Genomic DNA, 71,426 nt, shown 5'->3' on the forward strand with positions numbered 1-71,426 from the left:
TAGATGCGTAGTCAATATGCACAACTCCAGATACAAAAATGATACATGGATACAAATAGGATAATCACAATCATATTCAGCAAACCATAACTTTTTCATTGGCACCTCACGTGACATATTTTGTACAAGATGCATCATAATTATAACCATATCATAATCATATCACTATGGGGTGCAGTGACAATGTGGTGGTAGGTCAAGTTCATCTTCCCTGGTGTGCTGAGAATACTGTGGGGAAGGCCTGGGACAGTTGTTGTTCTGGACTAAATTCTTTTGCCATCCAGGCTGATGGCTTTTGTAGTCCACTGCCCCTCTCCCACTCCAGATTTTCTCAAAGGGACCTTGCCACTGGGCCAAGAACTTTGATTCCGAAGACAGGAGCAAGAACAACACTCGGACTCCTGGTTTGAATGTCGACAGTTGGGCCCTCTGATTGTATAGGCTCAGGGGCGGCCCTAGCCTAGCTGCCAGCAACTGGTTCCCTAGGTGAACCATGCAATCGACGCCCCACCTCCAAACCCCAAGGGCAGATCTAGGCTGAGGTTTTTGGTAAACTGGGAAACATTTTGCCCCTTTTTTCCTTTGAATGTTTTTAAGTGTTTTTTTTTTTAAACAGAGGCTTAATTATTCGGTTGGTTCGGCCGTCCGTCCGTCTGTCCAACCAATGTTTCTGAGATCAGATAAAATAGAGACACGAAATTTTCAGAATAGATTTGTACACGACAGCTAGGTGATATTTCAGTCCGATTTCAAATAAAAATGCATTAAAAATGTTAATTATAATTTTTATTACAAATCCCAAATCATCCATTATGCTATCCTGCTTTAACTGTCATTACTACCACATCCAATATAGAAAGAAATAAGAAAACTTTTCAATGAACTTTAACCTGTATTTACAAAACACTCCGAATAAAAAACACTCGGTGCTCTTAAAACATGACTTTTCTTGCTTTAAGTTTTGAAAATTCAGTCACTAGTTCTTTTAGATCCAGTTTTCCAGCTATTTCATACTCTATTGACATTGTGGCAAGTCCAAGTCTCTCTTGCACCATTGTTGAACACAGATATGTTTTTATCAATTTTAACTTTGAGAAGCTACGTTCCCCACTAGCTACGGAAACTGGCAAAGTTAAAAGAATGCGTAGAGCTATAAAAATGTTTGGAAAACTGTCCATGAGTTTCAGAGTGGTAGCCGTGTTAGTCTGTATCCGCAAAAAGAACAGGAGTACATGTGGCACCTTAGAGACTAACAAATTTATTTGAGCCTAAGCTTTCGTGGGCTACAGCCCACTTCATCAGATGCATAGAATGGAACATATAATAAGAAGATATATATACATACAGAGAACATGAAAAAGTGGAAGTAGCCATACCAACTGTAAGAGGCTAATTAATTAAGAAGAGCTGATATAAGAGCTGTGTGAATTACTTAGGATCCTGGCCCTCAAGATGTCGGTATAGCATCCACAAACCAATGGGCTGGTGGAGCATTTCAACAGCACCCTGAAATCCATGTTAAAAAAATTTGTCGGCAATGACCCGCAACACTGGGACAGGCTGCTACCAGCCTTGTTATTTGCCATACAGGAAGTTCCTCAAGCCTCTATGGGATTTTAGGGGATGAGAGCTAAGGAAGCATTGTTCTAAGTCAGCCATAAAAATGTTAGCATACTGTGGGGCCATGCGGGTACCAATAGCAGTGCCGCTGACTTGAAGGTATATATTGTCCCCAAATGTGAAATAGTTGTGGGTGAGGACAAAGTCACAAAGTTCAGCCATCAGGTTTGCCGTGACATCAGGGATACTGTTCCTGATAGCTTGTAGTCCATCTTTGTGTGGAATGTTGGTGTAAAGGGCTTCTACATCCATAGTGGCCAGGATGGTGTTTTCTGGAAGATCACCCATGGATTGTAGTTTCCTCAGGAAGTCAGTGGTGTCTCGAAGATAGCTGGGAGTGCTGGTAGCATAGGGCCTGAGGTGGGAGTCCACATAGCCAGACAATCCTGCTGTTAGGGTGCCAATGCCTGAGATGATGGGGCGTCCAGGATTTCCAGGTTTATGGATCTTGGGTAGCAAATAGAATACCCCTGGTCAGGGTTCTAGGAATGTGTCTGTACAGATCTGTTCCTGTGCTTTTTAGGGAGTTTCTTGAGCAAATGGTGTAGTTTCTTTTGGTAATCCTCAGTGGGATCAGAGGATAATGGCTTGTAGAATGTGGAGTTAGGACACAAATCTGACATCAGGAATCATGACATTCAAAAACCAGTAGGAGAACACTTCAACCTCTCTGGTCACTCAGTTACACCAGGTTAAAGATGGATTCCTGTTCAGGTGACATGATCACATGTCACTGCAAGACTTCATTACCCACTTGCCAGCACACACATATACAGGAAGACTCACAGGTAAAACACAGCCATCTACAGACAATGGTCCTGGTTAATGGGAGCCATCAAGATTCCAAACCACCATTAATGGCCCACACTTTGCATAATTACAATAGGCCCTCAGAGTTATATTTTATATTTCTAGTTTTAGATACAAGAGTGGTACATTTATACAAATAGGATGATCACACTCAGTAGATTATAAGCTTTGTAATGATACCTTACAAGAGACCTTTTGCATGAAGCATATCCCAGTTACATTATATTCACTTATTATCATATTTTTATAAAACCATATAGACTGCACGTCACAGCGTGCACCCCAGAGTAAGAACCACTGCACTAAACTGATAAGATCTGCATTTTAATTTAATTTTAAATGAAGATTCTTAAACATTTTAAAAACCTTGTTTACGTTACATACAACAATAGTTTAGTTATATAATATAGACTTATAGAGAGAGACCTTCTAAAAACGTAAAAATGTATTACTGGCACGCGAAACCTTAAATTAGAGTGAATAAATGAAGACTCGGCACACCACTTCTGAAAGGTTGCCAACCCCTGCTCTATTGACATTGTGGCAAGTCCAACAAGTCTCTCTTGCACCATTGTTGAACGCAGATATGTTTTTATCAATTTTAACTTTGAGAAGCTATGTTCCCCACTAGCTACGGAAACTGGCAAAGTTAAAAGAATGCGTAGAGCTATAAAAATGTTTGGAAAACTGTCTGTGAGTTTATTTTCACAAACAAACTTCAGTACTTCTTCAGGAGTGGAATGTTTCTTAAGTCGTCTTGAAAAAACCTGAAGCTCACTACACAAATCCATAGCATCAATGTCGTCTGAATTTTCATGAGTCAATGCCGACTCCAGTTTTATACAAAATTCTCTTATCTGTTTTCTTTTGCAAGCTGTGTATATCATATAGAAAGCCAAATACTGACTCTAGCTGCTGCATCTGTTGAAATCTTTTGTCAACCGAGTGAACAGCGGTATCAAGGACTGCGAAGTAGAAATTTACTTTGAACCTTTGTTTTCGGTTCTGAATAGGTGTGTCTCGTCGTTCAACGAAAACCGCTGTTTCTTTTGCCGAATGCAAACTGGCTCTGGTTCAAATTCTGTCGGAAAGTCTATTTCTTCTTCAGCAAGCTCGAGAGAATCTACCAGAGTTCTTTCGAACCCTTCATCACTTCTGAATTGCTCCAGAATATTTTTAGTTTGCTGCAGTTTTTGAATAGCAGAATGTATGTTCAAGTTCTTTTCCTGAAGCTGCTTACTAATTAGGCTAATCTCGAAAAGGATATTATACCACAAAATGAGTGAAGTCACAGATTTGAACTTGGAAAGGGCATTTGCAAGAGCTTCTGCATCTGAACGTGCCGTATTGCCAGATGATCCAGTAAAGGTAGTTTCATCAGAAATTTCAATTAGAGCATCATAAATGTTTCCAAGTTCATAGCGAAGAGGCTTCAAAGCATCAATGCAACTCTCCTATCTTGTCTGACTAAGTGGTTTCACAGTTAAAGAATTCACATGGCAAGTCAGAATCTCCCAACGGCGAGTTGAGCCTGAGAAAAACATATAAACACGTTGCACCAGGTCAAAGAAACTGCTTGCCTCCAAACAGCATCTAGCGGCATCATTGACAACCAAATTCAGAGAATGCGCACTGCAAGGAACGAAAAAGGCCCTAGGATTGATTTCCATCATTCTCCTTTGCACACCATTGTCTTTACCCTTCATATTACTCCCATTATCATAGCCTTGGCCACGTAAGTTTTCAACAGATAATGACATTGTTTCAAGCTCTTGTAGAATAGTTTCAGTCATAAATGCTCCAGTCGTCTCCTTCAGTGGTATGAAACCCAAAAAATGTTCCTTTATGAGCACTTCAACATTATCTTCATCTGCAGACTTTTCCATATCCACAAAATGAATGATCATCATAATTTGTTCAACATGACTCACATCTGGTGTACAGTCCAGTATTATTGAAAAGTATTTTGCAGAATGGGCAGCTTCTACAATTTTCTTTTTAATGGCATTTTCTAGGATTTGAATCAGTTCATTTTGCATATTTTTTCCTAAGTAATGAACCTGTCTTTCATGATCAGTTATTTTACGTAGATGCGCCTTCATGACTGGATCATACAAAGCTAGGTATTCAACAAATTTTAAAAAGTTTCCATTACCTGGAGTGTATAATTTTTCATTTCTACCGCGGCCGCGGAATGCTAAATTGCTCTCACTAAAGCAATCAGATGCTCTAATATTTGTTGCCAATATTCTTCTTTTTCCTTGATCACACGTACATTTTCTTCATAGATAGTTTTTCCTTTTTTCAATCGTAATTCAAGTTCTTTCCAATTTTGAAAACATTCCAAATGTTCTGTACCTCTTTCATGTGAAGAGAGAATTGAAGATACGTTTTTCCAGTCCTTTGAACCATTTTCAGTAAGTGATATACCAATTGCTTGATTTCTAAACAACTTGCAGCAAAAGCAAAACACAGAGTCCTTCGACACTGAATATTGTAACCAGTTTCGATGAACTTGTTCGGGTCCATGTTCCATGAGAATTTGCTGCACACTGTCATCATATCTGGGCCATGAAGCTGGGTCCCCATACTGTAACTTGTTTGTAACTTCCTCATCCTTTCTTTCTTCGACTTCATTTACTTCAATTTCTGAATGTATCTCTGAAGGCGAATACATTTTCTCCACTTCCATATCAGTCTGATGCTGTGAGCTGCCTTCATCTAGAAGTAAGTTTCCATCATCTTGAGTTTCCAAACTGCTTCCATGCAGATGTGAGCTAACCTCCTCTCCAAGTTAAATTCCTTCATCTGGATGCTGTGAACTGCTTCCATCTTTATTTGGATTAAAGAGAAGATATTTCAGGAAGGATCCCTGCTGTTTTGCTTGATCCTTTTCCTTCTCAGCCTTTCGTTTACGATACTCACCTCCTGAGGGTTTTCTTTTTCCTCTTTCTGCCATGGGGCACTTGAATATTGTTATGTACTGTGCTTCTGACTGCAAGCATTATAGCGTTAAGGATGGCTGACACACCACATCGTTGATGATTTAAACCACATTTCAGCCATCCCAGCACATCTTTTCACTGCTTAAAGGTTCAATGGTTAGTAACATACACTCACTTACCTATTAAAACAGTTAGTTACAGCGTTTACACGGAAACAAAATGACCTTTTTCGCTGTTATAACCCGACACTGGCTGTTTAGAAAGTAATCCCCTTCCTCGCGGTTACCCGCTTGGAGTGTGACGTCATCACTTTCGTAGTCTATTAAGTGTTAACGCTGTTACTTTTCTTTTATGGACCTTATTTATTACATGTGAACCAGTTATAACAAAAAAAAGTTCATAATTATACAGCCCGATAATAACGTTAAGGTTTAATAACGCTTAAAGATACTCACATTTTGGATTTATAATGCTGAAAGACGTTATTCTTTATTCTTTGGCACCAAAAAAACAATTTTCCACAGTATTCGCTCGATTCTTAACCATCTACCTGCGACGTGTGTTAAAAGGACCTTTGGACATGTATCAACTCGCGATATCTCCGCTCTACATGAATTTCTGGCTATGCGACCTTGATGTATATTCGAGTTAGGTGTCACTAGCCTTGCAGCTCTTGCTGCTGGCGGATGTGTTTCATTGTGGCTGAGTTATTGCTTATCAAAATTGCAGAGTGGGTCATCTTGACCCTACGTCACAAATTGAAAAAAAAATCGCTAAAATATTATTTATTTTTGCAGTAAATAAAAGATTTGACATATTAATAAATTCTCTGAAATGTAGAGAAATTAATTATAATTCATATTCCCTCCATACGCGCACAGGAATTGAAATAATGACATCTTCGTTATTTTATTTGTATTTTTTTCCCACTTTTTCATTTTTTTAATTTCTTTTTTATTTGATTTTTTCCCCTCAAATTTGGTGCCCCATTTAACTTGGCACCCTAGGTGACCACCTAATTTGCCTATATGGACGGGCCACCCCTGTACAGGTTCCTGGGTTTGTTGGTCTCTCAGCAGGTTCTGTCTGGTGAACACTCCTCTCCCCCACTCCCCCCCGCATCATCTTAAGTCATTCCCACAACTACAGCACATATGGTACTGAGTCCATGACCCAGGACTCTTGCTCTCCCATGTCTCCCAGAAAAGGTCCAAAATTCCCCTCGGCTGCCTCCCATACAGAAGCTCAAAGGGGTAAAATCCCATAGAGGCTTGAGGAACTTCCTGTATGGCAAATAACAAGGCTGGTAGCAGCCTGTCCCAGTGTCGCGGGTCATTGCCAACAAATTTTTTTAACATGGATTTCAGGGTGCTGTTGAAATGCTCCACCAGCCCATTGGTTTGTGGATGCTATACCGACATCTTGAGGGCCAGGATCTTAAGTAATTCACACAGCTCTTATATCAGCTTTGAATCTTTGATGAGAAATTGGACCCCCTGTCCAACAGAATTTCTTTTGGGATCCCAACCCTGGCAAAGACCTTCATGAGCTTGCCTGCTATGGTGGGCGCTTTCATCATACCCAGTGGAATGGCCTCAGGATACCAGGTGACGTAGTCTACAATCACCAGTATGTACTGGAACCTGGATGCACTTTTCTGCAGGGGTTCCACCAGATCTGTCCCTATCTGCTCAAACAGTACTCCCACTGCAGGGATCAGGATGTGGTCCTTTGGCACCACTTTGTGTCCTGTGAGTTGACACTCATGGGATGAGGCACAAAACTCACACATTTCTTGGTGGATGCATGACCAAAAAAAGGACTATCCATTGTAGAGTGTTCTCTTGCCCCAGGTGTCCGGTGCAGCACTGCGTGGGCCAGCAAAGTAGCTTCCGTAGAAATCTCTTAGGCACAAGTAGCTGATGCCATGTTTCTTGGATTTTGGGGTCTCTCACTATCCAGTACAGACGCTTGTTCTGAACTTCAAAGTGAGGCCCCTCTGGTGTCCATGGGCCTCCTTTCCCTTCTCCTTCAGGGGTGACTATTTGTTCCCAAGCATAGCTCAGGGTCTGGTCTTCCCGTTGCTCCCACACAAAGTCCCCGTCTTCCATCAATCAGTCATTGTCCATCTCGTTTAAAGCCCCCTTAGTCACAGGTTGGATCACTGGCACCTCTGCCGGGTTTGAGAGGCCCTCTTTCTACTTCCTCTGTCTCATCTTGATCCATGAGCCTCCTCACTTTTGGGCGTGGGTTGGTCGCCAAAGGGTGTTTGCTGCTCCCCAGGAGCTCCCCAAATCACCTCCAGTCCCATCCCAGGGCTACCAGGCTTCTCAGGACAAATTTTTTGGTGTCCTTAGAGTGAGGCCACCAACTCTTACAGGTGGCTGCACTCATATTTTTCCCTAAAATACTTGATTAGCTTTAGGAAAAACAAATAAATATGCACATATACACATCCAAATCATTGTAATTTATTTATTGCTAGCTAGTAAGTCTGTTGTGAAAAGTGATATTAACAAACATACAAGTATCACTTTTCACAGCGGACTTACTCAGCCCTGGCAAGCCTGGGGACAAATTAAGCCCTGGATGAGGGGGTTGGGAGGCAGCGGGGTTAGGGGCGATGGGGTGGGTCGGAAGGTGGCTGAGGGGAGGCAGCAGGGCGTTGGAGCGTGAAGCCCTGTGGCTGGAGCCTGGGGTCTGCTGCCACACAGTTGGAGCCCAGGGTTGGAGCCCGAAGTCCTGTGGCAAGAGCCTGCTGTCCCACCCGCCCTGGGCTGAAGCCCAAAGCCTGAGCCCCACCACCCCTGGGAAGGTGGGGAACTCACTGGCTGTCTGCTCCTCCAACATTGTGCCCCATATGTCTCCAGAGGGGGACAGGGCCCAACCCTTGCTAGCAGCCCCAGTAACCAACACCAAGGTAGTGCATCCAGGAGCAACAGGGAGGAGCCACTACTTTGCCACTTCCCTCCCCCCACCGTGCCTGTGGCTGCAAGAAAAGTCCCTGGTTGCCGCATGCTGCACGGTGGCCGCATTTGAGAAACGCTGGGCCAAGGTGTCCACTAGGCCGACTGGGCATGTCGCCATATAGCCCTTCACTTCGAGGCATACCTTGGTTGCCAGGTAGGGTCACACATCCCTGTGGATACACTGGAGGTAGATGGGTGTCCCTGCCTTGTCGGAGGATTCTATGAGACTGGTCCAGATAATAGTCTGACTGCACCTGGAGTCTACCAGGCCCATTACCTGGGTACCATTGATCCTCACTGGGAGCAGAAGATTGCCCAGACCTCTCTTCCAAGCTTGGGGGCTTGCAGTCCATAGCTACAATCCATAAAAAGGCACTCTCACCTGAAATGCCCTTCTTGTCCACATTCAAAGTTGGTGTGTACCCCTCTCCCTGACGCTCTCGGACTCTCCTTCGTGATGCATCGGGGCTCAGGTTCCTCCCTCTGGCCAGGGGTATTTCCTGTGGCGTCGGTCTGACCCAGTGGTCCCGTCTCCTTTCCTAGCCCAGCAGCCTCCAGGATTTGGGGGCTTACTTCCAGGGTTTCTGGATCTCAGTGCTCGAGTTATCAGGTCTTCCATGTAAGTGCCAGGCCATGTAATCTTCCATGAGTGTCACCGCATCCAACAGTGTCAATAGCTGATGGCACTTCACCCACTCCCTTCCCCCGGTGGGGAGAATCTGGGTGAATTGTTCTATCATTATCATCTCTGCCACTTGTACCTCCGTCTCTTTCTCTGGGTTCAGCCAGCACCAGCAATGGTCCCATAGATGTTGGGTCACCACTCATGGCTGGGGTCTGGGAGGGTACTCCTGTTGAAACCTCTGTCTGTATGTCTTGGAGTTGATTCCCAGTTGGTCGACTATGACCTCCTTCACTCTGGCATAGTCTAGCATGTCCACGGGGTCCAGGCTTCGGTATGCTGCTTGCATGGAGCCAGTCAAGTATAGGGCCACCAAGGTAGCCCAATGCTCTGTTGGTCAGCATGCCACATTGGCTACCCATTCAAAGGTAACCAAGAAGGCCTAAGGGTCATTCCCGGGGCCCCCTTCGTAAGCTTTATGGATAGTCCTGCAGGGAAGTTGTCTCTGCCTGGCCCAAGCACTGTGGTATTAGATGCCCTGTGGGCTTTATTAGTGCTGCCAGCTGTAGGACCAGATGCTCCTGTTGTGCCTGGTGCTGGACTGCCAGTTCTCATATCTGCAACTGCTGCTGTTCTTGCTTCTGCTGGACTGCAATCTGCTGCAGCATCTGCTCCTGTTGCAGCTGATGTTGGACCGCCTGCTGTTGCTTGCTCTCCAACACCCACTTTAACAGTTTTTATGTATCCATGATTCCTTGTCTTTATAATATTCTTAGCTCCCTGTTGGTCCTTTTAACAGAACCTGGTCATTGCCTGCATTCTTCACCATATATCAGGGGTTGGCTGAATGCCCTGGGCTGGCAGTACAGTCTAATGGCGATAATGCCTGCTTGCGAGAGTTAAAAGGGGCTGATTCACCTAGCAGCAATATCGGGGGTAGTGTCACCTAGCAGTGAGAGTACAAGGGGCCACTTTGCCTAGCAGCACTATCAGGGGTAGAGTCACCTAGCGGAGAGCATGGGGAGGGGAACCTGGGCCCTCCCTGCTCCGACCCAGGGCCCTTCAAAACAAGGTATCCTGTCACTGGGTTCAGTTCCTAATATCACCCAAGCACATTTCCTGGGTCACTTCCTACTCTTGTCCCAGTCACTCTGGCATCATCCCTGGGGTTGGAAGTGGGGTTCTTTTTGTGTCCCTTCTGCTCTGTCTCCAGCCACTCCTCTGATGGCAACAGCAAGTTATTCTTTTCAGTTCCCACGGTCGTCTGGCTTCCCACGGTGCAACTAGGAGGCTTGACCTGGTGACTTGGAGTCCCAGAGGCTTCCTGGCAGGAGGCTGCTGCACACAACTGCTCTCCTCAGTCAGCTTAGACTGAACTGAGCTGCTCCTCTTTGAATGCTCCCTCCAACGGGAGCATGCCCAGCAGAGGTGAAGGGGGTGTGGCCTCTTGTACCCAGAACTGCTCATTAAACTCTGCTTTGCCAGGGAGAGATTGATATACTCTGTCACAATCATCTTGCTATTTCTTCCCAAAATCCTTACACCAGCCCTGCTGGTGTGCTCATAATGAAGATAACTCAGTAACCCAGAAGGGCATTTATTTCATTTGTCCCCCTCCAGAATGATACAGCTGCTTGTTAAAGTGTTGCGCCCCCTTTGAAGTTAGGAACAAACCAGCAGCTTGATGATGCTCACTCAGGAAGCTCTTACACCTAATGTTGGGTGACATTTTTCAGCCAAAACTTTTTTCGGGGAAAGATGCTGATTCCGTGACCCCAAAGTGTTTTGTGAATTTGTGTTAATTTTGCCAAATTGTTCATTTGGAATAAAACCCCAAAAACATCCAAAAAACTCTAAATGTTCCATTTTGACATTTTCAAAAGGCAACTTTTTGATTTTTCGGTTTGCAATCACTTTTTGTTTCAAAATTTCCTTTATTCTTATTTTAAAAATTCAAGAACATTTAAAAATGGTTGAAATCAAAACAAAACATTTTGTTCAATCCAAAATGAATTTTGTTTTACTTTTCAGTTTGCTGAAATTTTTTCATTTTCTCTATGCCCCCAAACCAGCTTTTTTTCTACTTTTCAAAATTGGCAACAAACCAAAAAATCCATTATTTGCCTTGCACTAGCTACACCCCAAGTGCCTGGCTACGGCTGTGAGCGCTGCTCAGGGGAATTCCCCAATGCATCCTCCAGCATTTTGCTAAAGCCTTGCATCCCCCAATCCTTGCTGGCCATTCCCCAATATATGAGGATGGGAGGAAACCTACTGCTGCTGCACAACATGGGAATCCAGAAACCTTCCCCTCTCCCATCTGATGCCTTCTCTAAAACTCCCTCAATAAAATCTTGGGAGAAATGAACCATTCCCAGAAAGGATCTAAGAGCTGTGACATCTGTGGGAACTGGTAGTTTAAGAATCAGCTCCACACTCTGTTGATCAGGGGAATGCCCCTTCTGTCCCCAAATCACTCCAAAATAGTTTACTTGTTGGGACCATGATTGAGCCTTTCTTTAGATTTACTTTAAACCCAGCTTCCTGAATCTTTTGTAACACCCTGTCCAGTACTTCCGAATTCTCTTCCCTGGGGTCTGAGTGCAAACCAGGATGTCATCCACATAAGAAATCACACTGTCTCTTTCAGGCATTCTGTCTTTAACTGATCTATCTCCATACCTACTATCATCACTACCATTTGCTTACAGAGCTGCAGGAAGCTTCCAGAAACCATTACCATGCTCCTGTACAAAATCATTCAAGCTATTTCCCAAAATCATTTCCAACTTTTTTTTCTTTCCAGATATTCCCTTTCCTTCTAACGTATCTTCTTACCCAATCAGGCTGTCAGCCTGAGCCCTGAATCAGTAGCAGAATGTAATGATAAATCAACTCATGGGCTACGACATGGAAAATTACAGATTGCGATCCTGTTCCACCTTCCCTTTCCCCTATTGCAAACAAACAAACTTCTTGTATCAATTGTCCCCTCCTCTCCACCACTCTTGGCAACTGGCTCACCAGATCCATTACCCAGAGTTTTCAGAACCCAAAGCAGTGGTAACTTAATTTAACTTAACTGTTTCATTCCAGGTGGTATCAGGAATAAATCAATGGGAACACAGCGCTTCCGGCTAATGAAAGATTGATACAAGTAAGCATGCTCTTATCTAAAACTACTATTTATTAGATTTAAGTACACACAGACATAAGCAATGGGTTTAGAACATTCCAAATAGTTACCTAAACTCTGAGATGGTATTGAGTAATGAGCAGCAGGTCAGCAATGGTCAGGTGCCTCCCTGCCGGAGAATATGGTTTTGGGGAAAAGTCTCTCAGGATAGCTTCAGAGAACTGCTCCAAAGTATACTCCATTATCTAGTCTTTTTATAACTAATTTTTACAAAACTCATAGCTCATTGTGACCCCTACTGGGTCATCACTTCTCCTAACTTCAATCAACTACTTATTAACAAAACATTCCTAACAATCTTAGCCATAAGCTTCTACATCAAAAGCGCCCAGCTCAAGGTCTCCATCCACTTATTTTCTTTCAGTCTCATAATTTGTTGATGCTTTTCTCCCCTCCTCCCATCACGATAAATAGAAACTGCAAGCTTGCAGCTAGTATTCTCCAAAAGCCCTGCTTATGCAAATTAACCCTTAACTATGTGGTGTTCTATTTTATTAATTCATGGTGGCTGAATAAACATAATATTGCTGCAATTAGAATAATCAAATCCTGGAGTAACAAGACTCTAGGGTTACCATACATCCAGTTTTTCCCAGACATGTCCGGCTTTTCGGTAATCAAACCCCCGTCCGGGGGGAATTGCCAAAAAGCCGAACATGTCTGGGAAAAATACCGGCCGGGCACTTCCCCTCCCGGGCTCCAGCTGCTCTGCTCCTCCCCGACTCTTCGGCTCTGTTTAAGAGCCGAGCTGCCCGAGCACTCCGGCTTCGGGCAGCCCCCATGCCTCCGGACTCCAGCCGCCGGCCGGGCACTTCCCCTCCCGGGCTCCAGCTACTCTGCTCCGGCGGCTGGGGTCCGGAGACATGGGGGCTGCCCGAAGCCGGTAGCGCTCGGGCAGCTCGGCTCTTAAACAGAGCCGAAGAGTCGGGGAGGAGCAGAGCAGCTGGAGCCCGGGGGGGAAGTGCCCGGCCGGGGGCGCAGGGTCTGGGGGCTGCCCGGCAAACCGTGAAGCCGGTAGCGCTCGGGCAGCCCTTTTCGCGTGGCTGGGAGGGAGGAGGGGGAATGCGGGCGCTCAGGGGAGGGGGCGGGGACTTTGGGGAAGGGGCGGAGTTGGGGCGGGGAAGGGGCGGAGTTGGGGTGGGGAAGGGGTGGGGCCAGGGCCCCGTGGAGTGTCCTCTTTTTTTATTTTTTAAATATGGTAACCCTACACACCTCTCAATTCTCGGGTAATACAGCCACCGGAGACCCATTCCAACACCTAACCCCCCATGTCATGTAGAGAAGAGCCATCAACATTAAGAAACAAAGGGGACTCAATACCCAACCAACCATCAAAACAGAAGGGACATCACCCCTACCTACCACAATTGCTGCCTGTAGAAGCCACAGGCAGCCACCTGCCATCATTGCTACTTCTGCGAGAAGAGCTGCCACGTAGGGGAACCACCTCAAGGAGCCTTCTATGGTGGGTTTGGGGAAAACATGGTGACTCAAGATGTGCTGGGCCAGGAAAAGGGTGGTCTTGTGTCAACTAGGGTTGTTTGTTGGGGGAATGGCACACTTTTGAGGGAGCCCATTGTTAAAATATTGGCAGCACAGCCCTGCTCCTGAAGACCTAAGAAGAGTTAGCAGTGATAGTTTAAACTCGAGTCAGATTCCAGTGGGGGTGATTTCATTCTGGCTATCTACGTTCAGCTAGAAGGCGCAATGGACACAGAATTCTTCAATGCTGTGGTGCTTTGCAGTGTTTAAAGGTTTTCAGTGTCAGAGGTAGCTGCATTCAGCAGCGGGTGGAGTGTTCTCTGCTTACAGTTTTATAGCTAGTCTGGTGCTTTGGCTTTGGCTTTTTTGGAGAAAAACACTATATAAATGTCTATCACATACGAAGACTGAAAGATCATACTACAAATACCCCCCAAATCAACATTTAAAATGACAGGCTTGGGGTATTATCTTCACTAAATTGCCATGATTTACATTTTTTATACTTTCTGAAGTTAGGAATTCCTGAACAACATCGTTTAGGGCTCTCCCGTCTAGCCATACATTGTATGTTAAAGAACGCTCCAACTTTGGGCCAGATCCTCAGCAGATGTAAATTGGTGTAGCTCCATTGAAGTCATGGATTTGTTCCAGCTGAGGATCTGGCCCTTGCTCTTCTGCTTTGGGGCCGGCCTGGGAAAGATTGCACTACATAGCAATGCTGTACAGAACATGCACTGAGGCCCTGCTGACGGAGACTTGAGGAAAGGGAAAAGCATCTTGTACCAGCAATGCTTCTGGCTGCACTGGGGCTGATGGCTTCTGGTGAGAGCAACCTCCAGCCCAGCATAGATTTCAATGGGAGTTAGGCGCCTAAATACCTTTGAGCATCTGGGCCTAGGACTCCAATGTCTTTTGGATAGCAGGTAGATAAGAAAATGTGAAAGTAGGAAAAATCTTGTGGCTCCAAAAATGTCTTCAAGGATCCCCTCCTCTGCCCATCAAGGAAGAACCTGTGATTTATAATGGAGATAGTGCTGGACCTGGTATTACACTGGCACAAATGGGACTAGAGATATGTATTTACACCTCCCATTTTGTAAACTTCTGCAGTGCTTTGTTAAAATCTAACAGCTGACAGATGATTGAGGAAATGAAACAATGTATGTTTTTCTTTGAGTAACAGAAAACCACACATTTCTTTACAAGCAGCTAGAAATACTAATTCGGGATTTCCCAAAAGGGCTTTCTTCATAGTGCTGATCTCTTCCCTGCCTGTATTTGCACAATTCTCCTGATTAAGATAAAAATCAATACAGTAGTGTTCTGGGGTGGGTTTTTTTTCCTTAACGTATATAAATTGCATGTGTAGTAAGGTAAAAATCTAGGCCTGGAGCATTTTAGCTGTATTTGTTATGGAAAAACAGAGGTCCATAGCACATATAGTCCATGGCTCCCACTATCAAAGTATGTGAGCAGTGCTTGCCACCTCCATGAGGTAGGGAGCGAAGGTACACAGAGACCAAACAACAAAGGAAATCTGTGGCAGAAGAGGGAATTGGGTCCCCAAGCCAATGCCCTAACCACTGGGCCATCCTTGCTTTCATAATAATAAAGAACAGGGTGCGGGCTCTGGGAGGGAGTTTGGGTGCGGGAGGGTGTATGGGATGCAGGCTCTGGGAGGGAGATTGGGTGAGGAAGGGGTGTGGGGTCGGGCTCTCGGAGGGAGTTGGGGTGTGCGGTACAGGCTCTAGTCTGGGAAGGGGGTTGGGTTGCAGTAGGGGGTCGGCGCTTACCTCGGGCGGCTCCCAAAAGTGACCGGCACACCCCTCTGGCAGCGGCTCTTAGGCGGGGAGTCCAGGGGGTCTCCATGTGCCACTGCCCACAAACACCACCCCAGCGCTGGGGGCGGGGGCAGCGTGCGGAGACCCCCTGTCCCCCCGGAGCTAAAGGGCCATTCCGGCCGCTTCCAGGAGCAGTGTGCAGTGAGGGCGGGCAGGAAGCCTGCCTTATCTCTGCTGAGCTGCTGGCTGCGGTGGCTGGGGCCCCCCGAGGGCCCTTTTAAATCACCCAAGCCCCTGGGCAATTGCCCCCTTTACTGCACCCCACCCACCCCCCGTCAGCGGGCCTGGATAAACTCGGGAAATTCAGGGAAACTCACACACTGGAAAGTTTGGAAAGTCATCATTAAGGAGCACAAACTATATTCAACTCTGGGCTGTAGGCTAGCACACAGATGTACTCGGTAATCTAAATGTGATCTCTTGTCACATTATTTTACTACAGAGGGACACATATATATACACCTTCCCTCCTCCCCACCTCCAAGAAGAATGTTTGTTTTTGAACTTCTGTGCTTAAGGTGTCCAATTCATTTCAGGTTTTTCAGGTTTTTTTAGTGAAGATTTCCCTCTCCCTCAGGCCTCTCCTACCAGTTTTGAAGCTGACATTCCTGTGGTTGGGCGTTTTAGCTGGAGTGGCCCAAATCAGGCTTGGAATGGAAACTCAGTCACAACATTAACTACAGAGTTGCTATTGTCATTCTACAATGTTACAGGAACAGAAATCTCAGGGTCTGAGCTTGTTGTTTTTACAAAGACAAAATTCACATTCACACTGATTTTTTTAAATTTACAGATCAAAGGGGAAGTAACATGTCAGGGTCTGCAAAGTGCTATAGCGATTTTAGGTCTGCTGAGCAGGGCCTGTTGGTAGAAGTGTAGATAGCGCCAGGGCCCTAATTTAGCACACATCCCTGTAATAGAGGTGTTCTTCCACCACTGGAGAAAAAGATATAGTATAAACTGTTCTCTTAGGGTGTAGAAAGCCAGTCATTACTGAGATTTATTAGTGTAAGTTCCAAAATAGCATTTGCTCAGCATAATAATACCTAGCAATACCTATACAGAGCATATAGGCCACAAGAGCGGCATCATTATCCTCTTTCTGCATATGGGTAAACTGAGGCAGAGGTAAAGTAACTTGTTCAAGGTCACCCGGCAGGCCAGAGGCAAAGCTTGCACTACAATGTAGGGCTGCTGAATCCCAGTCCAGTGCTCTGTCCACTAGGGCACACTGCATCTCCAAAGACAGCAGAACTTACAGATGCCACAGTGAACTAGACAACTTTTTAACCCATCTACCAAAGTATTTGCAGTTTATCATTCAAAGCTGGGAGCTGCAGGGAGGGGCTGTTGCTTTAGATGCCCAGCATGGCAGGAGGAACAGCTGAGAGCTGAAGGGAAGTGCCACTGCTTTCCGGGAAGGGTGTGACTTGAGCTGTTTCCGGTTGTTCCTCCCCAATATTAGCAGGCACACGTCGTCTCTAGTTTCAGTGGTAGGAGCCTGGGTTTGCTACGCTGCCAGCATGAAGGCTTTGCTAATCCTGGGGTTTTTCCTCCTGCCCCTGGCTGCTCATGGGAAGATCTACGAAAGGTGTGAGCTGGCAAGAGCAATGAAAAGGCTTGGGCTGGATGGATACCGGGGCTACAGCTTGGGACACTGTAAGTCTGCTTCCTTGGAGGAGATGTCCATGTGATTCAGGGGGCTGGGAGGGAAAGGGGATAAATTGACAGGTGCCAGTTTTCCACTGGCAAATCCAGCCAAAACAGGGACCTGGCAGTGTCCAGTCAGATGTACTGACTGGAGACCAAAAGTCCGCTTACCACGGAGGGTGGGAGTGGGAGGGGAGGCGCTGGGTCATCAACCTTCGACAGCCCCCGCTCAACCAGGGTCGCCTTCTATCTGCAGACAGGCGGGAGGTAGGCTCTGAGTCCAACTGCAGCTCCTTTCCCAGCCCTGGAGCAGAGGGAGCCCAGCTGGTGAGGGAGGGAGGATGAGACAATCCAGCAACAGGGAGGGGGGAGAGCAGTGAGCGATAGGGGGAGGGCGAGAGAAGAGTGAGTGGGGGCAGGGCTTTGGGGAAGAGGTGGGGCTGGGGCAGGGCCTTGGGAGTTTGATTTTCAGCATTTAGAAAGTTGGCATCCCTACCCCAAAACACTTACTGGTGTTTCCTTCAAAGATATTGGCCCCATGTGGTGTTCATATGAAAATCAAAAGTTTTACAGGTAGAATGGTTTTTTTCTTACTCTTCATATTTAATAAGGATTGTGAATCTGATCAGATTAAAAGGAAGCAAAACTACCTGTGTGTACTTTGTACTAAATAATCATTTGCATCATCTACGAATGGGTGATACAGGGGCATTTAGATTCACATTTATGTAACATATCAATCTACGAGGAGTTTTTATCACCAGAGAAAATACATTAATCTGTGTGTGGTTATTTTTTTTAAACGGAACCTTCACAGGGGTGTGCACAGCAAGATACGAGAGCAACTTTAACACAGGTGCCACGAACTACAACCCTGGTGACCAAAGCACTGACTATGGGATTTTACAAATCAACAGCCACTGGTGGTGCAATGATGGCAAGACTCCAAGAGCCAAGAACGCATGTGGAATCCAGTGTGGTGGTAGGTGCAATATAATGTTCCCACAGGTAACACTATGAGCGGGCAAATTCGGCCTGTTTGTGTGAGCCCATAGCATTGCAAAGTTATAACTGAGGCCATGTTTTGCCCCTAGTATCCTTACATTAAAAAAACAACCCCTTATTCTATTTACAAAAGGGCGGGATTGCACTGTGTGGGGATGCATATGTGCTATTAAAGGGGCGTTCCCAACGGATTTTTTAAAAAGCAATTTTGTTCCTTCTTTTCAGACTTTCTGTTTTATGTTTCCTTAGTAAAAACAATTCCCTTTTCGAGAAGCACTTATTACTTACCACTTATGTTGATGTGAGTACCCTTAACTTTGTTCTTAGAGGATGAAGTTCACCGCTGGGCAGAAGGCCAGCACAAATGCCGGTTCCTGACCTTGCTTCATTATAAAAATAAACATTTTAAAGTTTCTAATTTAAAGAGACACAATCAATTTGAAATCTAGTCCATTTTAAGAAAGAATTAAAAATAGTTTCAAGTACTATAATATCCCCTCCTCCCCCTGACAGTTTTTGTATTTTTACAATCACTCTTTATTTTTTTTGGACTTGTCTCCTCTGTTGCTGTGTGAGAGACCCACACAAACAACGCAGGGAACTGTCTGTCTGACTATACATAAAACCAGCAAAATAGCTATCCATAAAGAGTAAAACCAACCCTTTTGGAGAGAGTTAGCACAGAATTTATGGTCTCACCTAAGACATATTACTCCCAAAAGCTGTCAAGGGCACCAAGGAAAGAAGATGGAAAAAATACCAAACAATATTTTTCTCTCATTTCTTTCAATTTCTAGTGGCTCGTAGGTGCTACTTGTGGTAATAGTTGGTTTAAAATTTTCAGACAAGTGTGTTATATTGAAGCAGATGGTATGGTATCCCTTTATAGTACTAGAAGACATTTGCTTTGAAATTAGATCATTAAATAGAATTCAGCAAAGAAAGTCTAATAGAAACAGATAGAAACTATAAAGAGAGGAACATAGCAATTACCATACTGGATCAGACCAGTGGTCTTTCTAGTCCAATACAATGTCTCCAATATCCTCTTTACTCCTGGGGGAATTCTACGCCAAAAATTAAAAATTCTGTACACAATATTTTAAAGTTCTGCAAAATTCTGCATATTTTATTTGTCAAAATAACACAGTATAATCACATCTATTTCAATCATTTTGGTAATTTATTTTGAAATACCTGTCAGCAAGGATGTCTGTAACAATACAGACAACAAAAAAGATCCAGGAAATGTTTTTTGACAAATAGATTCCTTACTAGGCATATTAATACAGGACTCTGAGTAATAATTAATTTAAACTATAGTACAGAACCATATTTCCCGCACCCCTCAGAAGCAGTGCAAAGACTTGGGGGAGTCAGAGGTAACGGAGGAGCTGAGGGAGCAGGAAGTAATTGCTGGGAAGGAGGCTGAGTGTGAACTTGGGGGGTTGTTGGGTATGGGTGGGAAAAGTATGGAACAGGTTTTTTTGAGCCATGGGGAGGGATTGTTAGGGAGCTTCCCCCATGCAGACCCTGAATGACCCCTAGCCTCTCCCGTTCAGTCAGGCACATCCGCCCCTGTCCACATGTGTCCTTCCACCCCCACTTAGCCAGGCCCCTCCCCCCATCCCAATCTGTCCCTGAACCTCCTCAGCCAACCACCTCCCCTCATCCCCATGCAGCCCTAAACCCCCTCCCCCATCTCCATGTGGCTCTGCAACTCCCTCCCCTCTGTGGCCCAGTGCCTCCACTCCCATTCAGCTCCTGCCCCAGTCTGTCCTCCCCCACTAGCCCTTATGAGCCTCTGTCTGTGACCCCCCAGCAGCCCCACACTGTCTGTCTCCCCATGTCCCCTGTCTCCTGACCTGGCCCGACAGGCGCTGTGAAGAAGGCATTGCAGGCTCTTTCTCTTCCCTAGTTGGCCAGGAGTGGCTGCTCTGGTCTAGCGCCACAGTGCCCTCTGGTGGGTAAAAGGTGGAACTGTAGCACCTTTCTGGCAGAAGCTATTTTCTGCCACAAATACCTAAAAATATGCAGAGCACATTAATTATGCATGCACACATTGGCACAGAATTCCCCCAGCAGTATATAATAGCAGTGACCATTATCACATGCGCCAGAGGAAGATGCAAGACAACTTACAGTAGTTGGTTATGCTATAACTAGCCCACAGATTGACAGCATTCTAAAGCTAAGACCAAATTGTGGAACTAACATAATGCTTGACACCAGAACATTGCTTACTCTGTGTGTTATATCCCTTTCCCCCACTCTGGGTCTGTCTTTCTATTTAGATTCTAAGATCTGCAGAACACGGACCATGTGCTATTCTATGTTTGTACAGAATACATTGTATTCTATGTTTGCCTATCACCACAGGGTCCTGTTCTTGGTTGGTCCTTAGATGCTACTGTAATCAACTTGATTAATAAATAATAATAATAAAATATTATTTCAGCATCAATTTTAAGATGACAGATTCAAAAAAAATGAAGAGGAAAATGTTTTTTTCTCCCCCCTCTTTCCACTGTATTTCTCTTTTAGAGTTACTGACAGCAGATATTACAGCGAGTGTAAATTGTGCAAAGAGAGTTGTTCGCGATCCTAATGGCATGGGTGCATGGTACGTTTAAAACTATTACAAGAACTAATAACAATGACATATTTGTGTGTATAGTTGGGGGGAGTCCAGTTAAAAGAGAGAGACTACAATCTTCTTTTGGATAAACAAGCTTGTATAGAAGCAACAAGCAGGTTGCTAATATTTGCATGATTATTTATTAACATATTTGAACTCAGAACTTGTATACTAAGGGTTCACAGCACAATACATTTATGGACATTGAGGATTCTCAGTTGTAGCTCTGATACACATCAAGGCCACTTGGACCTTTACAGCAGCAGTGGAGATAACACTCAGATCTTCCTCCTCCAAAAACTCCTACACCTGGACTGAAAACGACTCTCTATTCGTTATTAAAGGTGTAGGGTCTATGACATACAGTTGACCAGTTTTGATTCCATCCAGTATAGAGCACTGGCACTGTGAATGGGAGTCTTTTCCATCTGCTCTAAACAACAGTCCAGGTGCCCTCTCTAGGTTCACAACTCACCTACTTCTGGGGTTTGACTTTTCTAATGACCAATAAAAGAGCACAAAGTCCAGTCTAAACCTTCTCCACAGACTTGGGTGACCTGAGAGTTCCTAGCTCAGGATTGCTCAGCCCACCTCTTAGGTCTTCTTGGCCTTCTTCCTCCCTTTTAATTCCCTCTAGACTTGTTACTTCTAGCAGGTGAAATGGGACAGGCTTCAGCTGTTGTCTTCAGGACAGACAATCAACCCCTTCCTGCCCAGGTTCGCCCCGCTTGTCCACCACATCACAAGCACACACACTCTTCTACTTAGAGAAATGTATTTGGTGAGCATCTGTGGTTCCCAGGAATTCAAACACCAATGTAACAAATCCAGATCCACCAAGGACTTCAAGATTACATCTATGCTACCCAACAGGGCCACTTGATCCTTCATATGGCAGTGGGGATGGAACTTAAATCACCTTTCTCCAGAAGTTTAGTGCCCTCCAGCTGGAAATAAACGGGAATGTGCATTAGTTCTATTTAGCAGGATAGTGCTTATGGCACAAAACTGAACAAATTTGATTCTATCCAGTAGAGAGCAGCTTCCAATTTTCCCTGGGGGTGCTCAAACCCTGCTCAGCCCCGGGCCCCTCCCCCACTCCATATCTTGCTCCTAGCCCCCACCCCGCCTCTTCCTGCTCCTATCCCACCTGGGCCCCACCCCCATTCCACCCCATTCCCCAAGGCACCATCCCACCCATCTCTTCCCGCCCCTGCTCCACCCCCTCCCTGCCTCATTCTGCCCTCCCCCCTGAGCATGCCCTGTCCCCATTCCTCCCCCTCCCTCCCAGCATCTCCTGCACGCCACAGAACAGCTGATCCATAGCTGTCAGGAGGCACTGGGAGAGAGGGGGAGGAGTTGATCAGCAGGGCCTCTGGCGAAAGGGAGGCACTGGGAGGAGTGGGGGAGCTTGGCTGTCGGTGGGTGCTAAGCTCCCGCTAATTTTTTTCTGAGGGTGCTCCATCAGCCCTGGAGCACCCACGGAGTTGCTGCCTATGAGCAGTGTCACAAACACACCAAATTTATGTGGCAGGAATAACAGCTGGTAAGTGGGCCTTTTGACAACCTTTTAGGAACCTTTTAGGCCATTCAGACTAGCCAGGTGCTCTGTCGGGATTGGACCAGTAGCAAATTATTTGTTATATAAGCTTGGATCTCTGCAAAAAAGTTAATCATACATAAATGTAATTGGTTGGTTTTTTCTTGGGGGGCTTTGCATTAATTGATGAGCTTGCCATAATCAACTAACGTGATTTTTAACTCAAACAGGGTGGCATGGACAAAGAACTGCAAAGGACGAGATGTCTCCCCGTGGATCCGTGGCTGCGGGCTGTAAAGTTATGGGGTTTATTGCATCTTGGTTCCCTTATAAATAAGGAGCTTTTCATATGCAGCAAAATATTCCCTCTGCTTGCTTCCCTTTTACAATTAATCATGTTCAAAATAAAACAAATTCAGGAGAAAGGTTTGCAGGGCAACTGACTGGTAAAATGCAAATATTTTACTCCTTGCCGTGGATCGTTCCATGTGACCAGCTGCAGTAACTTATTTTGTGTTCTACACAGTTTTAAAGATCTCGTATTACCTCTTTATTATATATACACGTCAGAATAAGCCAAATCTGTTTTTCCTGTGAGATCCTGCAACTACTTTGTTCTGCTAATTAGTAGCATTGTGTAATCTTGCTTGTGAGCTCACATTCATTACACTCAATAAAATGACGTACTTTGCACATAATTTTTGTGATTATTTGTTAATATACAAGAGAAAGTGAATATGAGATTATGAACTTGGACCCAGGTCCTCAAAGGTATTTAGGCTCCTAACTTCCATTGATGTTCATTTAATGGAAGCTAAGAGCCTAAATACCTTTGAAGAACGGCCTGGCACTATGAGATAAAGATTGTGGCAGAAGCACATAATCACGGACACCTACATGTTTTATTTTGACTATCATAGTTTGTAAACACATGGTGCGGAATTGTAATCTGTTAAATATAATTATGTTCCAAAACCACAAATTCGGGTTTAAAAAATCTGTTAAGGTTGTAGCAACTACACTGATGTCACCAGCGCAGCAAGCAGGTGCTTGGGGCGGCCAACGGGAAGGGGCGGCATGTCCAGGTCTTCGGTGGCAATTCGGCGGCAGGTCCCTCGGTCCCTCTCGGATGGAAGGACCCGCCGCTGAATTGCCGCCGGAGAACGAAGCGGCGGTGGTAGAGCTGCTGCTGATCGCGGCTTTCCCCCCCCCCCCCCACCGCTGGGGGCAGCAAAAACACTGGAGCCGGCCGTGGATGTCACTCATCACATCATTCACACAACCCAAGCACTTAAAAGCAAAGAAATGAATAGTTAAGAACACTGGACCTCTTACACTGGCCACATGACAAACACACATGCTGGTTCCAGTTTAACAAGGTATTGAAGCACATTAGTCATCCACTGAAGTCAGTGGGAGAGGAGAAGAACTCCCAGCACTCCTGCACACCCCAGCTAGTAGATGCTCCTTTGGAGACTGTTACCAGCTGGCAGAGTTAGCTCTCCACTGGAGCATATCAGGCAAGAGAAATCAGGGAGCCAACAAGGACACCAAGGAACTGTTGGGACTGCAGCTAGTGGTGTGCCCCAGGGAGACAGAGGTGCAGGTTCACGGCAAGGTGATCATAGGAAGGAGCCCAAGGATACCAGACGATTGTCCAATTGTGTTGCCAGAATTCTGGTCAGCGTGTTGTGTTGGGATCCCCACTGACCACGTGGTGGACCCCTCTGCCAGTGTTAAGGCCCTGGGCTGGGACCGGGTGAAGTAGGGTGAGCCAAGGTCCCCCATCCTCTGTTGCCAACCCCAACTCTGGGGGGCAACCTTCCCACCTTAGGCCAAGAGGCCTGCGTTTGTCTGCCATCTCCCAGATACAGGATGTCAGGCGTTAGCCTGCTTGCTGCTGTGCCCTGCCTCAGGGCCTGAGCCCTGGACTTCTTGCTGCCTGGCCCCTGCCTCGGCGACCAGGACCATGGAGACTGATAATCCCCCTTTGAGCCAGTCTTTTCAGAAACACAGAGCGAGTGGCCTGGCCTCCCTCCGAGCCTGACGGGGAGAGATGGTCACAATCTCCTGCACCTCTGGTGAGAGCCATCTCCAGCCCAATAGATTTCAATGGGAGTTAGGCGACTAAATTCCTCACAGCATCTGGGCCTAGGACTCCCAAGTATTTAGAATAGTAGGTAGAGAAGAAAATGGGAAAGTAGGAAAGATCCTGTGGCTCCAAAATGGCTTGAAGGATTCCCTCCCCTCCCCATCAAGGAAAAACCTGTGATTTATAATGGAGACAGTGCTGGACCTGGTATTACACTGGCCCAAATGGCACTAGTCACATACATTAATACACACAAGCTTGGCAAACTTCTGCAGTGCTCTGTTTTAAAATCAAACTGTTGACAGATGAGGAAATGAAACAATGTATGTTTTTCTTTCTTTCTTTACAGAGAGTTAGAAATACTAATTCGGGATTTCCCAACAGGGCTTTCTTCATAGTGCTGTTCTCTTCCCTACCTGTATTTGCACAATTCTCCTGATTAAGATGAAAATCAATACAGTACTGTTCTGGGGTGGGGTTTGTTTTTAACATCTACAACTTGCATCTGTAGTAAGGTACAAATCTAGCCCTGGAGGCCAAGAATGGATCATTTTAGCTGTGTTTGTTATGGTGAAACAAGCCCACACCACATACAATCCTGTACTGTTCTCTTCCCTGCCTGTATTTGCACAATTCTCCTGATTAAGATGAAAATCAATACAGTAGTGTTCTGGGGTGGGTTTTGTTTTTACATCTATCAATTGCATGTGTAGTAAAGTACAAATCTAGCCCTGGAGGCTAAGAATGGAGCATTTTAGCTGTGTTTGTTATGGAGAAACTGAATCCCATACCACATAACAATCCATCTATGGTATTTAAAAGGCTCCCGTCATCAAAGTGTATGAACACTGCATACCACCTCCACGAGGTAGGGAACGAAAGCACACAGACACCAAATGACACAGGAAATCTGTGGTAGAATGGGGAATTGAAACCAGTCTCCCAAAGCCAATGCCCTAACCATTGGGCCAGCCTCGCTTTTAGAATAATGAAGAACAAACCCTAATGACTTACTTTGTGATTATTGGTTAATATACAAGAGAAAGTGAATATGAGATTATGAACTTGGATCCAGTTCCTCAAAGGCATTTAGGCTCCTGCCTTCCACTGAAATCAGTGAAGTTAGGAGCCTCAATACCTTTTGAAGAACTGGGCTGTGCACTATGAGATAAAGCATATGAGAGAAGTGCATCATTAGGGAGACTTAAATATTTTATCTCAACTATCAGTTTGTAAAAACATGGTGCGGAATTGTCATCTGTTATATATAATTATGTTCCAAACCCACAAAATTTGGGTTTAAAAAATCTGTTAAGGCTCTTAAAGAAATACTCATTCATCACATTATTTACACTACCCAAGCACTTAAAAGCAAAGAAATGAATAGTTAAGAACACTGGACCTCTTAGGATACGTCTATACTTACCTCCGGGTTCGGCGGTAAGCAATTGATCTTCTGGGATCGATTTATCGCGTCTTGTCTAGACGCGATAAATCGATCCCGGAAGTGCTCGCCGTCGACACCGGTACTCCTGCTCCGCGAGAGGAGTACGCGGAGTCGACAGGGGAGCCTGCCTGCCACGTGTGGACCCGCGGTAAGTACCTTGTAGTTCGAACTAAGATACTTCGACTTCAGCTACGTTATTCACGTAGCTGAAGTTGCGTATCTTAGTTTGAACTGGGGGGTTAGTGTGGACCAGCCCTTACACGGGCCACATGGCAAACACACACGCTGGTCCCAGTTTAACCAGGTATTGAAGCACAAGTCATCCACGAGGTCAGGGGGAGAGGAGAGGGACTCCCAGCACTCCTGCAAACCCCAGCTAGTAGATGCTCCTTTGGAGACTGTTACCAGCTGGCAGTTAGCTCTCCACTGTGTTGCCAGAATTCTGGTCAGCATGTTGGTGTGTTGGGATCCCCAGTGACCACGTGGCGGAACCCTCTGCCACTGTTAGGGCCCTGGCTAGGACCTGGTGGAGTAGGGTGACTCAGGTCCCCGTACCCCCTGCTGACAACCCCCGCCCCTGCAGTGGCAGCCTCCCTACCTTAGGCCAAGAGGCCTGCATTTGGCTGCTGTCTCCTTGAGACAGGATGTCAGGCACTAGACTGCTTCCTGCTCCGCCCTGCCCAGAGGACCAGAGCCCTTAGACTGCTTCCTGCTCCACCCTGGCCAGATCCCCTAGATAGGAGCGAGGGGGCCTGGCCTCCCTCCGAGCCTGATGGGGAGGGACGGCCGCAACCTCCTGCACCTCTGGCGAGAGCCACCTCCAGCCCCATAGATTTAAATGGGAGTTAGGTGCCTAAATATCTTACAGCATCCGGGCCTAGGATTTCCAAATCTTTAGAATAGTAGGTAGAGAAAAAAATGGGAAAGTAGGAAAGATCTTGTGGCTCCAAAATGGCTTGAAGGATTCCCTTCCCTCCCCTTCCCATCAAGGAAAAAACCTGTGCTTTATAATGGAGACAGTGTTGGACCTGGTATTACACTGGCACAAATGGCACTAGTCACATACATTAATACACACAAGCTTGGCAAACTTCTGCAGTGCTCTGGTAAAATCAAACTGTTGACAGATGAATGAGGAAATGAAACAATGTGTGTTTTTCTTTCTTTCTTTACAAGGAGTTAGAAATACTAATTTTGGATTTCCCAACAGGGCTTTCTTCATAGTGCTGTTCTCTTCCCTGCCTGTATTTGCACAATTCTCCTGATTAAGATGAAAATCAATACAGTACTGTTCTGGGGTGGGGTTTGTTTTTAACATCTACAACTTGCATCTGTAGTAAGGTACAAATCTAGCCCTGGAGGCCAAGAATGGATCATTTTAGCTGTGTTTGTTATGGTGAAACAAGCCCACACCACATACAATCCATCTATGTCATTTATATAGCTCCTACCATCAAAGTGTGTGAGCACTGCATGCCACCCCCATGAGGTAGGGAACGAAGGCACACAGAGACCAAACGACAGAGGAAATCTGTGGCAGAAGGGGGTATTGTGTCCCCAAGACAATGCCCTAGCCACTGGTCCAGCCTTACTTTCATAATAATAAAGAACAAACCCTAAATGAAAGAGTCTCTAGTCCACTTGAATATAGTTTTAGCTTTAGGTGTTGGGATGTTACAACATCTGATCAGAGTCCACAATTCCCTCCTTCGAAAGGATTATTCCAGAGAAAAAAGTTGTTCTAGTGAAGTTAATGATGACTGTACATATCAGCAACTCCAGTGCAATAAATCCATACAAGCACCTTTTCACTAGCCAAAAGAAATAGATAAACTTGGGAAATTCAGGAAAACTCGCACACTGGAAAGTTTGGAAAGTCATCATTAAGGAGCACAAACTATATTCAACTCTGGGCTGTAGGCTAGCACACAGATGTACTCGGTAACCTAAATGTGATCTCTTGTCACGTTATTTTACTACAGAGGGACAAATATATATTCACCTTCCCTCCTCCCCCACCTCCAAGAAGAATGTTTGTTTCTGAACTTCTGTGCTTTTGGTGTCCAATTCATTTCAGGTTTTTTAATAAAGATTTCCCTCTCCCTCAGGCCTCTCCTACCAGTTTTGAAGCTGACATTCCTGTGGTTGGGCATTTTAGCTGGAGTGGCCCAAATCAGGCTTGTAATGGAAACTCAGTCACAACATTAACTGCAGAGTGGGTATTGTCATTCTACAATGTTACAGGAACAGAAATCTCAGGGTCTGAGCTTGTTGTTTTTACAAAGACAAAATTCACATTCACACTGATTTTTTTAAATTTACAGATCAAAGGGGAAGTAACATGTCAGGGTCTGCAAAGTGCTATTGCGATTTTAGGTCTGCTGAGCAGGCCCTGTTGGTAGATAGCGCCAGGGCCCTAATTTAGCACACATTCCTGTAATAAGGGTGTTCTCCCACCACTGGAGAAAAAGATATAGTATAAACTGTTCCCTTAGCCAGTCACAATTGAGACTTATTAGTGTAAGTTACAAAATAGCACTTGATCAGAATAATAATACCTAGCAGTTATACAGAGCATATAGGTCACAAGAGAGATATCATTATCCCCTTTCTGCATATGGGGAAACTGAAGCAGAGTGACAAAGTGTGGAGTAGAATGTGGGTCTGTTGGATCCCAGTCCAATGCTCTGTCCACTAGGGCACACTGCATCCCCAAAGACAGCAGAACGTACAGATGCCACAGTGAACTGGACAACCTTTTAACTCACCTACCAAAGTATTTGCTGTTTATCAAAGCTGGGAGCTGCAGAGTGGGGCTGCTGCTTTCCGGGAAGGGTGGGATTCCAGCTGTTCCAGGTTCTGCCTCTCCACTATGAGAAGGCACACTTTGTCTCTGGTCTCAGTGGCAATACCCTCCCAGGGCATATTGTTCCAGGACCCTGAAGGCAGAGAAGGCTCGTCTGGTGAGTGCACATTTGTAACGACACTACAGGGGTTAAAAGCAATTGTGTTTAATGTTTGATTTGCCCTGAACAATTGGGATGCATTCGCGACCAGTACAGCTACTGGAAAAGTCTGTTAGCGTGTCTGGGGATGGAGCGGGAATCCTCCAGGGACATCTCCAGGAAGCTCTCCTGGACTTACTCTGAAAGCCTTTGCAGAAGGTTTCTGGGGAGGGCTGCCTTATTTCGTCCTCCACGGTAGGACACTTTACCACGCCAAGCCAGTAGCAAGTGGTCTGGAATCATTGCAGCACAAAGCATGGCAGTGAATGGTCCTGGGTTTTGGTCGCATTCATGCAACATTCAGTCTTTATCTCTCTGAGTCAGCATCAGGAGGGTGATATCATTTATGGTCACGGGGTTGAAATAGGGGAATTTTTGTAAGGGAACAGTAATCCCCTCTGTTTGGTGATCCCCGACACATTAGACCCTGGTCATGCTGGGCTGTTTGCGCTTGGCTAAAGAGATCATCCCAGAGAATAGCCACGCAGGGGTGGAGGAGTATGCTGCACATTCACCCCAAAACTGCAGCCCCTCCATTTAAATGGCAAACCCAACCAGCATTGGTGGCTATGGGAAAGGAGGGCGCTGCAGTTTGAAACCATTCCCACATGTTATGACCATGGAAGAAGCCAACCCCATGTACCTTTGGTTTACCATGGCTGCCTGAAAACCGAATTCTGTTGCCCAGCCGTGTGTGATGTGTCACCATTCCAGCAGGTGCTCAATATAAAAGGCAAAATGCGACCTTGTACCTAAAACACATGTGCTGTCTGCTGTGAATTGATTGATTCACTGTGAAAGAGTCTCGCTTTTGTTCTCAGAAATGTATCTTCTTAAAATCTACTCTCTCTTTTTCCCCCCCTGCAGCTGCAAATGTTTCTATGCTCCCCGCATCAACTCCATCCCTGAGGTTATCGCAGATTAGAAGGTGAAAAAAACACACTTGGGATTACATGTTTTCAGAGCTCATGTAGTCCTCCCGCACTGATAGGGCACAGCTGAATGCATGGAGGCATTCAGTGACAGAGACCAGGAAAGTATACAGTGAGCGTGATCGGAACACGCAGGAGGAGATGCTGAGGCTAATGGGGGAGCAAACGGACATGATGAGGCGTCTGGTGGAGTTGCAGAAAAGGCAACTAGAGTACAGACCCCCGCTGCATCCATTGTGTAACTGCCTGCCCTCTTCGCCAAGTTCCATATCCTCCTCACCCAGACGCCCAAGAACGCGGGGAGGGGAAGGATCCAGGCACCCTGCCACTCAACTCCAGGGGATGGCCCAAGCAACAGAAGGCTGTCATTCAAACAGGTTTGATTTGTAGTGTGGCTACAATAAGCAATGTGGCCTTGTCATTTCCTCCTCCCCCACCCTGTTATAAAACCCCTTGTACACCCGGGCTACCTTTTACGAGTCAGCGTTATCAGTGATCTCAAGGTTTTTTTTAATAAATAAAGAATGAATGGATTCAGAACAATAGGGACTTTATTTCCTGTGCCAGCTGTGGTCGAAGGGGAGGAGGAGGATTGGCTTACAGGGAAGTACATTCACAAAAGGGGGCGGCTTTGCATCAAGGAAAAACACACACAACTGTCACACCATAGCCTGGTCAGTCATGAAACTGTTTTTCAAAGCCTCTCTGATGCGCAGCACACCTCGGTGTGCTCTTCTAATTACCCTGGTGTCTGGCTGTTCAAAATTGGCCGCCAGGCGATTTGCCTCAACCTCCCACCCCACCATAAAAGTCTCCCCCTTACTCTCACAGATATTATGGAGCACACAGCAAGCAGCAATAACAATGGGAATATTGCTTTCGCTGAGATCTAACCTACCCAGCAAACAGCACCAGCACCCTTTTAAACGTCCAAAGGCACATTCTACCACCATTCTGCACTTGCTCAGCCTATAGTTGAACTGCTCCTTACTGCTAACCAGGCTGCCTGTGTACGGCTTCATGAGCCATGGGAGCAAGGGGTAGGCTGGGTCCCCAAGGATAACTATTGGCATTTCAACATCCCCAACGGTAATTTTCTGGTCTGGAAAGTAAGTCCCTTCTTGCAGCTTTCCGAACAGCCCGGAGTTCCAAAAGATGTGAGTGTCATGCACCTTTCCCAACCATACCATGTTGATGTTGGTGAAACGGCCCTTGTGATCCACCAGTGCTTGCAACATCATTGAGAAGTACCCCTTGTGGTTTATGTACTGGCTGCCCTGGTGGTCCAATGCCAAGATAGGGATATGGGTTCCATCTATCGCCCTACCACAGTTAGGGAATCCCATTGCAGCAAAGCCATCCACTATGACCTGCACATTTCTCAGAGTCACTACCTTTGGTAGCAGCAGCTCAGTGATTGCTTTGGCTACTTGCATCACAGCAGCCCCCACAGTAGATTTGTCCACTCCAAATTGATTCCCGACTGACCGGTAGCTGTCTGGCATTACAAGCTTCCACAGGGCTATCGCCACTTGCTTCTCAACTGTGAGGGCAGCTCTCATCTTGGTATTCCTGCGCTTCAGGGCGGGGGAAAGCAACTCACAAAGTTCCATGAAAGTGGCCTTATGCATGCGAAAGTTTCACAGCCACTGGGAATCATCCCATACCTGCAACACTATGTGGTCCCACCAGTGTGTGCTTGTTTGCCGGGCCCAGAATCGGCATTCCCCTGTATCAACATGCCCCAATGCCACCATGATATCCCAATTGCCACATCTCGTGCTTTCAGGAACGTCTATATCCATGTCCTCCTCACAATCTTCCTCGTGCTGGCAGCTCCTAGCTAGCCTCTGCACATACTGCAGGAAAATGTGTAGGGTGACCAGCTGTCCCGATTTTATAGGGACAGTCCTGATTTTGGGGTCTTTTTCTTATATAGGCTCCTATTACCCTCCACCCTCTGTCCCGATTTTTCACACTTTCTGTCTGGTCACCCTAATAATGTGTGAGGTGTTTACAATGCTCACAAAAGCAGTGTGCAGCTGAGCGGGCTCCATGCTTGCCGTGCTATGGTGTCTGCATGGATAACCCAGGAAAAAAGGCGCGAAATGATTGTTTGCCGTTACTTTCAAGGAGGGAGGGAGAGGAGACTGACGACATGTACTCAAAACCACCCGCGACAATGTTTTTGCCCCATCAGCCATTGAGAGCTTAACCCAGAATTCCAGTGGGCAGTGGAGACTGTGGGATAGCTACCCACAGTGCACCACTCTGTGAGTTGATGCTAGCCATGGTATTGAGGACGCGCTCCGCCGACCTAATGCGCTTAGTGGAGACACGCATGATCAACTGTATAAAATCGCTTACTAAAGATTGACTTCTATAAAATCAACCTAATTTCGTAGTGTAGACATGCTCATAGGCGCTGATTCCGTGGGTGGTTTAGCACCCACCATCAACAAGCTCCTCCCCTCCCCTCCCAGCACCTCCTGCCCATTGCGGAGCAGCTGTTCTGTGGCATGCAGGAGGTGCTGTGGTGGGGGAGGGGAAGGAATGGGGACAGGGCATGCTTGGAGGATGGGGTGGAAGTGGCCACAAAGAGGCAGGTCAGTGGTGGAGCCGGGCCAGGAAAATGTGGGGTGGGGCCTTGGGGGAAGGGTGGAGTGGGGGCAGCATGGGGCCGGGGCGAGGAAGGGAAGAGGCAGGTTGGGGTGGAGGCTTGGGGGAAGGGGTTGAGTAGGGGCGGGGCCTGGGGCTGAGCGGTGGCTGAGCTCCCCTGGTGAAAGGAGGAAGTCGGCGCCTGTGCTTTGCTAATCCTGGGGCTTTTCCTCCTGCCTGTGGCTGCTCATGAGAAGATTTACGAAAGGTGTGAGCTGGCAAGAGCAATGAAAAGGCTTGGGCTGGATGGATACCGGGGCTACAGCCTGGGACACTGTCAGTCTGCTGCCTTGGTGGAGATGTCCATGTGATTCAGGGGACAGTGAGGGAAAGGGGATAAGTTGTCAGGTGCCCGGTTTTTGACTGGAAATTCCAGACAAAAGGGGGACCTGGCAGTGTCCATTCAGATGTACTAACTAGACACCAAAAGTCCGGTTACCACGGGGCCGGGGTGGGGGAAGGCACTGGGTCATTAACTTGCACCAGCCTCTGCTCAGTGAGGTTCACCTCCTATCTGCAGACAGATGGGTGGCAGGCTTTGAGTCAGACTGCAGCCCCTGTCCCAGCCCTGGAGAGCAGAGGAAGTCCAACTGGTGGGGGAGGGAGGATGAGACAATCCAGCGACAGGGAGGGGGGAGAGCAGCCAGCAATGGGTGGAGGGGGAGAGAGGAGTGAGTGGGAGGGAGGGCCTTGGGGGAAGAGGTTGGGCAGAGGCTGGGCCTCAGGAGTCCAGTTTTCAGCAATTAGAAAGTTGGCATCCCTACCCCAAAACACTGGTGTTTCCTTCAAAGATATAGGCCCCATGTGGTGTTCATATGACAATCAAAAGTTTTACATGTAGAATATTTTTTCTTACTATGCATATTTAATAAGGATTGTGAATCTGATCAGATTAAAAAGAAGCAAAACTGCCTGTGTATACTTTGTATTAAATCATGATTTGCATCATCTACAAACAGGTGATAGAGGGCCATTTAAATCCATATTTCTGTAAAATATCAACCTATGAGGAGTTTTTATGAGCAGAGAAAATACATCAATCTGTATGTGGTTATTTTTTTTTTAAACGGAATCTTCACAAGAGTGTACAGCAAGATAACGAGAGCAACTTTAACACAGGTGCCATGAACTATAATCCAGGTGACAAAAGCACTGATTTATGGGATTTTACAAATCAACAGCCACTCGTGGTGCAATATTAAAACTGAAGGCAGGTTTTGACCACAGTTGCCAACTTTCACGCGGTAAATAAGCCCCCCGATTTTCACAATAAGCCAAAAATCAAGCTAACCCCATTTCAAAACAAGGCCAAAACAAGCCAATCCCTAAGAACCCCAACTCTCTATGTGACTAGATCCCCCTGGTGTGCAGTCTGGGACTGTGGTGCACCCGTTGTGCACCCCTGACTCTCTTCTATCCTTTCCCCTGATTGCCCCTTGCCCCTGCTTGCCGGGAGCCAATCAAAAAAAAAAAAAGAAGCAACAAGCTACAACAAGCAACAAGGCAAAATCTAGCCAACAAGCAACTCACAAGCCAATTAAGCCAAAAACAAGCCCAATTTCTGTGTTTTTTTACAGGTTTGACATGTCTGGTTTTGACCCTAGTAGTCCTACATTGAAAAACCAACCCCTTATTCTACGGACAGAGCGGCGGGGTTGCAATGTGTGGGGATGTATGTGTGCTATAAAAGGGGGTTCCCAACGGATTTTGTAAAAAGGAATTGTGTTCCTTGTTTTTCAGACTTTCTTTATTAGGTTTCTTTAGAAAAAGCAAGTCCCTTTTCGAGAAGCACTTATTACTTACCAGTTACGTTGATTTGAGGACACTTAACTTTGTTCTCAGAGGATGAAATTCATCGCTGTGCGAAAGTCCAGCACAAATGCCAATTCCTGACTTTGCTTCGTTTTAAAAATAAGCATTTTAATGGTTGTAATTTAAAGAGACACAATCAACTTGAAATCTAGTCCATTTTAAGAAAGAATTAAAAGTAGTTTCAAGTGCTGCAATTACCCCTCATTCCCGCTACTAATTTTTGTATTTTTACAATCAGTATTCTTTTTTATGGACTTGTCTCCTCTGTTCCTATGAGAGATACCCACACAAAAAAACAGGAATCTGTCTGTCTGACTATACACAAAACCAGCAAGATGGCTTTTCACAAAGAGTAAATTATGGAGAGGGTTAGCACAGGAATTATGGTCTCACCTAAGACATATTTCATCCAAAGAGCTGTCAACGGCACCAAGTAAAGAAGATGCCAAACAATATTTTTCTCTTATTTCTTTAAATTTCTAGTGGTTTTTAGGTGCTACTGGTTGGTTTAAAATATTCAGACAAGCATGTGATATAGAAGGAGATGGTGTGGTATCCCTTTACAGTACTAGAAGACATTTACTTTGGAATAAGATCGTGATATAAAATACAGCAAAGAACGTCTAATAGAAACAGATAGAAACTATAAAGAGAGGAACATAGAAATTGCCATACTGGATCAGACAAGCGGTCCTTCTAGTCAAATACAATGTCTCCAATAGCAGTGGCCAGTACCACATACTTCAGAGGAAAGTGCAAGACACCTTACAGTAGTCGGTTACAGTATAACTAGCCCACAGACTGACAGCATTCTAAAGCTAGGACCAAATTGTGGAACTAACATGATGCTTGATACCATAACATTGTTCACTCTGCTTGTGTGTTATATCCCTTTCCCCCACCCTGGGTCTGTCTTTCCATTCAGATTGTAAACTCTTCAGAGCAAGGACATCTGGTATTCTATGCTTGTACAGTGCCTAACACCACTGGGCCCCATTCTCGGTTGGACTTTAGATGCTACCATAATCAACTTGATTAGTAAATAATAATAATAATCAATAAAATCTAATTTCTGTATCAATTTAGGATGACTGATTCAAAAAAACGAAGGGGAAAATGTTGATTTTTCTTCTCCCTCCTGTTACCACTATATTTCTTTTTTAGGGTTACTGACAACAGACATTACAGCGAGTGTAAATTGTGCAAAGAGAGTTGTTCGCGATCCCAATGGCATGGGTGCATGGTACGTTTAAAACTCTTACAACAACTAACAGTGACATACTTCCGTGTATACTTAGGGGGAGGCTAGTTAAAAGAGAGAGACTACAATCTTCTTTTGGATAAACTAGCTTGTATAAAAGCAATAAGAAGGTTGATAATATATTTGTGCTTATTTATTAACATATTTGAACTCAGAACTTGTAAACTAAGAGTTCACAGCACGATAAATTTATGTACATTCAGGATTCTCAGTTGAAGCTCTGATCAAGGTCATCTGGACCTTTAGAGCAGCAGTGGAGATAACACTCAGATCTTCCTCCTCCAAAAACTCCTACCACTTGGACTGAAAAAAACTATATTAGATGATAAAGGTATAGGGCTTATGACATAGTTTACCGGTTTTTATTCCATTCAGTATAGGGCAGTGTCACTGTGAATGGGATACTTTTCCATCTGCTCTAAACAACAGTCCAGGTGAAATGGGACCGGCTTCAGCTGCTGTCCACAGGACAATTAACCCCTTCCTGCCCAGGTTCAGCAGGGCACTTGTCCACAACATTGCAAGCACAGGTTTCAGAGTGGTTGCCGTGTTAGTCTGTATCAACAAAAACAACAAGGAGTCCTTATGGCACCTTAGAGACTAACAAATTTATTTGGGCATAAGCTTTAGCCCACAAACGCTTAGGCCCAAATAAATTTGTTAATCTCTAAGGCAGGGGTCGGCAACCTTTCAGAAGTGGTGTGCCGAGTCTTCATTCATTCACTCTAATTTAAGATTTTGCGTGCCAGTAATACATTTTAACGTTTTTAGAAGGTCTCTTTCTATAAGTCTATATTATATAACTAAACTATTGTATGTAAAGTAAACAAGGTTTTCAAAATGTTTAAGAAGCGTCATTTAAAATTAAATTAAAATGCTGATCTTACACCACCAGCCTGCTCAGCTCGCTGCCAGCCTGGGGTTCTGTTTACCTAGGCCGGCAGTGGGCTGAGTAGGGCCTGTGGCCGGGACCCCAGACCTGGGGGGGGGGGTTGTTTCAGGGGTCAGGGCAGAGGGCTGGGGGAAGGGGTTCAGGGCAGAAGGCTGGGGTGTGTGTGTCGGGGATTCAGGGATCAGGGCAGAGGGCTGGGGTGTGTGGGGGTGTAGGGCAGAAGGCTGGGTGTGTGAGGGGGTTCAAGGGTCAGGGCAGAGGGCTGGGGGTGTGTGGGGGGTGCAGGGCAGAAGCTGGGTGTGTGGGGGGTTCAAGGGTCAGGTCAGAGAGCTGGGAGCTGTGGGGGGTGCAGGGCAGAAGGCTGAGTGTGTGTGGGGGTTCAGGGCAGAGGGTTGGGGGGTGCAGGGCAGAAGGCTGGGTGTGTGTTGGGGTGGGGGTGGGGTTCAGGGCAGAGGGTTGGGGGGTGCAGGGCAGAAGGCTGAGTGTGTGTGTGGGGGTCAGGGCAGAGGGCTGGGGTGCTCGGCTCATGTGGGTGCTCCCAGCCCCCTGCCCTGAGCGGCTCATGGCAGGGGGCTGGAAGGGATATGCCCTGTTCCACCCCCTTCCCCCCAGGCTCCGTCCCTACCTCTCTCTGCGTCCTCTACGGAGCTGTGTGCACGCTGCCGCTCTTCCCCCTCCCCCTCGCTAGGGCCATCAGCTGATTGGCGCAGGGATGGAGAGGAGGAGGGGCAGGAAAGCACCACGCTGGGGGAAGAAGCGGGGAAGCTTGTCTGCCGCAGAACCAAGCTTCTGGCTTCTGCCCCCGCAGGGGAGAGCGGTGGGCGGGGGGGCTGAGTGGGGCTGGGGGCCAGGACCGCAGCAGGGAGCTGCGTGCCACTCAAAATTGGCTTGCGTGCCGTGTTTGGCACGCGTGCCGTAGGTTGCCGACCCCTGCTCTAAGGTATTACAAGCACACACACTCTTCTACTTAGAGAAATGTATTTGATCAGCATCTGAGGTTCCCAGGAATTCAAACACCAATGTGACAAATCCAGAACCATCAAGGAGTTCAAGATTATGGCTATGCTACACACCAGGACCACTTGATCCTTCATACAACAGTGGAGGGATAGCTCAGTGGTTTGAGCATTGGCCTGCTAAACCCACGGTTATAAATTCAATCCTTGAGGGGGCCATTTGGGGCAAAATCAGTACTTAGCCCTGCTAGTGAAGGCAGGGGGCTGGACTCGATGACCTTTCAGGGTCCCTTCCACTTCTATGAGATAGGTATATCTCCATATATTAACTTTTTCCAGAAGCTGTAGCTAAAAGGCAATTAGCAGTAGTTCTCCTTATTGGTGCAAATACACCAAATCTTCTGTGGCAGGAATAGCAGCTAGTAAGTGGGCCTTTTGAAAATCATTATGGCAATATTTTAGGAAGTGTTGGTAGACTTGAGATTTATTCAGGCATGATCCAGGATGCAGGATGCAGCTGGCCCATGCAGAGTAGGCAGGTGCTGTGCCAGAATTGGGCCAGTGGCAAATTACTTGTGATATTATTTTTGCTCTCTGCACAAATATTATCCACGTACATGCATTTAAAGTGGTTGGTATTTTTCTTGGGAGCCTTTTCGCTAATTTGTGAGTTTGCCATAATTAATTAACATGATTTTTAACTCACACAGGGTGGCATGGAAAAAGTACTGCAAAGGAAAAGATGTCTCCAAGTGGATCAGAGGTTGCAAGCTGTAAAGTGTTGGGGTTTATTTATCCCAGCTTGGTTCCCTTGCAAATTAGCAGGGATTCGCATAGAGCAAAATGTTCCCTCCACTTGTTTCCCTTTTACAATTAATCATGTTCAAAATAAAACAAACTCAAGAGAAAGGTTTAGTGCAACTGACTGGTGAAATGCAAATATTTTACTCCTTGCTGGTAAGACTGTGGATCTTTCCATGTGACCAGCTGTAGTAACTTATTTTGTGTTCTGCACAGTGTAAAAGATCTTTTATCAGCTCTATTATATATACACATCAAGATAAATCAAATCTGTTTTTCCTGTGAGATCCTGCTACTATTTTGTTCTGCTAATTATAGTAATATGTCATCTTGCTTGCGAGCTCACATTCATTACAATCAATAAAATTACTTACTTTGCACATCATTTTTGTGATTATTGGTTAATGTAGAAGAGAAACTGAATATGAGATTATGAACTTGGGCCCACTGAAATCAATGGAAGTTAGGAGCCTAAATACCTTTGAAGAGCTGGGCCTAGCACTATGAAATAAAGAGTATGAGAGAAGTGCATCATTAGGGAGTCCTAAATATTTTATCTCAACTATCATAGTTTGTAAACACATGGTGCGGAATTGTCATCTGTTATATATAATTACATTCCAAAACCACGAATTTGGGTTTAAAAAATCTGTTTAGGTTCTTACTCAAATACGCTGATGTCACTCATCACATCATTTACAACAACCCAAGCACTTAAGAGCAAAGAAATGAATAGTTAGAGACACTGGACCTCTTACACTGGTCGCATGACAAATACACACGCTGGTTCCAGTTTAACAAGGTATTGAAACACATGAGTCATCCATGGAAATCAGGGGAAGAGGAGAGGGACTCCCAGCACTCCTGCAAACCCCAGCTAGCAGATGCTCCCTTGGAGACTGTTACCAGCTGGCAGTGAGCTCTCCACTGTGTTGCCAGAATTCTGGTCAGAGTGTTGTGGTGGGACCCCACTGACCACGTGGTGGAACCCTCTGCCACTGTTAGGGCCTTGGGCTGGGACCTGGGCTGGGACCTGGTGGAGTAGGGTGGCCCAGGTCCCCCATCCCCTGCTGCCAACCCTACCCCTGGGGTGACAGCCTCCCCACCTTAGGACAAGAGGCCTGCGTTTGTCGGCTGTCTCCCTGAGCCAGGACATCAGGCGCTAGACTGCTTCCTGCTCCGCCCTGCCCAGAGGACCAGAACTCCTAGACTGCTGGCTGCTCTGCCCTGCCTAGAGGGTCAGATCCCCAAGATTGTTGGCTGCGCTGTGCTGCCCAAAGGGCCAGAGCCCCATGACTGCTGGACGAGCCACCCTGTGTGAGGGCCTGAGCCCTGGACTACTTGCTACCTGGCCCCTGCCTAGGTGACCAGGACAATGGAGACTGCTAATCCCCCTTTGAATCAGTCTTTCCAGAAACGCAGGAGCAAGGGGGCCTGCCCTCCCTCCGAGCCTAACAGGGAGGGACAGCCGCGACCTCCTACATCTCTGGTGAGAGCAACCGCCAGCTCCCATAGATTTAAATGGGAGTTAGGCGCCTAAATACCTTACAGGATCTGGCCCTAGGACTCCAAAGTCTTTAGGATGGTAGGTAGAGAAAAAAATGTGAAAATAGGGAAGTTCTTGTGGCTCCAAAAATGGCTTGAAGGATTCCCTCCCCCCGAACCATCAAGGAAAAACCTGTGAGTTATAATGGCATTAGTCACATATATTAATACACACAAGCTTGGCAAACTTCTGCAGTGCTCTGGTAAAATCAAACCATTGACAGATGAATGAGGAAATTAACAATGTATGTTTTCTTTTTCCCAACATGGCTTTCTTCATGGTGCTGTTAGCTTCCCTGCTTGTATTTGCACAATTGTCCTGATTAAGATGAAAATCAATACAGTACTGTTCTGGGATGGGTTTTGTTTTTAATATCTATCAATTGTATGTGTAGTAAGGTACACATCTAGCCTGAAGGCTAAGAATGAAGCATTTTAGCTGTGTTTGTTATGGAGAAACTGAATCCCATATCACATAACAATCCATCTATGGTATTTAAATGGCTCCCTACACAAAGTGTATGAACACTGCATACCACCTTCACGAGGTAGGGAACAAAAGATACCAAAAGCACACAGATACCAAATGACACAGGAAATCTGTGGCAGAATGGGGAATTGAAACCAGTCTTCCCAAGTCAATGCCCTAACCACTGGGCCAGCCTTACTTTCATAATAATAAAGAACAAACATTAAGGTGTGCAAAGTAGATTCAACTCTGGGCCTACAGGCTAGCACACAGATGTACTCAGTAACCTCAATGTGATCTCTTTTCACATTATTTTACTAGAGTCAGGGCCGGCTCTAAGTTTTTTGCTGCCCCAAGCAAAAAAATTTTTGGCTGCCCCCCACCCCAGCCCTGGGCTCTCCCCCTCCCCCCCCCCAACTGCACCCTCCTGCCGCCCCAGCCCTGGGTCACTGGTAACTCGCTCCCAGGGCGGGTCATTCAGCAGGAATTTTGGATGTGCACAGAACACAGACAGGATTGGTTCCCATATGGTTACAGAACTGCAGTAAAGTGGAACAATTTTCAGCTTGTGTGACTGGAGGATATCTGGATGCATATTATAAGACTGTCCTATATAAATGAGGAAAAGTTGAGGTGCCTTTATTATTCTTTTGTTCCATTCTTTGTTTCTATGGGGAACGCACTATCACGGTCTTCCTTTTAAACAAATAAAACTAAAACTTAAAAAAAAAAAAAAGCAAGCAATGGCTGTTGAAAATAGCAATTCCAGTCCTAATAACCACTGGGATGCATTTCTTGCTCAATTTATTCTACTTTTTCTACAGCAAGTTACAGTGGATCAGTATATTTGATTTCGGGGAAATGAAGTAACAGCTGCCCAAATTGAGCTTGAGCACTCCTGAATTTTGAGGGTGTTCAAATCTGGAAGGCAGGTGCTAGATTCCCTTTCTGAATATTAGCTATATCTGGAAAGGAAAAGTCAATTTCTGCTTCCATGGCTCAGAAGTGGAAATCCTCCTAAGTGCCTGGTACTGTATCTAAAGCTGCCCAGGTCCAGAGCCTCCCCTCCCTTACTTTTCATTTTAAATTCTAGTGGGATCCACATACCTCCCTTACTAGGCTTCAGATAGAGAGGTGCACCGTCCATTTAGTCCCCCCAATTCCTTCTTTGGGGGAGAGCCCAAGACTGGGGCAGCAGGAGGTGCGGGGGGGGGGGGGAGGGGAGAAGAGCCCAGGGCTGGGGGAGCAGGGGGAGTGCAGGTGGGGCCCAGAGCTGGGGCTGCAGGGGGTGTGGATGGAGGACAGCCCAGAGCTGGGGTGGCAGGAGGTGCGGATGGGGGCCAGAGCTGGGGCGGCAGGAGGTGCGGGTCGGGTGAGAACCCAGGGCTGGGGCAGCAGGGGGGTGCGGGTGGTGGGGGAGAGCCCAGGGCTGGGGAGGCAGGGGGTGCGGGGGGGGGGGGGGGGGAGAAAGCCCAGGACTGGGGCAGCAGGGGAGTGCAGGTGGGGGCCAGAGCTGAGGTAGCAGGGAGTGTGGGCGGGGGAGAGCCCAGGGCTGGGGCAGCAGGAGGGTGCAGGTGGGGGCTAGAGCTGGGGCAGCAGGGGATGCGGGGCGGGGGAAGAGCCCAGGGCTGGGGCAGCAGGGGAGTGCAGGTGGGGGCCAGAGCTGGGGCAGCAGGGGGTGTGGGCGGGGGAGAGTCCAGGGCTGGGCCAATACAGGGGTGCAGGGGGGGGAGCGGCAAAAAACCTAGAGCTGGCTCTGTTCCTACCATTCACAGCAAGCTGCAGATTTCAGTACCATATTCCTTCCCCCACCCTTTCCTGTTGCTAGTGGCCAAGGGAATGCTGGGAAATGTAGTTCTTTCCCTGCTCCAGGGCTGGCTCTATAGGCAGGGAGCTAACCAAGGAACTACAGCTCCCAGGGCCCCCTGTTGGTTCTCAGCTCCCATGCTGGATTCTTGCGCCCTTTGCAAATCTGCCGCCCCAAGCAACTGCTTGCTTTGCTGGTGCCTAGAGCCGGCCCTGACTAGAGTGACAAATATAAATATACACCCCAAGAAGGTTTGTTTCTGAACTCCTGCACTTAGGGCATGGGTGGGCAAACTTTTTGGCCCGAGGGCCACATCTGGGTATGGAAATTGTATGGTGGGCCATAAAAACAACAAGGAGTCTGGTGGCACCTTAAAGACTAACAGATTTATTTGGGCATAAGCTTTTGTGTGTAAAAAACCTCACTTCTTCAGATGCTTATTCAAATGCACAGGACTCCTTGTTGTTTTTGTGGATTCAGACTAACACGACTACCCCCTGATACTTGACACTATGGTGGGCCATGAATACTCACAGGGCTCTGACTGGGGGTGCAGGCTCTGGGATGGGGCTGGGGATGAGGGGTTGGAGGGGCAGGAGGGGACTCTGGGCTTGGACCAAGGGGTTCGGAGGGGGGCAGGGGGATCAGGGCTGGGGCATGGGGTTGGAGCACGGGAGGGGTTCAGGGAGGCGGGCTTCAGGCGGCGCTTACCTCAAGTAGTTCCCAGAAACAGCGGCATGTCCTCCCTCCGGCTCCTATGCGGAGGTGTGGCCAAGCGGCTCTGCACGCTGCCCTGTCCGCAGGTGCCGCCTTGTCCAGAGGTGCCACCCCTGCCGTTCCCATTGGCTGTGGTTCCTGGCCAATGGGAGCTGCGGGGGCAGCGCTTGAGGCGGGGGCAGCGTGTGGAGCCCTCTGGCTGCCCCTACGCACAGGGGCGGCCCGTCCATATAGGCGAATTAGGTGGTTGCCTAGGGTGCCAAGTTAAATGGGGCACCAAATTCGAGGGAAAAAAATCTAATAAAAAAAATGAAAAAAAGGGAAAGAATACAAATAAAATAATGAATATGTCATTATTTCAATTCCTGTGTGTGTACGGGAGGGAATATGAATGATAATTCAATTCTCTACATTTCTGATAATTTATTCATATGTAAAATGTTTTATTTACTGCAAAAATAAATAATATTTTAGCAATTTTTTTTTCAATTTGTGACGTAGGGTCAAGATGACCCATTCCACAATTTTGATAAGCAATAACTTATAATAGCCACAATGAAACACATCCGCCAGCGGCAAGAGCTGCAATGCTAGTGACACCTAACTCAAATATACATCAAGGTCGCTGTGACAGGTTGGATCACAAAACCCCCCTGGGAGCTGCCACCTGATGTGCCAAGACTACTTCCGCCCCTGCTTTCCTGCCCTGGCAGCTTAGAACTTCAGTGCCCTGCCTGGTTTGAGCCAGACCCGCTAGCCTGCTGCAAACCCAGACCCAGGGTCAGGGGTGGCAGGTTTGTAGACATTTTGGTGGTGCCCAGAACCCGCCCCCGCCCAAACTCCGCCCCCCCAAACTCCGCCCCCCACCTGCCCAAGGCTCTGGGAGGGAGTTTGGGTGGGGGAGGAGGTCTGGGGTGCAGGCCCTAGGCTGGGGCAGGGGATTGGGGTGCAGGGTGCAGGCTCTGGGAGGGAGTTTGGGGATGGGAGGGGTGCAGAGGGAGGGGGTGCAGGGGTGAGGTGTGTGGGGTGAGGGGTGTGGCTGCAGATGAGGGGTTTGGGGTGTGGGAGGGGCTCAGGGCTCGGGCAGAGGGTTGGGGTGCAGGGGGATGAGGGCTCTAGCTGGGACTGGGGATAAGGTGTTTGGTGTGTGGGAGGGGCTCAGGGCGCAGGCAGAGGGTTAGGGTGTGGGAGATGAGGGCTCTGGCTGGGACTGGAGATAAGGTGTTTGCGGTGCTGGAGGGGCTCGGGCAGAGAGTTGGGGTGTGGGGGGTGAGGGCTCTGGCTGGGACTGGAGATAAGGTGTTTGGGGTGCTGGAGGGGCTCGGGCAGAGAGTTGGGGTGTGGGGGGTGAGGGCTCTGGCTGGGACTGGGGATAAGGTGTTTGGGGTGCTGGAGGGGCTCAGGGCTCGGGCAGAGGGTTGAGGGTGTGGTGCGGGGGTGAAAGCTGTGACTGGGGGTGTGGGCTCTGGGGTGGGGCAGGGCTGGGGATGAGTTTGGGTTCCAAGTAGTAACAGAACAAAGTGAATTACCAAGCAAAATAAAATAAAACACACAAATCTAAGCCTAATACAGTAATACAACTGAGTACAGATAAAATCTCACCCTGAAAGATGTTTCAATAAGTCTCTTTCATAGACTGGATGCCTTCCTAGTCTGGGCACAATCCTTTCCCCTGGTACAGCCCTTATTCCAGTTCAGGTGGTAGCTAGGGGATTCCTCATGATGGCTCTCCCTTTTCTCTGTTCCACCCACTTATATATCTTTTGCATAAGGTGGGAATCCTTTGTCCCTCTGGGTTCCCACCCCCACTCCTTCTCAATGGAAAAGCACCAGGTTAAAGATGGATTCCAGTTTAGGTGACATGATCACATGTCACTGTAAGACTTCATTACCCACTTGCCAGCACACACGTATACAGGTAAAACAGAGCCATCTGCAATCAATTGTCCTGGTTAATGGGAGTCATCAAGATTCCAAACCACCATTAATGGCCCACACTTTGCATAATTACAATAGGCCCTCAGAGTTATATTTCATATTTCTAGTTTCAGATACAAGAGTGGTACACTTATACAAATAGGATGATCACACTCAGTAGATTATAAGCTTTGTAATGATACCTTACAAGAGACCTTTTGCATGAAGCATATTCCAGTTACATTAGCATATTTTCATAAAATCATATAGAGTGCAAGATCACAGTCGCATAGCCGGAAATTCATGTAGAGCGGCGATATCGTGAGTTGATACATGTCAAACGGTCATTTTAACACACGTCGCAGGTAGATGGTTAAGAATCAAGCGAATACTTTGGAAAATTGTGTTTCTTGGTGCCAAAGAATAAAGAATAACGTCTTTCAGCATTATAAATCCAAAATATGAGTATCTTTAAGCGTTATTAAACCTTAGCGTTATTATCGGACTGTATAATTATGAACTTTTCTTTGTTATAACTGGTTCACATGTAATAAATAAGGTCCATAAAAGAAAAGTAACAGCGTTAACGCTTAATAGACTACAAAAGTGATGACGTCACACTCCAAGCGGGTAACCGTGAGGAAGGGGATTACTTTCTAAACAACCGGTGTCGGGTTATAACGTTGAAAAAGGTCATTTTGTTTCCATGTAAACGCTGTAACTAACAGTTTTAATAGGTAAGTGATTGTATGTTACTAATCATTGAACTTTTAAGCAGTGAAAAGATGTGTTGGGATAGCTGCAATGTGGTTTAAATCACCAACGATGTGGTGTGTCAGCCATCCTTAACACTATAATGCTTGCAGTCGGGAGCATAGTACATAACAATATTCAAATGCCCCATGGCAGAAAGAGGAAAAAGAAAACCCTCAGGAGGTGAGTATCGTAAACGAAAGGCTGAGAAGGAAAAGGACCAAGCAAAACAGCAGGGATCCTTCCTGAAATATCTTCTCTTTAATCCAAATAAAGATGGAAGCAGTTCACAGCATCCAGATGAAGGAATTTTACTTGGAGGGGAGGTTAGCTCACATCTGCATGGAAGCAGTTTGTAACATCAAGATGAAGGTATATTACTTCGAGATGAGGGTAGCTCACATCCACAAAAAAGCAGTTTGGAAACTCAAAAGATAATGGAAACTTACTTCTAGATGAAGGCAGCTCACAGCATCAGACTGATATGGAAGTGGAGAAAATTTATTCACCTTCAGAAACACATGAAATTGAAGTAAATGAAGTAGAAAGAAAAAAGGATGTGGAAGTTACAAACAAGTTACAGTATGGGGACCCAGCTTCATTGCACAGATGTGATGACAGTGTGTTGCAATTCTTGTGGAACATGGACCCAAACAAGTTCATGAATTTCCCTTCCCTAAGGATGGAAATAAAAGAAAATTCTCTGCTCAGCATTACAAGAGGAAACTCATTAATGGGGAAGAAATTCATCGAAACTGGTTACAGTATTCAGTGTCGAAGGACTCTGTGTTTTGCTTTTGCTGCAAGTTGTTTAGAAATCAAGCAATTGGTATATCACTTACTGAAAATGGTTCAAAGGACTGGAAAAACATATCTTCAATTCTCTCTTCACATGAAAGAAGTACAGAACATTTGGAATGTTTTCAAAATTGGAAAGAACTTGAATTACGATTGAAAAAAGGAAAAACTATCGATGAAGAAAATGTATGTGTGATCAAGTAAAAAGAAGAATATTGGCAACAAATATTAGAGCATCTGATTGCTTTAGTGAGAGTTCTCAGTGGGCATAATTTAGCATTCCATAGCCATGGTAGAAATGAAAAATTTCCAGGAAATGGAAACTTTTTAAAATTTGTTGAATACCTAGCTTTGTTTGATCCAGTCATGAAGGAGCATCTACGTAAAATAACTGATCATGAAAGACAGGTTCATTACTTAGGAAAAAATATGCAAAATGAACTGATTCAAATCCTAGAAAATGCCATTAAAAAGAAAATTGTAGAAGCTGCCCATTCTGCAAAATACTTTTCAATAATACTGGACTGTACACCAGATGTGAGTCATGTTGAACAAATGACGATGTTCATTCGTTTTGTAGATATGGAAAAGTCTGCATATGAAGATAATGTTGAAGTGCTCATAAAGGAACACGTTTTGGGTTTCGTACCACTGAAGGAGATGACTGGAGCATTTATGACTGAAACTATTCTACAAGAGCTTGAAACAATGTCATTATCTGTTGAAAACTTACGTGGCCAAGGCTATGATAATGGGAATAATATGAAGGGTAAAGACAATGGTGTGCAAAGGAGAATGATGGAAATCAATCCTAGGGCCTTTTTCGTTCCTTGCAGTGCACATTCTCTGAATTTGGTTGTCAATGATGCTGCTAGATGCTGTTTGGAGGCAAGTAGTTTCTTTGACCTGGTGCAATGTGTTTATGTGTTTTTCTCAGGCTCAACACACCGTTGGGAGATTCTGACTTGCCATGTGAATTCCCCAACTGTGAAACCACTTAGTCAGACAAGATGGGAGAGTTGCATTGATGCTTTGAAGCCTCTTCGCTATGAACTTGGAAACATTTATGATGTCCTAATTGAAATTTCTGATGATACTACCTTTACTGGATCATCTGGCAATACGGCACGTTCAGATGCAGAAGCTCTTGCAAATGACCTTTCCAAGTTCAAATTTGTGACTTCACTCATTTTGTGGTATAATATCCTTTTCGAGATTAGCCTAATTAGTAGCAGCTTCAGGAAAAGAACTTGAACATACATTCTGCTATTCAAAAACTGCAGCAAACTAAAAATATTCTTGAGGAATTCAGAAGTGATGAAGAGTTCGAAAGAACTCTGTTAGATTCTCTCGAGCTTGCTGAAAAAATAGATTTTCTGACAGAATTTGAACCACAGCCAGTTTGCATTCGGCAAAAGAAACAGCAGTTTTCGTTGAAGGACGAGACACACCCATTCAGAACCGAAAACAAAGGTTCAAAGTAAATTTCTACTTTGCAGTCCTTGATACTGCTGTTCACTTGGTTGACAAAAGATTTCAACAGCAGCTAGAGTCAGTATTTGGCTTTCTGTATGATATCCACAGCTTGCAAAAGAAAACAGCAAAACAGATAAGAGAATTTTGTATAAAACTGGAGTCGGCATTGACTCATGAAAATTCAAAAGGCATTGATGCTACAGATTTGTGTAGTGAACTTCAGGCTTTTTCAAGATGACTTAAGAAACATTCCACTCCTGAAGAAGTACTGAAGTTTGTTTGTGAAAATAAACTCACAGACAGTTTTCCAAACATTTTTATAGCTCTACGCATTCTTTTAACTTTGCCAGTTTCCGTAGCTAGTGGGGAACATAGCTTCTCAAAGTTAAGATTGATAAAAACATATCTGTGTTCAACAATGGTGCAAGAGAGACTTGTTGGGCTTGCCACAACGTCAATAGAGCAGGGGTCGGCAACCTTTCAGAAGTGGTGTGCCGAGTCTTCATTTATTCACTCTAATTTAAGGTTTCGCGTGCCAGTAATACATTTTAATGTTTTTAGAAGGTCTCTCTCTAGAAGTCTATATTATATAACTAAACTATTGTATGTAAAGTAAACAAGGTTTTTAAAATGTTTAAGAAGCTTCATTTAAAATTAAATTAAAATGCAGATCTTATCAGTTTAGTGCAGTGGTTCTTACCCTGGGGTGCACGCACCCCCTGGGGTTGCAAGATGCCCTTTCTGGGGGTGCGAGACATGCAAGATTTTTTTAGAAGGTAAATCATTGAAAACACAAATTAAGCACAGGCACATATGTACAACTACTTTGTTTCATCAAACCTATGTATTTATTAACATTATACATTTTTTTAACTATTACTGTAATATACAAACAAAGTTTTTAAATTTTCAAGTTTTTAAGCTAATTGTAGTGTAATTTTTGATAAGGGGTGCGAGAACATATTTTGAGAACTCCAGACCATCAGCGGGCTGAGCGGGGCTGAGTGTAGTGTATTAAATTGCTCCCCATAGGAATATGCTACTTACCGTGTACTACTTAGGGCTGCCAGTCCTGATGCTCTGAGCAGCATGGTAAGGGGACAGGGAACAGGGGTGGTTGGATAGGCATGGGAGTCCCGGGGGGCCTGTCAGGGGTCAGGGGTGTGGATAGGGGTCAGGGCAGTCAGGGAACAGGGAGCAGGGGGGCTTGGATCGGGGGGTGGGGTTCCGGGGGGGCGGATGGGGTGGGGGGTCCCGGGAGGGGGTGGTCAGGAGACAAGGAGCGGGGGGGGGTGGATGGGTGGAGGGTTCTGAGGGGGTCAGTCAGGGGGTGGGAGGTTCCAGAAGGGGGTGGTCAGGGGACAAGGAGTGGGGGGGGGGTTGGATGGGGGCGGGTTCTGAGGAGGGCAGTCAGGGGGAGGGGGGTCCCGGGAGGGGGTGGTTAGGGGACAAGGAGCAGGGGGGTTGGATGGGTGGGGGGTTTTGAAGGGGCAGTCAGGGGGCAGGGGGTCCCGGGAGGGGGTGGTCAGAGGACAAGGAGCAGGGGGGCTTGGATGGGTGAGGGGTTCTGAGGGGGGCAGTCAGGGGGCAGGAAGTGGGAGGGGGCGGATAGGGGGCGGGCTATTTGGGGAGGCACAGCCTTCCCTACCCGGGTGTAGTGTATTAAATTTCTCCCCGTAGGAATATGCTCCTTACGGTGTACTACTTGCAGCTGCCAGTTCTGGTGCTCCACGAGTAGCACATTCCTACGGGGAGAAATTTAATACACTACACCTGTGGACAGAACCCCAGACCGGCGGCAGGCTCCTGCTCAGCCCGCTGCTGGCCTGGGGTTCTGTTCACCCAGGCCGGCAGCGGGCTGAGCGGGGGTGGCGGCCGGGACCCCGGCCAGCGTGCCAGTAAAAATCAGCTCGCGTGCCGCCTTTGGCATGCGTGCCGCAGGTTGCCGACCCCTACAATAGAGTATGAAATAGCTGGAAAACTGGATCTAAAAGAACTAGTGACTGAATTTTCAAAACTTAAAGCAAGAAAAGTCATGTTTTAAGAGCACAGAGTGTTTTTTATTTGGAGTGTTTTGTAAATACAGGTTAAAGTTCATTGAAGAGTTTTCTTATTTCTTTCTATATTGGAGGTGGTGGTAATGGCAGTTAAAGCAGGATAGCGTAATGGATGATTTTGGATTTGTAATAATAAAAATTATAATTAACATTTTTAATGCCTTTGTATTTGAAATCGGACTAAAATATCATCTAGCTGTCGTGTACAAATCTATTCTGAAAATTTCGTGTCTCTATTTTATCTGATCTCAGAAACATTGGTTGGACAGACGGACGGACAGACAAACCAACCGAATAATTAAGCCTCTGTTTAAAAAAAAAAATGCTTAAAAAACACCAGGGTAATTAGAAGAGCACACCGAGGTGTGCTGCGCATCAGAGAGGCTTTGAAAAACAGTTTCATGACTGACCAGGCTATGGTGTGACAGTTGTGTGTGTTTTTCCTTGATGCAAAGCCGCCCCCTTTTGTGAATGTACTTCCCTGTAAGCCAATCCTCCTCCCCCCCTTCGACCACAGCTGGCACAGGAAATAAAGTCCCTATTGTTCTGAATCCATTCATTCTTTATTTATTAAAAAAACCTTGAGATCACTGATAACGCTGACTCGTAAAAGGTAGCCCGGGTGTACAAGGGGTTTTATAACAGGGTGGGGGAGGAGGAAATGACAAGGCCACATTGCTTATTGTAGCCACACTACAAATCAAACCTGTTTGAATGACAGCCTTCTGTTGCTTGGGCCATCCCCTGGAGTTGAGTGGCAGGGTGCCTGGATCCTTCCCCTCCCCGCATTCTTGGGCATCTGGGTGAGGAGGATATGGAACTTGGCGAAGAGGGCAGGCAGTTACACAATGGATGCAGCGGGGGTCTGTACTCTAGTTGCCTTTTCTGCAACTCCACCAGACGCCTCATCATGTCCGTTTGCTCCCCCATTAGCCTCAGCATCTCCTCCTGCGTGTTCCGATCACGCTCACTGTATACTTTCCTGGTCTCTGTCACTGAATGCCTCCATGCATTCAGCTGTGCCCTATCAGTGCGGGAGGACTGCATGAGCTCTGAAAACATGTAATCCCAAGTGTGTTTTTTTCACCTTCTAATCTGCGATAACCTCAGGGATGGAGTTGATGCGGGGAGCATAGAAACATTTGCAGCTGCAGGGGGGAAAAAAGAGAGAGTAGATTTTAAGAAGATACATTTCTGAGAACAAAAGCGAGACTCTTTCACAGTGAATCAATCAATTCACAGCAGACAGCACATGTGTTTTAGGTACAAGGTCGCATTTTGCCTTTTATATTGAGCACCTGCTGGTATGGTGACACATCACACACGGCTGGGCAACAGAATTCGGTTTTCAGGCAGCCATGGTAAACCAAAGGTACATGGGGTTGGCTTCTTCCATGGTCATAACATGTGGGAATGGTTTCAAACTGCAGCGCCCTCCTTTCCCATAGCCACCAATGCTGGTTGGGTTTGCCATTTAAATGGAGGGGCTGCAGTTTTGGGGTGAATGTGCAGCACACTCCTCCACCCCTGCGTGGCTGTTCTCTGGGATGATCTCTTTAGCCAAGCGCAAACAGCCCAGCATGACCAGGGTCTAATGTGTCGGGGATCACCAAACAGAGGGGATTACTGTTCCCTTACAAAAATTCCCCTATTTCAACCCCGTGACCATAAATGATATCACCCTCCTGATGCTGACTCAGAAAGATAAAGACTGAATGTTGCATGAATGCGACCAAAACCCAGGACCATTCACTGCCATGCTTTCTGCTGCAATGATTACAGACCACTTGCTACTGGCTTGGCGTGGTAAAGTGTCCTACCGTGGAGGACGAAATAAGGCAGCCCTCTCCAGATACCTTCTGCAAAGGCTTTCAGAGTAAGTCCAGGAGAGCTTCCTGGAGGATTCCCGCTCCATCCCCAGACACGCTAACAGACTTTTCCAGTAGCTGTACTGGCCGCGAATGCATCCCAGTTGTTCAGGGCAAATCAAACATTAAACACAATTGCTTTTAACCCCTGTAGTGTCGTTACAAATGTGCACTCACCAGACGAGCCTTCTCTGCCTTCAGGGTCCTGGAACAATATGTCCTGGGAGGGTATTGCCACTGAGACCAGAGACAAAGTGTGCCTTCTCATAGTGGAGAGGCAGAACCTGGAACAGCTGGAATCCCACCCTTCCCGGAAAGCAGCAGCCCCACTCTGCAGCTCCCAGCTTTGATAAACAGCAAATACTTTGGTAGGTGAGTTAAAAGGTTGTCCAGTTCACTGTGGCATCTGTACGTTCTGCTGTCTTTGGGGATGCAGTGTGCCCTAGTGGACAGAGCATTGGACTGGGATCCAACAGACCCACATTCTACTCCACACTTTGTCACTCCGCTTCAGTTTCCCCATATGCAGAAAGGGGATAATGATATCTCTCTTGTGACCTATATGCTCTGTATAACTGCTAGGTATTATTATTCTGATCAAGTGCTATTTTGTAACTTACACTAATAAGTCTCAATCGTGACTGGCTAAGGGAACAGTTTATACTATATCTTTTTCTCCAGTGGTGGGAGAACACCCTTATTACAGGAATGTGTGCTAAATTAGGGCCCTGGCGCTATCTACCAACAGGGCCTGCTCAGCAGACCTAAAATCGCAATAGCACTTTGCAGACCCTGACATGTTACTTCCCCTTTGATCTGTAAATTTAAAAAAATCAGTGTGAATGTGAATTTTGTCTTTGTAAAAACAACAAGCTCAGACCCTGAGATTTCTGTTCCTGTAACATTGTAGAATGACAATACCCACTCTGCAGTTAATGTTGTGACTGAGTTTCCATTACAAGCCTGATTTGGGCCACTCCAGCTAAAATGCCCAATCACAGGAATGTCAGCTTCAAAACTGGTAGGAGAGGCCTGAGGGAGAGGGAAATCTTTACTAAAAAACCTGAAATGAATTGGACACCAAAAGCACAGAAGTTCAGAAACAAACATTCTTCTTGGAGGTGGGGGAGGAGGGAAGGTGAATATATATTTGTCCCTCTGTAGTAAAATAACGTGACAAGAGATCACATTTAGGTTACCGAGTACATCTGTGTGCTAGCCTACAGCCCAGAGTTGAATATAGTTTGTGCTCCTTAATGATGACTTTCCAAACTTTCCAGTGTGCGAGTTTCCCTGAATTTCCCGAGTTTATCTATTTCTTTTGGCTAGTGAAAAGGTGCTTGTATGGATTTATTGCACTGGAGTTGCTGATATGTACAGTCATCATTAACTTTTTAGAACAACTTTTTTCCCTGGAATAATCCTTTCGAAGGAGGGAATTGTGGACTCTGATCAGATGTTGTAACATCCCAACACCTAAAGCTAAAACTATATTCAAGTGGACTAGAGACTCTTTCATTTAGGGTTTGTTCTTTATTATTATGAAAGTAAGGCTGGACCAGTGGCTAGGGCATTGTCTTGGGGACACAATACCCCCTTCTGCCACAGATTTCCTCTGTCGTTTGGTCTCTGTGTGCCTTCGTTCCCTACCTCATGGGGGTGGCATGCAGTGCTCACACACTTTGATGGTAGGAGCTATATAAATGACATAGATGGATTGTATGTGGTGTGGGCTTGTTTCACCATAACAAACACAGCTAAAATGATCCATTCTTGGCCTCCAGGGCTAGATTTGTACCTTACTACAGATGCAAGTTGTAGATGTTAAAAACAAACCCCACCCCAGAACAGTACTGTATTGATTTTCATCTTAATCAGGAGAATTGTGCAAATACAGGCAGGGAAGAGAACAGCACTATGAAGAAAGCCCTGTTGGGAAATCCAAAATTAGTATTTCTAACTCCTTGTAAAGAAAGAAAGAAAAACACACATTGTTTCATTTCCTCATTCATCTGTCAACAGTTTGATTTTACCAGAGCACTGCAGAAGTTTGCCAAGCTTGTGTGTATTAATGTATGTGACTAGTGCCATTTGTGCCAGTGTAATACCAGGTCCAACACTGTCTCCATTATAAAGCACAGGTTTTTTCCTTGATGGGAAGGGGAGGGAAGGGAATCCTTCAAGCCATTTTGGAGCCACAAGATCTTTCCTACTTTCCCATTTTTTTCTCTACCTACTATTCTAAAGATTTGGAAATCCTAGGCCCGGATGCTGTAAGATATTTAGGCACCTAACTCCCATTTAAATCTATGGGGCTGGAGGTGGCTCTCGCCAGAGGTGCAGGAGGTTGCGGCCGTCCCTCCCCATCAGGCTCGGAGGGAGGCCAGGCCCCCTCGCTCCTATCTAGGGGATCTGGCCAGGGTGGAGCAGGAAGCAGTCTAAGGGCTCTGGTCCTCTGGGCAGGGCGGAGCAGGAAGCAGTCTAGTGCCTGACATCCTGTCTCAAGGAGACAGCAGCCAAATGCAGGCCTCTTGGCCTAAGGTAGGGAGGCTGCCACTGCAGGGGCGGGGGTTGTCAGCAGGGGGTACGGGGACCTGAGTCACCCTACTCCACCAGGTCCTAGCCAGGGCCCTAACAGTGGCAGAGGGTTCCGCCACGTGGTCACTGGGGATCCCAACACACCAACATGCTGACCAGAATTCTGGCAACACAGTGGAGAGCTAACTGCCAGCTGGTAACAGTCTCCAAAGGAGCATCTACTAGCTGGGGTTTGCAGGAGTGCTGGGAGTCCCTCTCCTCTCCCCCTGACCTCGTGGATGACTTGTGCTTCAATACCTGGTTAAACTGGGACCAGCGTGTGTGTTTGCCATGTGGCCAGTGTAAGGGCTGGTCCACACTAACCCCCCAGTTCGAACTAAGATACGCAACTTCAGCTACGTGAATAACGTAGCTGAAGTCGAAGTGTCTTAGTTCGAACTACAAGGTACTTACCGCGGGTCCACACGTGGCAGGCAGGCTCCCCTGTCGACTCCGCGTACTCCTCTCGCGGAGCAGGAGTACCGGTGTCGACGGCGAGCACTTCCGGGATCGATTTATCGCGTCTAGACAAGACGCGATAAATCGATCCCAGAAGATCGATTGCTTACCGCCGAACCCGGAGGTAAGTATAGACGTATCCTAAGAGGTCCAGTGTTCTTAACTATTCATTTCTTTGCTTTTAAGTGCTTGGGTAGTGTAAATAATGTGATGAGTGAGTATTTCTTTAAGAGCCTTAACAGATTTTTTAAACCCAAATTTTGTGGGTTTGGAACATAATTATATATAACAGATGACAATTCCGCACCATGTTTTTACAAACTGATAGTTGAGATAAAATATTTAAGTCTCCCTAATGATGCACTTCTCTCATACGCTTTATCTCATAGTGCACAGCCCAGTTCTTCAAAAGGTATTGAGGCTCCTAACTTCACTGATTTCAGTGGAAGGCAGGAGCCTAAATGCCTTTGAGGAACTGGATCCAAGTTCATAATCTCATATTCACTTTCTCTTGTATACTAACCAATAATCACAAAGTAAGTCATTTTATTGATTGTAATGAATGTGAGCTCGCAAGCAAGATGACATATTACAATAATTAGCAGAACAAAATAGTAGCAGGATCTCACAGGAAAAAAAATTGACTTATCCCGAATTGTATATATAATATAGAGGTAATAAGAGATCCTTTACACCGTGTAGAACACAAAATAAGTTACTGCAGCTGGTCACAAGGAAATATCCACAGTCTTACCAGCAAGGAGTAAAATATTTGCATTTCACCAGTCAGTTGACCTAACCTTTCTCTTGAGTTTGTTTTATTTTGAACATGATTAATTGTAAAAGGGAAGCAAGTGGAAGAAACATTTTGCGCTATGCGAATCCCTGCTAATTTGCAAGGGAACCAAGCTGGGATAAATCCCAACACTTTACAGCTTGCAGCCCCGGATCCACTGGGAGACATCTTGTCCTCTGCAATACTATTTACATGGTACCCTGTGTGAGTTAAAAATCATATTTATTGATTATGGCAAGCTCATCAATTAGTTCAAAGGCTCCTAAGGGAAAAAACCACCATTTTAAATGTATGTACATGGTTAATATTTCTGCAGCGAGCAAAATTAATATAACAAGTAATTTGCCACTGGCCCAATTCTGGCACAGTGCCTGCCTACTCTGCATGGGCCAGCTGGATCCTGCATCCTGGATCCTGCATCCTGGATGATGCCTGAATAAATATTGAGTCTACCAACACTTCCTAAATTATTGCCATAATGACTGTCTAAAGGCCCATTTACCAGCTTCTATTACTGCCACAGAAGATTGTTGTGTTTGCACAACTGCTCTCTACTGGATGGAATCAAATTTGCTCCATTTTGTGCTATAAGCTACTGTCCGGCTAAGCAGAACTACTGCTCATTCCCTTTTAGCTCCAGCTGAAGGGGGCTAGGCTTGTGGAGAAAGATGATTTAAGTTCTATCCCCACCACCACATGAAGGGTCAAGTGATCCTGGTGTGTAGCATGGACATAATCTTGATGTCCTTGGTGGTTCTGGATTTGTTACATTGTTGTTTGAACTCCTGGGAACCTCAGATGCTCACCAAAGTGGCCTTGATGTATATCAGAGCTGCAACTGAGAATCCTCAATGTCCATACATTTATAAGTTCTGAGTTCAAATATGTTAATAAATAAGCATGAATATATTATCAACCTTTTAAGCTTCTTTATCCAAAAGAAGATGGTAGTCTCTCTCTCTTTTAACTTGCCTCCCATATAACTATACATGCAAGGATGTCACTGTTATTAGTTCTTGTAAGAGTTTTAAATGTACCATGCACCCAATGCCATTGGGATCACGAACAGTTCTCTTTGCACAATTTACACTCGCTGTAATGTCTGCTGTCAGTAACTCTAAAAAAGAAATAGAGTGGTAACAGGATGGAGAAAAGAAAACCCATTTTCTTCTTCATTTTTTTGAATCAGTCTTCCTAAAACTGTTGCTGAAATAATATTTTATTTATTATTATTTGTTAATCAAGTTGATTACGGTAGCATCTAAGAACCAACCAAGAATAGGGCCCCATGGTGTTAGACACTGTACACAGATAGAGTAGCAAATGGTCCTTGTTCTGAAGAGCTTAGAATTTAAATAGAAAGACAGCCCCAGGGTGGGGGAAAGGGATATAACACACAAGCAGAGTGAACAATGTGATCGTGTCAAGAATCATGTTAGTTCCACAATTTGGTCCTAGCTTTAGAATGCTGTCAGTCTGGGGGCTAGTTATACCGTAACCGACTACTGTAAGGTGTCTCGTACCTTCCTCTGAAGTATGTGGTACTGGCCAGTGCTATTGGAGACATTGTATTGGACTGGAAGGACCGCAGGTCTGATCCAATATGGCAATTTCTAAGTTCCTCTCTTTATAGTTTCTATCTGTTTCTATTAGACGTTCTTTGCTGTATTTTACATCATGATCTTATTTCAAAGCAAATGTCTTCCAATACTTTAAAGGGATACCACACCATCTGCTTCTATATCACATGCCTGTCTGAATATCTTAAACCAACCAGTAGCACCTAAGAGCCACTAGAAATTTAAAGAAATAAGAGAAAAATATTATTTGGTATCTTCTTTACTTGGTGCCTTTGAGAGCTCTTTGGATTAAGTATGTCTTAGGTGAGACCATAATTCCTGTGCTAACCCTCTCCAAAAGGGTTGGTTTTACCCTTTGTGAATAGCTATTTTCAGGACCGGATTAAGACCTTTAGAGGCCCTAAGCACTGAAAAGATTATGGTGCCCCCCCATATGTAATTCAAAATAAAAACAATACTATACCGTAAAATAAAATTTTATTTTTCAAAATGACACAAAACTTACATGTATGCTGAAATTAAAATAGCTTCTTTCTAGATTTTCTGATTGCAAAATTCTGGATAAGTTCATCAAAGCTGACTCGACAAAGCATGTCCGCTTCCATACACAATAGGGAAAGTGAATCAAGTCTGTCCTGACACATTGTTGTTCTCTGAGGGTTTTTTATTCTTTTCAGCTGAGAAAAAGAGCGTTCTGCGGAGCAGTTAGTAATCATCAATGTGAGAAAAATACGTAGTGCGATTTCAACATTTGGAAATACACATAGTATTCCGTCTTTCAATATTGTGTCATGAAGATCAGTGTGACTGAATTTCATTTTTCCTGTTTCATTAAACTTTGCGCACATATAACAGTGGAACTGCCGTACTTCTCCACAGATTCATGTTCAAGTCAACTGGGTATGAGTCAACTAGCTTTTGGGAACCTTGTGAATATTGTTCGTCAGATAAGTCCATATCGTCTAGAAAAGAAAATCTACTTGATACTTCTTTGTACACTTCACCTCTCCTCTTCATATGAGCTTCAAGTGTATCAATTATAGCGTAGTAAGTAGATACGCGAAATTTGTCTCTAGGATTCAATGCTGTTTCTGTTGCACTGCTATCATTTGCTTGTTTTTTCCTGATTTGTTTGCGGCGCTGGGCTTCTTTGTAGTTAGTATCAGGCAAGATATTTGATATGTCTTCAAATCTTTCAAAATCATTCCTCAAAGTGTGTAAGTGATCTGCTAATGATTGACAGAGGTCTGCACATGTTTTCAAATCCAATTCTTTTTCTTGGAGAGCTTGACTTGTGTGGTAAAAGTGTTGTAAAATTTCATTCCACATGGTCAACATGAACACAAACTCTAGTTTTTGCATCTTGTTTGCAATGTTTTCTGCCTCTCGTATAGTTTCTCCCTTTTGTGATTGGTCTTCAGCTATACTTTCTAATGCATCCATATGCCCAAATATGTTTTAAGAACTGCCCACTGGTGTGTTGAGGCAGAGAAAAATGTATAAAGTAACAGGACTGTTGAGAAAAACCTTAATGTCACCGGACAACAATCAACAGCACTGCGGCCAACAAGATTGAGAGAGTGTGCAGCACATGGTATGAATATGGCATATTTGTTCTGTTCTAAAAGCTTCTTCTGCATTTCTTGATAACGCCCTGATATGTTGGCAGCGTTGTCATAAGATTGACCTCTGCACTTTGAGAAATCTATTTTGCAAACTTGGCACAGATAATGCAGTACTTGATTTGCCATTTCTTCACCAGTGTGGCTTTTCAAATTGAGGAATGTTATAAATTGTTCAACTGGTTTTCCATCTGTGGGAGACACATATCATAGTACAATACTCAATTGATCAATATGTGAAAGATCAGGTGTAGAGTCGACAGATAAACTAAAGTACCCAGCAGTACTTATTTCATCCACAATAGCTGAACGAACTTTGTCACTCATTAGACCAATGAGTTCATCACATATTGTCTTGGATAAGTATGATGGGTTACCTTTGCCAGCATTCCCATATTTTGAGATATGGCCTGCTAAAAATGGGTCAAACTGAGCCACAAGCTCCAACAATCCCAAGAAATTTCCTTTCTGCAATGATCCAAATGTGTCATTTGATCCCCGGAAAGGCAGACCATGTTCAGCTAATGTTTGAATAACAGCTATAACACGCTACAAGACATGTTGCCAGTATTCACGCTCCCCTTTAATTTGTTCTTCCAATTTTTGTGTCAATCCAAAGCCCTGTCTTTGATTTAAATATGACAACATTGAATCTCTGTGAGTAGTGCTATTTTCATGTTGTTCAATTAAAACAGTATTCCGCCAGTCACTAAATCCATCTGCAGCAAACCGGGATGTTGAAGGTTTATATGCAAAACGTTTGCAAACAAAACAGTACACAGACCCTGTTGATGGTGAATACAGTAGCCATTCTCGAGTGTATTTCTCACCATTCACTTTCATGCCGAAAAATATTTTTTGTGGACAATATCTTGTTTGTTTGCCATTGGTAAAAGTCTGACGTGATTTCTCAAATGGCCCAGTGTGGTGTTGACAGTCATTTGGTCCACGATCTATCCAGTAAGCTACATCATCGGTACTGAAATCAACCCACATACCAGGATCTTTTCTTCTATTATTTACAGCATGAGCAGGTTCAGTCTCTGACACATCCACACCTTCTAGAACAATGTCTGTTTTACCACCAGGAGTAGGATGATCAGTTACAGTCTCTGATTTCCTCGCGTTATTTCAATCTACATTAGCAGGACACCCTCCTGGTTTAGGTGGGGACAAGTAATAAAAAGAGAACAGAAAAACGGGGGGGAGGGGAGGAGTGTGGAGTGGAGTGTAAGGAAGTCTAACAAAGTTCTGATTTTTCCCATGATGACTACTTCAATGCTTTTTTTGAAATATCAAATATTAAATTTTTTCAAAAAAATAATCTCATTTTTTTTGGTGCCCCCTGCTTTGCTGGTGCCCTCAGCATGTGCTTAGTCTGCCTATTGGGTAATCCAGCCCTGGCTATTTTGCTTGTTTTGTGCATAGGCAGAAAGACAAATTCCTATGTTGTTTGTGTGAGTATCTCCCATAGGAACAGAGAAGACAAGTCCAAAAAAAGGAATACTGATTGTAATAATGCAAATACTGGTAGGGGGAGCGAGGGGTAATTGCAGTACTTGAAACTACTTTTAATTCTTTCTTAAAATGGCCTAGATTTCAAGTTGACGTGTCTCTTTAAATTACAACCATTAAAATGCTTATTTTTAAAATGAAGCAAGGTCAGGAATTGGCATTTGTGCTGGCCTTCTGCACAGCAGTGAATTTCATCTTCTGAGAACAAAGTTAAGTGTCCTCAAATCGATATAACTGATAAGTAATAAGTGCTTCTCCAAAAGGGAATTATTTTTACTAAAGAAACCTAATAAAGAAAGTCTGAAAAACAAGGAACACAATTCCTTTTTACAAAATCCGTTGGGAACCCCCTTTTATAGCACACATACATCCCCACACATTGCAACCCCGCCCCTCTGTCCATAGAATAAGGGGTTGATTTTTTAATGTAGGGCTACTAGGGTCAAAATCAGACATGCCAAACCCGTGAAAAAAACACAGAAATTGGGCTTGTTTTTGGCTTAATTGGCTTGTGAGTTGCTTGTTGGCTAGATTTTGCCTTGTAGCTTGTTGCTTGTTTGGCTTGTAGCTTGTTGCTTCTTGTAGCTTGTTGCTTCTTTTTTTGATCAGCTCCCAGCAAGCATGGGCAAGGTGGGGGCAAGCAGGGGCAAGGGTGGGAGAGAGTCGGGGTGCATAGAGGGTGCAGCACAGTCATAGGTGCCAACTTTTCCAGGCGCCGGGTGGTGCTCACCCCCGGACCCGACCCACCCCTCCTGCCCTGCCCCACCCCCATCCCAACCCCTTCCCCAAAGTCCCCGCCCCAACTCCAGCCCCTCCCTGCCCCTATTGGACCCCTTCTCCAAATCCCCGCCCCGGCCCCACCTCTTCCCGGAGCGCGCCGCGTTCCCCCTCTTCTCCCCTCCCTCCCAGCACTTGCCACCGTGAATCAGCTGTTTCGTGGGGGGAAGCTCTGGGAGGGAGGAGAAGTGGAGCCGGGGCATGCTCAGGGGAGGAGGCGGAGGCGGAGCAGAGGTGAGCTGGGGCGGCGGGGTGGGGAGCTGCCAGTGGGTGCAGAGCACCCACCCATTTTTCCCCGTGGGTGCTCCAGCCCAGGAGCACCCACAGAGTTGGCGCCTATGACCACAGTCCCAGACTGCACACCAGGGGGATCTAGTCACATAGAGAGTTGGGGTTCTTAGGGATTGGCTTGTTTTGGCCTTGTTTTGAAATGGGATTAGCTTGATTTTTGGTTTATTGTGAATGTTGGGGGGGCTTATTTACCACATGAAAGTTGGAACTGTGGCCAAAATATGCCTTCAGTTTCAGGGGCGGCAGGTTGTAGAAATTTTGGTGGTGCCCAGAACCCACCCCGCCCCAAACTCTGCCTCCCCAGACTCCGCCCTCCATCTGCCTAAGGCTCTAGGAGGGAGTTTGGGTGCAGGGTCTGGGAGGGAGTTTGGGGGCAGGAGGGGGTGTACGGGAAGGGAAGGGGGTGCAGGCTCTGGAATAGAGTTTGGGTGCTGTGTGCAGGCTCCGGGCTGGGACAGGGACTGGGGGTGCAGGCGGGGATGAGGGGTGCAGGCTCTGGGCTGGGGGTGCAGGCTCTGGGAGGGGGTGTGGAGGGAGGGGGTGCAGGCTCTGGGAGGGAGTTTGAGGATGGGAGGGGGTGCGGAGGGAGGGGGTGCAGGCTCTGGGAGGGAGTTTTGGGGCCGAAGGGGAGGTGCAGGCTCTGGGAGGGGGCGAGGGGGTGCGGCACTTACCTGGGGCTCCTAGGCAGGGCGGACCTGGGGATCCTAGGCAGGGTGGGCCGGGAGTCTCCATGTGCTGCTACCCCCAGGCACTGCCCCTGCAGCTTCCCATTGGGCGCTTGGGGCAGGACACAGACCCACCCCGCCCGGGAGCTGCAGGGAGGGGCCGGCAGCCACGTGGAGCGAACTGGCAGGAAGCTGCTCAGGTACGCTACACTGCCGGTGGTGAGTGGGGGCCCTGGGCTGTTTTAAATGGCCCGGGGGACATGCAGGGTGGAGGCGCCCAGGGCGGAAGGCGGGGCTGTGGGAGAGACCCGGCCTCAGACAGTGTTGGAGCCGGGCCCATGGTGCCTGGACACCAGGAATATTCCTGGTGCCCAGGCACCGCGGGCCCATAGAACTCGCTGCCCGTGTTCAGTTTTAACATTGCACCATCATGTTAGAACAACTTTTTCCCCTGGAATAATCCTTTTGAAGGATCAGATTATGGACTCTAATAAGATGTTGTAACATCCCAACATCTAAAGCTAAAACTATATTCCAATGGACTAGAGACTCCTTCACTTAGGGTTTGTTCTTTATTATTATGAAAGTAAGGCTGGCCCAGTGGCTAGGGCAGTGGCTTGGGGACACAATACCCCCTTCTGCCACAGATTTCCTCTGTCGTTTGGTCTCTATGTGCCTTCGCTCCCTACCTCATGGGGGTGGCATGCAGTGCTCACACACTTCGATGGTGGGAGCCATATAAATGCCATAGATGGATTGTATGTGGTGTGGGCTTGTTTCACCATAACAAACACAGCTAAAATGCTCCATTCTTGGCCTCCAGGGCTAGATTTGTACCTTACTACAGATACAATGTATAGATGTTAAAAACAAAACCTACCCCAGAACATTACTGTATTAATTTTCATCTTAATCAGAAGAATTGTGCAAATACAGGCAGGGGAGAGAACAGCGCTATGAAGAAAGCCCTTTTGGGAAAATCCAAATTAGTATTTCTAACTCCTTGTAAAGAAAGAAAGAAAAACATACATTGTTTCATTTCCTCATTCATCTGTCAACAGTTTGATTTTACCAGAGCACTGCAGAAGTTTGCCAAGCTTGTGTGTATTAATGTATGTGACTAGTGCCATTTGGGCCAGTGTAATACCAGGTCCTGCACTATCTCCATTGTAAATCACAGGTTTTTCCTTGATGGTGAGAGGAGGGGATCCTTCAAGCCATTTTTGGAGCCACAAGATCTTTCCTACTTTCCCATTTTCTTCTCTACCTACTATTCTAAAGACTTGGGAGTCATAAGCCAAGATGTTGTGAGGTATTTAGGCACCTAACTCCCATTTAAATCTATGGGGCTGGAGGTTGCTCTCACCAGAGGTTCAGGAGATTGCGGCTGTCCAGGGCCGGTGTAACCACCTAGGGTGCCAAGATTTGGGGGCGCCAAAAAGCGGTGTCCAGCGTCACGGGAGTCAGCTGAGCGTGGCAGGGCGGGGAGCGAGGCTTCCATAACAAACCCGCCCCCGCAGCGTGGGGCACCACGCAGGATGGTCAGTGGGAGCCTGTGGCGGAGCAAGGAGGAGACAGCCGGCCGGGCGCGGCGACCAGCGCGGCCGAGGGACGGAGCCGTTGGGGAAGGCAGGATGCGGTCCTGAGCTCAGGTGAGCTTCGCCCTCCAACGCGCCGCACCTGGGGCCGGGCGCAGCTGCCTCCTGGGGCAAGGGAAAGTGAAACGAAACCCCGCAGTGCGACGGACGGGAAAGGGCTGGTGCAGGTGCTGCTTCCAAACACTGACCCTCCCCCCGCCCCGGTGGCACTGTGCCAATGCAGGGAGCCAGCCCTGATCCCCGGGAAGATCCTCACCTGCTCCCTGGGAGAGCCCGGCTCTGCCCTCCTTGCCTTTGGGTCCCCCCCGGAGGGCGAAGTACTCAGAGCCTGGGAATGTTTAGAGACCCTGTGAGCTGGGGGCATTCTCACCCTCCTCATTGCTCATAGGTTCCCCCGGGCCAGAAGGGACCATTGTGAACATCTCCTCTGACCCCCTTGTATTAATTCTAATGAACAATGCCACATTATGCAATATTCATTTTTGAAAGTTTATAATAAGTGATGCTCCGGCGGGAGGGGAGGAGAAGGGGGGGCGCAATGGAAGTTTAACCTAGGGCGCAAAATATCCTTGCACTGGTCCTGCGGCTGTCCCTCCCCGTCAGGCTCGGAAGGAGGGCAGGCCCCCTCGCTCTGTGTTTCTGGAAAGACTGGCTCAAAGAGGGATTAGCAGTCTCCATGGTCCTGGTCACCTAGGCCGGGGCCAGGCAGCAAGAAGTCCAGGGCTCAGGCCCTGAGGCAGGGCAGAGCAGCAAGCAGGCTAACGCCTGACATCCTGTATCTGGGAGATGGCAGACAAACACAGGCCTCTTGGCCTAAGGTGGGAAGGTTGCCCCCCAGAGATGGGGTTGGCAGCAGAGGATAGGGGGACCTTGGCTCACCCTACTTCACCTGGTCCCAGCCCAGGGCCCTAACACTGGCAGAGGGTTCCACCACGTGGTCAGTGGGGATCCCAACACGCTGACCAGAATTCTGGCAACACAATTGGACAATCGTCTGGTATCCTTGGGCTCCTTCCTATGATCACCTTGCCGTGAACCTGCACCTCTGTCTCCCTGGGGCACACCACTAGCTGCAGTCCCAACAGTTCCTTGGTGTCCTTGTTGGCTCCCTGATTTCTCTTGCCTGATATGCTCCAGTGGAGAGCTAACTCTGCCAGCTGGTAACAGTCTCCAAAGGAGCATCTACTAGCTGGGGTGTGCAGGAGTGCTGGGAGTTCTTCTCCTCTCCCACTGACTTCAGTGGATGACTAATGTGCTTCAATACCTTGTTAAACTGGAACCAGCATGTGTGTTTGTCATGTGGCCAGTGTAAGAGGTCCAGTGTTCTTAACTATTCATTTCTTTGCTTTTAAGTGCTTGGGTTGTGTGAATGATGTGATGAGTGACATCCACGGCCGGCTCCAGCGTTTTTGCTGCCCCCAGCGGTGGGGGGGGGGGGGGGGAAAGCCGCGATCAGCAGCAGCTCTACCACCGCCGCTTCGTTCTCCGGCGGCAATTCAGCGGCGGGTCCTTCCATCCGAGAGGGACCGAGGGACCTGCCGCCGAATTGCCACCGAAGACCTGGACATGCCGCCCCTTCCCGTTGGCCGCCCCAAGCACCTGCTTGCTGCGCTGGTGACATCAGTGTAGTTGCTACAACCTTAACAGATTTTTTAAACCCGAATTTGTGGTTTTGGAACATAATTATATTTAACAGATTACAATTCCGCACCATGTGTTTACAAACTATGATAGTCAAAATAAAACATGTAGGTGTCCGTGATTATGTGCTTCTGCCACAATCTTTATCTCATAGTGCCAGGCCGTTCTTCAAAGGTATTTAGGCTCTTAGCTTCCATTAAATGAACATCAATGGAAGTTAGGAGCCTAAATACCTTTGAGGACCTGGGTCCAAGTTCATAATCTCATATTCACTTTCTCTTGTATATTAACAAATAATCACAAAAATTATGTGCAAAGTACGTCATTTTATTGAGTGTAATGAATGTGAGCTCACAAGCAAGATTACACAATGCTACTAATTAGCAGAACAAAGTAGTTGCAGGATCTCACAGGAAAAACAGATCTGGCTTATTCTGACGTGTATATATAATAAAGAGGTAATACGAGATCTTTAAAACTGTGTAGAACACAAAATAAGTTACTGCAGCTGGTCACATGGAACGATCCACGGCAAGGAGTAAAATATTTGCATTTTACCAGTCAGTTGCCCTGCAAACCTTTCTCCTGAATTTGTTTTATTTTGAACATGATTAATTGTAAAAGGGAAGCAAGCAGAGGGAATATTTTGCTGCATATGAAAAGCTCCTTATTTATAAGGGAACCAAGATGCAATAAACCCCATAACTTTATAGCCCGCAGCCACGGATCCACGGGGAGACATCTCGTCCTTTGCAGTTCTTTGTCCATGCCACCCTGTTTGAGTTAAAAATCACGTTAGTTGATTATGGCAAGCTCATCAATTAATGCAAAGCCCCCCAAGAAAAAACCAACCAATTACATTTATGTATGATTAACTTTTTTGCAGAGATCCAAGCTTATATAACAAATAATTTGCTACTGGTCCAATCCCGACAGAGCACCTGGCTAGTCTGAATGGCCTAAAAGGTTCCTAAAAGGTTGTCAAAAGGCCCACTTACCAGCTGTTATTCCTGCCACATAAATTTGGTGTGTTTGTGACACTGCTCATAGGCAGCAACTCCGTGGGTGCTCCAGGGCTGATGGAGCACCCTCAGAAAAAAATTAGCGGGAGCTTAGCACCCACCGACAGCCAAGCTCCCCCACTCCTCCCAGTGCCTCCCTTTCGCCAGAGGCCCTGCTGATCAACTCCTCCCCCTCTCTCCCAGTGCCTCCTGACAGCTATGGATCAGCTGTTCTGTGGCGTGCAGGAGATGCTGGGAGGGAGGGGGAGGAATGGGGACAGGGCATGCTCAGGGGGGAGGGCAGAATGAGGCAGGGAGGGGGTGGAGCAGGGGCGGGAAGAGATGGGTGGGATGGTGCCTTGGGGAATGGGGTGGAATGGGGGTGGGGCCCAGGTGGGATAGGAGCAGGAAGAGGCGGGGTGGGGGCTAGGAGCAAGATATGGAGTGGGGGAGGGGCCCGGGGCTGAGCAGGGTTTGAGCACCCCCAGGGAAAATTGGAAGCTGCTCTCTACTGGATAGAATCAAATTTGTTCAGTTTTGTGCCATAAGCACTATCCTGCTAAATAGAACTAATGCACATTCCCGTTTATTTCCAGCTGGAGGGCACTAAACTTCTGGAGAAAGGTGATTTAAGTTCCATCCCCACTGCCATATGAAGGATCAAGTGGCCCTGTTGGGTAGCATAGATGTAATCTTGAAGTCCTTGGTGGATCTGGATTTGTTACATTGGTGTTTGAATTCCTGGGAACCACAGATGCTCACCAAATACATTTCTCTAAGTAGAAGAGTGTGTGTGCTTGTGATGTGGTGGACAAGCGGGGCGAACCTGGGCAGGAAGGGGTTGATTGTCTGTCCTGAAGACAACAGCTGAAGCCGGTCCCATTTCACCTGCTAGAAGTAACAAGTCTAGAGGGAATTAAAAGGGAGGAAGAAGGCCAAGAAGACCTAAGAGGTGGGCTGAGCAATCCTGAGCTAGGAACTCTCAGGTCACCCAAGTCTGTGGAGAAGGTTTAGACTGGACTTTGTGCTCTTTTATTGGTCATTAGAAAAGTCAAACCCCAGAAGTAGGTGAGTTGTGAACCTAGAGAGGGCACCTGGACTGTTGTTTAGAGCAGATGGAAAAGACTCCCATTCACAGTGCCAGTGCTCTATACTGGATGGAATCAAAACTGGTCAACTGTATGTCATAGACCCTACACCTTTAATAACGAATAGAGAGTCGTTTTCAGTCCAGGTGTAGGAGTTTTTGGAGGAGGAAGATCTGAGTGTTATCTCCACTGCTGCTGTAAAGGTCCAAGTGGCCTTGATGTGTATCAGAGCTACAACTGAGAATCCTCAATGTCCATAAATGTATTGTGCTGTGAACCCTTAGTATACAAGTTCTGAGTTCAAATATGTTAATAAATAATCATGCAAATATTAGCAACCTGCTTGTTGCTTCTATACAAGCTTGTATATCCAAAAGAAGATTGTAGTCTCTCTCTTTTAACTGGACTCCCCCCAACTATACACACAAATATGTCATTGTTATTAGTTCTTGTAATAGTTTTTAACATACCATGCACCCATGCCATTAGGATCGCGAACAACTCTCTTTGCACAATTTACACTCGCTGTAATATCTGCTGTCAGTAACTCTAAAAGAGAAATACAGTGGAAAGAGGGGGGAGAAAAAAACATTTTCCTCTTCATTTTTTTTTGAATCTGTCATCTTAAAATTGATGCTGAAATAATATTTTATTATTATTATTTATTAATCAAGTTGATTACAGTAGCATCTAAGGACCAACCAAGAACAGGACCCTGTGGTGATAGGCAAACATAGAATACAATGTATTCTGTACAAACATAGAATAGCACATGGTCCGTGTTCTGTAGATCTTAGAATCTAAATAGAAAGACAGACCCAGAGTGGGGGAAAGGGATATAACACACAGAGTAAGCAATGTTCTGGTGTCAAGCATTATGTTAGTTCCACAATTTGGTCTTAGCTTTAGAATGCTGTCAATCTGTGGGCTAGTTATAGCATAACCAACTACTGTAAGTTGTCTTGCATCTTCCTCTGGCGCATGTGATAATGGTCACTGCTATTATATACTGCTGGGGGAATTCTGTGCCAATGTGTGCATGCATAATTAATGTGCTCTGCATATTTTTAGGTATTTGTGGCAGAAAATAGCTTCTGCCAGAAAGGTGCTACAGTTCCACCTTTTACCCACCAGAGGGCACTGTGGCGCTAGACCAGAGCAGCCACTCCGGGCCAACTAGGGAAGAGAAAGAGCCTGCAATGCCTTCTTCACAGCGCCTGTCGGGCCAGGTCAGGAGACAGGGGACATGGGGAGACAGACAGTGTGGGGCTGCTGGGGGGTCACAGACAGAGGCTCATAAGGGCTAGTGGGGGAGGACAGACTGGGGCAGGAGCTGAATGGGAGTGGAGGCACTGGGCCACAGAGGGGAGGGAGTTGCAGAGCCACATGGAGATGGGGGAGGGGGTTTAGGGCTGCATGGGGATGAGGGGAGGTGGTTGGCTGAGGAGGTTCAGGGACAGATTGGGATGGGGGGAGGGGCCTGGCTAAGTGGGGGTGGAAGGACACATGTGGACAGGGGCGGATGTGCCTGACTGAACGGGAGAGGCTAGGGGTCATTCAGGGTCTGCATGGGGGAAGCTCCCTAACAATCCCTCCCCATGGCTCAAAAAAACCTGTTCCATACTTTTCCCACCCATACCCAACAACCCCCCAAGTTCACACTCAGCCTCCTTCCCAGCAATTACTTCCTGCTCCCTCAGCTCCTCCGTTACCCCTGACTCCCCCAAGTCTTTGCACTGCTTCTGAGAGGTGCGGGAAATATGGTTCTGTACTATAGTTTAAATTAATTATTACTCAGAGTCCTGTATTAATATGCCTAGTAAGGAATCTATTTGTCAAAAAACATTTCCTGGATCTTTTTTGTTGTCTGTATTGTTACAGACATCCTTGCTGACAGGTATTTCAAAATAAATTACCAAAATGATTGAAATAGATGTGATTATACTGTGTTATTTTGACAAATAAAATATGCAGAATTTTGCAGAACTTTAAAATATTGTGTACAGAATTTTTAATTTTTGGCGTAGAATTCCCCCAGGAGTAAAGAGGATATTGGAGACATTGTATTGGACTAGAAAGACCACTGGTCTGATCCAGTATGGTAATTGCTATGTTCCTCTCTTTATAGTTTCTATCTGTTTCTATTAGACTTTCTTTGCTGAATTCTATTTAATGATCTAATTTCAAAGCAAATGTCTTCTAGTACTATAAAGGGATACCATACCATCTGCTTCAATATAACACACTTGTCTGAAAATTTTAAACCAACTATTACCACAAGTAGCACCTACGAGCCACTAGAAATTGAAAGAAATGAGAGAAAAATATTGTTTGGTATTTTTTCCATCTTCTTTTCTTGGTGCCCTTGACAGCTTTTGGGAGTAATATGTCTTAGGTGAGACCATAAATTCTGTGCTAACTCTCTCCAAAAGGGTTGGTTTTACTCTTTATGGATAGCTATTTTGCTGGTTTTATGTATAGTCAGACAGACAGTTCCCTGCGTTGTTTGTGTGGGTCTCTCACACAGCAACAGAGGAGACAAGTCCAAAAAAAATAAAGAGTGATTGTAAAAATACAAAAACTGTCAGGGGGAGGAGGGGATATTATAGTACTTGAAACTATTTTAAATTCTTTCTTAAAATGGACTAGATTTCAAATTGATTGTGTCTCTTTAAATTAGAAACTTTAAAATGTTTATTTTTATAATGAAGCAAGGTCAGGAACCGGCATTTGTGCTGGCCTTCTGCCCAGCGGTGAACTTCATCCTCTAAGAACAAAGTTAAGGGTACTCACATCAACATAAGTGGTAAGTAATAAGTGCTTCTCGAAAAGGGAATTGTTTTTACTAAGGAAACATAAAACAGAAAGTCTGAAAAGAAGGAACAAAATTGCTTTTTAAAAAATCCGTTGGGAACGCCCCTTTAATAGCACATATGCATCCCCACACAGTGCAATCCCGCCCTTTTGTAAATAGAATAAGGGGTTGTTTTTTTAATGTAAGGATACTAGGGGCAAAACATGGCCTCAGTTATAACTTTGCAATGCTATGGGCTCACACAAACAGACCGAATTTGCCCGCTCATAGTGTTACCTGTGGGAACATTATATTGCACCTACCACCACACTGGATTCCACATGCGTTCTTGGCTCTTGGAGTCTTGCCATCATTGCACCACCAGTGGCTGTTGATTTGTAAAATCCCATAGTCAGTGCTTTGGTCACCAGGGTTGTAGTTCGTGGCACCTGTGTTAAAGTTGCTCTCGTATCTTGCTGTGCACACCCCTGTGAAGGTTCCGTTTAAAAAAAATAACCACACACAGATTAATGTATTTTCTCTGGTGATAAAAACTCCTCGTAGGTTGATATGTTACATAAATGTGAATCTAAATGCCCCTGTATCACCCATTCGTAGATGATGCAAATGATTATTTAGTACAAAGTACACACAGGTAGTTTTGCTTCCTTTTAATCTGATCAGATTCACAATCCTTATTAAATATGAAGAGTAAGAAAAAAACCATTCTACCTGTAAAACTTTTGATTTTCATATGAACACCACATGGGGCCAATATCTTTGAAGGAAACACCAGTAAGTGTTTTGGGGTAGGGATGCCAACTTTCTAAATGCTGAAAATCAAACTCCCAAGGCCCTGCCCCAGCCCCACCTCTTCCCCAAAGCCCTGCCCCCGCTCACTCTTCTCTCGCCCTCCCCCTATCGCTCACTGCTCTCCCCCCTCCCTGTTGCTGGATTGTCTCATCCTCCCTCCCTCACCAGCTGGGCTCCCTCTGCTCCAGGGCTGGGAAAGGAGCTGCAGTTGGACTCAGAGCCTACCTCCCGCCTGTCTGCAGATAGAAGGCGACCCTGGTTGAGCGGGGGCTGTTGAAGGTTGATGACCCAGCGCCTCCCCTCCCACTCCCACCCTCCGTGGTAAGCGGACTTTTGGTCTCCAGTCAGTACATCTGACTGGACACTGCCAGGTCCCTGTTTTGGCTGGATTTGCCAGTGGAAAACTGGCACCTGTCAATTTATCCCCTTTCCCTCCCGGCCCCCTGAATCACATGGACATCTCCTCCAAGGAAGCAGACTTACAGTGTCCCAAGCTGTAGCCCCGGTATCCATCCAGCCCAAGCCTTTTCATTGCTCTTGCCAGCTCACACCTTTCGTAGATCTTCCCATGAGCAGCCAGGGGCAGGAGGAGAAACCCCAGGATTAGCAAAGCCTTCATGCTGGC

General features: G+C 46.1%; 2 protein-coding genes and 1 pseudogene across 2 annotated transcripts in view; 2 read left to right on the top strand and 1 right to left on the bottom strand.

Moving 5' to 3' along the window:
- Nucleotides 1–16,935: 16,935 nt before the first annotated feature.
- LOC135874555 (lysozyme C-like) lies at nt 16,936–23,019 on the top strand. The gene is made up of 4 exons (XM_065399432.1): nt 16,936–17,147; nt 17,956–18,120; nt 20,688–20,766; nt 22,552–23,019. Exons 1-4 carry the CDS (start codon nt 17,012–17,014, stop codon nt 22,616–22,618), a joined length of 447 nt encoding a protein of 148 aa, XP_065255504.1. The 5' UTR covers nt 16,936–17,011; the 3' UTR covers nt 22,619–23,019.
- A 9,068-nt stretch (nt 23,020–32,087) lies between these two features.
- LOC135877393 (lysozyme C-like) lies at nt 32,088–38,153 on the top strand (annotated as a pseudogene).
- Nucleotides 38,154–65,411: 27,258 nt separating this feature from the next.
- Nucleotides 65,412–71,426, bottom strand: part of LOC135875960 (lysozyme C) — a 6,089-nt gene continuing 74 nt past the window's right edge. Inside the window, exons 1-4 of the mRNA XM_065401061.1 lie at nt 71,285–71,426; nt 70,312–70,476; nt 67,665–67,743; nt 65,412–65,879 (exon numbers count right to left, since the gene is read on the bottom strand). The exon at nt 71,285–71,426 is cut by the window's right edge and continues 74 nt beyond it. Coding sequence (XP_065257133.1) covers nt 65,813–65,879; nt 67,665–67,743; nt 70,312–70,476; nt 71,285–71,420 — 447 coding nt within the window. The 5' untranslated portion in view covers nt 71,421–71,426 and the 3' untranslated portion in view covers nt 65,412–65,812. The remainder of the gene's footprint in view (nt 65,880–67,664; nt 67,744–70,311; nt 70,477–71,284) is intronic.

This window comes from Emys orbicularis, chromosome 1 (assembly GCF_028017835.1).
Source record: "Emys orbicularis isolate rEmyOrb1 chromosome 1, rEmyOrb1.hap1, whole genome shotgun sequence".
In the NCBI taxonomy this organism is placed as follows: Eukaryota; Metazoa; Chordata; order Testudines; family Emydidae; genus Emys; species Emys orbicularis.

What these genes read in the sequence shown, in the direction of transcription:
- LOC135874555 (XM_065399432.1), top strand. Translation starts at nt 17,012, where the DNA reads ATGAAGGCTTTGCTAATCCTGGGGTTTTTCCTCCTGCCCCTGGCTGCT. An exon ending in GGGCTACAGCTTGGGACACT is followed by an intron (nt 17,148 to 17,955) that starts GTAAGTCTGCTT and finishes GAACCTTCACAG; the next exon opens with GGGTGTGCACAGCAAGATAC. An exon ending in CCTAATGGCATGGGTGCATG is followed by an intron (nt 20,767 to 22,551) that starts GTACGTTTAAAA and finishes TAACTCAAACAG; the next exon opens with GGTGGCATGGACAAAGAACT.